Raw genomic sequence first — 65,948 nt, forward strand, 5'->3', positions numbered from 1 at the left:
TGTCAAAGTCACCAGTGTTCTCCCTGTGGCTAAAGGCCCCAGTTAGTTCTTAGCAACATTTTACGTAGTTGCTTATTTCCTCCTTAATATATCCTTTCGCGTGGTTGCTCTTGATTTCCAGGTCTTCCTGGTTTTCCTCCTGCCTCATAGCCTGCTCCTCCTCTCTCTCCTTTTCTAGCTCCTCGTCTTCTTCCATACTTCCACTGTGGAAGGTGCCGGTTTAGTTCTTAGACCTCTCATCTTCAGCTGTACTGTCTCCTTGGTGGTCTTGTCTACTCTCAAGTCTTTAAATGCCATCTGTCTAAGACTCAGCCTAGATCTCTGCCTTCAGCTCCACATCCCAGTCTCCTACTGTCTCCTTCACATTTCTACTTGGACATCTGATGGGCATCCCAAACCTCAGACTCTGATCTTCTCCCCAGAACATGCTCTGCCTCAGTGGAGTATAGGTAATTCTTTTAAGGAGTTTAGCTCTAACAGGGAGCAGAGACGTGGCAACTCCTTCCTTCAGATTGCTCAGGCTCAAAACCTTGGAGTCATCCTTGATTCCTTTCTTGTTCTTATACCCCATCCACACTAAGCAAATCTGGACTCTAATATCTCCAGCCTCTGCTGTCTTCATCATGGTCCAGGCACTATCTCACCCGGATGATCATACATAGCCCTCAAGTAGTCTCTTTGCTTCTTCCTGTGTCTCCCTAAGGTATGTTAATCAGTACAGCAACTGGAAGGATCGTCTAAAATGTAAATCAAATCATGTCATGTGTTTGCTCAAAACCCTCCAGTGGCTTCTCGTCCTAACCAAAGTCAAAACCAGTGTCCTACAAAGCTAGGTCTGATCTCCCTACATTTAATCTTGGATTTCATCTCTACCACTCTATCTCAGTCACGGCACACCAGCCCCAGTGAACTGTCTGTTCCTTGATTACACCAGCCTGACTCTTACATGAGGACCTTTGCTCTGCCTGTCCTGCTGCCTGAGATGTTCTTTTCAGAGCTGTCCCCTTGGTTACTCCCCCCTGTCCTTCAGATTGTTACTCAGTCACCTCAGAGAGGCCTTCTCAAACCACAAACACCGTATTGAAAATTCCAAAACCTACTTTTCTCCTTCCCTGCTTTATTTCTCTTTATATCACTCATCACTTTCTGATATACTCTGTGTCCTATTTATTCATGTAATATGTCCATCTTCCTCCTCTAGACTTCCATGTCAGCGAGGGCAGGGTTTTTGTCTTTGTTCACTTTTGTATCCCCAAGGTTTATAGTAGTACATATCACACAATAGGAGCTTAATAAATGTTTGCTGAATGAAGGAATAACCCAGACTTGTGTATATAGAGCTAATTCTGGGAGTAATGGGTGAGGCAGACTGGAATGTTGGAAAGTGGTTTGCAGAGACTGTCACAAGGCTCCTGCCATTGCCCTAGTACCCCAACTGGTGTAGGGGTAGGGAGGAATTGAAGGAGTTCACAGAGATGGAATCAGTTAGTCACACTTCCCAGCTCTCAGAAGGGAGGAGGGAGCTTTCTGTAGTACCTTGAGACATGGGGGACACAGAACACCTTGTACTGGACTTTGCTATTTCTAGTTAAACCTCTGGCCAGCTTCCTCCCTCATCTAGATGAGGAAGAAGAGGGGGCTCGAAGGTGCCCTGATCTTGGGGACACCAGCAAAGACTGGGAGAGCCACTTGGAAGATGGGCAGGAGAATTCCTAGGGTGAGCAGGTGGCCATGCCATACTTGTGGTCCAAGCTCAGTGAGGGTGTTTTGCTGATGCCCTGGCCTGAGCCTCAGGGGTGAGGGGTGGAGGGTGGAGCTGAAGCTGGGAAACATCCTGCAGTCTGACCTGCCAGACACTCAGATCTAGCTCTGCAGGGGATGGCAAACACATTTGTGTGGGCCCCTCAGCTCTGCCGTGGAGCAGCAGAAGCCGGGAGGGCAGGGTTTACAGTCCCCTCATGCTTACGACCCTGGCTCAGACCAAAAGGTGCCAGGTGGGCAAAGAAAGTGATCCTGGTCCCCTGGATACCAGTGGCCTGGATGACATAGGTGGTTTTCGACAGAAAAGAGAAAAGCACCAGGCAAAGAATGGCAAGCCCTTGGAACCTTCCGACAGCATCTACCCTCTCCTGCCCAAGACCTGTATTTCTGATTATTAGGATGATAGCATTTTTAGACAGTAGTCTCTATCCTCCTCATTTTCTGGCAAATTAATAAATCTCTCTTTCCTTCTTTTCAAACCACTTGTCCTTCGTTCTTTTGATGTGGCCTTGGGGAGAGTGCTGAGCTTTCAGTAACATTTCCTCTTGGTTGCAGGGGGCAGCCACCAAGGTGTGAGGTGGACACAGGATGGGTTCTCCACTGCTCACTGGGCAGTGAAAACCTACAGCACAGGGGGTCATACTGAGGCCTGTGGAAGACAGGGTGGGGAACAGTGCCAGGACTGTGGGGGACCCGTGTCCAGGGGCAGCCTGGGATTTTCTACTGGCCAGGTGTTGAGAGGTCTGGACCTTAGTCCTGGCCCCACTTACGTGGTATATTTGTCAAATCAGTCTCTATCTGAATTGCATGGGGTGCCATGTCCATACACATATAAGTACAACTGGGGTCACACATTTTTTGTATGTTTGTGACAAGTAAAAATTTTTTTGCCCGAGTGGGTCCTCTGCCTCTTTCACACCCACAGGCAAAATGCAGGGCTTTTACCTGGTGGGTACTGCTCTGCACACAGCTATCTCCAGAGACACAGTGTCTGGGGTTGCCTGGGACCTGGTGTCTTCACTTCAGAGGTCCCAGGTGGACAGAAGTAACCAGCAGCACATTGCTGCCACACCTGTCCATCTCTAACAGCCAAGGAGAGGGGAGGAGTGAGAAGCCCAGGAAGGAGGGGCTGGTTTGAGCCCCAGTCCTGGAGGAGAGCCCGCCTGGCCTTCAGTGTTCACTGGGACCCACAGACTGAAGCACTCTTGCCTGTGCCCAGGGGAACACAGGAATGTGCCCTCAGTAAAGAAAAGAGCTTTTATCTGAGGAATGTGAGTCATTTTAAATTATCAGGCCCAGAGAGGCAGAAATCATGTCCTACTCCCCTCATTTTGTGGTATAGCTATATATTCATCTCTTGAAACTGCTTGCTGTTGCCACAAGTAGACACAAATTAAGCTGATAATACTCCTCCTGCACTATAACCTGATAGCTTAACAATGTATACCACTCACTAATCAACGTTATCTTTGTAAACCAATGAGAATTCCTGACAAAAGACTTAATATCGGCCCACTCCATCCCCCATTTTTGCCTTTAAAAATCTGGTTGTAACAAAGCCCAAATAGGGTTCATTGACAGGGTCACTTGGGTCTGAGTCCTCTGGGCAGATGTCCTCACTTTGGCTCCAGTAAAGTCTTTAAACTATATTTTGTGCCTCAGCCTCTTTCCTTTAGGCTGACAGCCCACATATACAACAGAAACACAGGCACGGGGCGAGAGGCTGAGACCCAGGCCCCCGGCCAACACGCAGTAGATTCCTGCAAATCTTCCCTCCACCAAATTCGTGGAGCTCAGTGGAGGAGTAGGACTCAGCTGCCAATAGCAGGACAAACCCTCCTTGAGAGGTCAGGAGGCTGTGTTACACTTGCTGTGGAAATGAGAGTGGAGAGGACAAGCAGGTGTCTCACCCGCTTTCTACACTGTTTCCAGGGATGCCCCAGGCCTGCTGGGTCCCCAAGGGCTTAGGCCTGGGCGCCCAGGCAGCCCTGAGTCTAATCTCCAGCTCTGCAGCAGGAAAAAGCAGGCTAGAACTACAGATGAACTCCCCACCTCCAGAAAGAGCCTGGGGAACCCTCTGCTAGGACCTCTTAATGGAAAGAACTTGCTTTGAAGCAGATTCACTTCTGCATGGAATATGGGGCAGCCCCTCCGTTGATGACCCTGCACTGTCTAGGGGAATTGGGAGTGTTTGCCTTCACCACGTGCTGGGACATTCCCAGACCAGAGTCCCCCGTGTCCTGTGGCTCTCTCTGGGGGATGGGCCCAGAGCCACTGTGAGAGGCAGGGAATCCTCAGCCAGCCCTGGAGGCTGTGAGCCCCTGACCCCACGTCCAAAGTTCTTCCTATGACTTCTCCAGCGAGAATGTCCCACTGCGCAGATGGGGAAGCTCAGCACACACACCACCGAGTGGGTGTAGGACAGTCTGGTGGAATTGGATGCCCTAAAGCCTAAGCTCTGGGCATCCTGTTTAAAGGTAGACCGGTTGATTACAAAAGCTTCTCACAGTGCAGGAAATTTACAAATAGAAGTAGACGGGAGGACTGTTTGCCTTTCCACCCCCACTGTCACCTGGAAGCACAGACAATCGCCTGTAAGGAGCTTCCCCATGTTAAGGCTGGGACTGAGCATGACTATTTTCACTTCATACCGATCCTCCCTCAGTTTGAATGCATTTTGCTTCATATATGTGAGTGTGTCTGTGTGTGTACATATATATGAAAAAACATAAAATAAAAAGTAGAACACGCCTGTGCTAACTGTCCTGGCTTTCTTTACCTCAAGGTCAGGCTTTTCCCTCCTTCCTCAGGTCTAGCCAGGCCCTCCCATCTGAGCTCAGGCTGCAGGCCTCTCCCACCCGCAGGGCACCTCCTGGCTCTGGGACCCCAACCCCTGGTCCTCTTCTTGTTCTGTGGCCCATCCTGGCTCTATGTCCCATCTCCTGACTACAAGAGCCCTCCTAGCTCTTTGACCCCTAATGGCTCTGTCACCAATCCTGGCCCGGGGTCACAGTCTAGCTCGGTGTCCCCTTCTAATTCTGAGGCCCCCCCTCCATGACACTCAGGCCCTTCCTGCCTCTGTGCCCCTCCTGGCCCTGAGGATGCTCTCAGACTTGAGGCCCCTCCTAGCCCTGTGTCCCCTCCTGGCCCTGAAGCCCCTCCTGGCTACGTGGCCTCTCCTGGCCATGTGAACTCCCCCATGGATCTGTGTCCCTGCCTAGATCTGATGCCCCCCTTTTCAAACCTGAGGCCCTTCCAGGCCCTGAGAATCCTCCTGGCCCTTAGACCCCTCTAGACTCTATGGCCCATCCTGGTTCTTTGTCCTCTAATGGCTCTGTGTCCCTTCCTGTCTCTGAGGTCCCTGCTTGCCCAGAGGCCCCTTCTGGCTCTATGACCCCTCCTGGTTCTAAGGCCAATCCAGGCTCTGTGTCTCCTCCCGGTCCTGAGGTTCCTTCTGGCTCTGTGACCCCTCATGACCCTGAGGAACCTCCTGGCTCTGAGGCTCCTTTTGGCTTTGTGGCCCCTTCTGGCCCTGAGGTCCTTCCAGGCTCTGAGACCTCCACCTGGCTCTGTGTCCTTTCCTGGCCTGAGCACCTCCTGACTCTATGAGGCCCCCTGTGGCTCTGTCCCTCCTGGCTCTGAGGACCCTCCTGGATATCTGACCCCCTTCTGCCTCTGTGTCACCTCCCCAGCTCTTTGACAAGCCCCCTCACCCCCCTGGCTCTGAGACCCTTTCTGGTGCTGTGTCCCTTCCTAGCCCTAGGCCTCTCTTGGCTTTGTGGTCCCTCCTGGCTTTTATTTAATATTAATACATTTTACCATAACTTCCTGCTATTAGCTATCTGAAGAATGTCCTTAACCAGTATAATGCACCCAAGCATTGTGGGGTTGGCCTGGCTGCTTCTCCCTAGGGCTGTAGTGGAGACCCCAAGCCTACATGCAGGGGGCAGTTCCAGGAAAGCTCCCAAGGCAATGTGTCTTTTAGGTGATGAAAACTTGCATAAAATATGTTAACTGCCTTTAAAAAATTCAAAATTATGTTTAAGTTCTCAAACATCCTGCTATAAACAGAACTCAACCACCATAGAAAAAGACTATGGGTAAATCATTACTTACACCATTGCTTCTGGTCACACTGCTACCCCTAGAGGGATCCCGAAGGCCCACCTGGCTACCACTGGCCAGACTCCCAAGGCGACAATCCAGACTCCTCAGGAACACACAACAAAAGACACCTCAGCTTTTTAAAACTCATGCTCACTTTTGTGGCATGAAAAAACAAGCCCTCCTCCTTACCTGAGATTCTGAAATTTCAAAGTAAATTATGACTGTAAATCCACCAAAACACGGTTCTTCCACACTCAGCCCCTACTGCTTACACTGTGAAGAATCACCTTTAGAGGACTAGTTCAGGGTTTATTACAGTGCAAGCCCAGGGGAAGGGCCAGAGAGGAAGGCAGATCAAAACCATGTATTGGGGCTGCCAAGCCCACCCTTGGGAAACGGCCATGCCTGGACACCCAAGCAGGGACTCGGGTGGGAGAGGGAAAGTCAGCTTTCCTCAGGCCCCCACTAAAGAGACAAAGACAAGTCCACTTCTCACCTTGTTCAGTCAGTCCACTGCACAACGGACACAACAGACAACCCACAATGTGGGACACTCCACAGGGCAACTGATTGGTTTCTGTGACAAATCAGTGGCAGGGGAATAATAAAGCAGGAGACTAGACACAGACTGTGGAGACAGGACAGTAAGTCACTCAAATGACACCTGCTTGGCCACTGATCCAAACAAACCAACTGTAAAAGGCATTTCTGAGACAATCCAGAAGGTATGACTACAGGTCAGCTACTAGATAATCCCAAAAATGCGTTCACTTTGTTACAGGAGGGATAATGGGCATTGAGGTTATGTAAGAAAATATCCGTATTTTTATGGAATTACCCACCTAAATAGTGGTGAAATTATGTATCTGAGATTTACTTTAAAATACTTCAGCAAAGAAACAAAAAGACAAATGAAGCAAATATGGCAGAATCTTGATAACTGTTGAATATGGATGATGGGGTTCTGTTGCATCATCTCTTTGTGTACGACTGAAAATTTTCATAATTAAAAAATGTAAAATAATGAGTCAATTAAAGCAATCACAGCTTTCCTCAGCTTCCTGAAGTTATGGAAACAATTGGAGACAATTGGTTCGGCCACCCTTCTCAACAACAAATGCTTGAAATTCACATGCAACAATCACAAGTTGGTTTGGAAATGTTGCTTCCACAATTTTAATTCATGGGGTTGCAATCCATTTTGCAAAACAAAACTGTCAAAGGTAGAAAGCTCTTGGGAGGGAGACAGGGAAAGAAAAACAAAGAAACGAGACTCTGCTGCTACCAGTTCCTCACACAAATGAAATGAAGCCTAAACTGTTTCCCCAGCTGACTGAACAATTTCCAAATTGTCTTAATGTGAGAGCTCAACGCATTCCCCCTTCAACAAAGGAATTGAAGCTGGCTGCAAGTACAGCCTCTTGATGCAAAATTTTAAATATGCATGACAGTTTTCTAGAGAGTATTCAGCTTTCTTTGGATTTTCAAAGCAATCCACATCCTAAAAAGTTAAGAACCACTGATCTTACTTGAAGAGGGTTTGAAAGGAAACTGACCATATGGAAGCTCTAGCCATGGTATTATAAGGAAAGCTTTTTATTTGACGACATCTGAAACTTTTGGAAATGTTCTTGCTGGATCCAAAACAAACTGATTGACAGTCTATCTCCAACACCTGCAAGCACACCAAACAGCCTGGCCCTACAGACAATACAGGGTATATCCACCGTAGGTTCTACTCATACCACCCAACCCTCCACTCTGAGGCGCAACTGTCCGGGGTGTGAGAATGGCCAGTGAAGGCTGAATGGCAGGCTGCTCAGCCGCACTAACCCCGAACCAACTTCACTGGCCATGGGAGAATGGGATCCTCCATTCCCAGGCCTAAGTGTCTGCGGGAGATGCTAACAGAGTAAGTAAAACAATGCGTTGACACAAACATTTATTTTTACTGATGATGACCAAAGTCAGCAAAAGAGACAACAAAACTTCAGTGCCCTAGAAGTCCTTCTGGACTGAATGACAACCCATCGATGGCTGGGAACAGGGCTGGAATCCCTGCATGAAATCATCTCATAATCTCTCATCATCCCAGGATAGGACAGTGCCTCTTGGGACTGCATGAATCTTTGTGTGTGTGTGTGTGTGTGTGTGTGTGTTTGTCTTTTTTTTTGTTTGTTTCTTGTTTCTAGGGATAGAGACAGGATCTCACTGTGCTCAGGCTGGTGTTGAACCCCTGAGCTGTAGCTATCCTCCCACCTCTGCATGAATCTTTTAATAGCTATCACACCTCATCCTTTAAGGTAGGACAGATTGTCTCTCACCAAGACTATCAACTGAGATGCTCTTTCACTCTTACAGATTGCCAGGTGGAAGGGGAGAGCAGCATCATTCAGTCTGAGTCAACTGCAGAGTCCAGGATGTTGGCTGGAGGCCTCCCCAGAAAGGACTAGAGAGTGATTTTGCTGAAGGGCTGCTCACTGCTCATTTCACCGCCCACCACTTTGCTCACCTTAGTTGAGAGGTCTGAAGGACTATAATCGCAGAGAACATTAGAAGCCACCATGAAATGAATCACTGCCTTTAGGTTGGGTGAAGAACCATTCTCTAATAGCATATGTGTTTCTCTGTTAAGGGCTATATTCACATCAGCGCCTGAGCCTCAGAAAGAATGCATGTTTACACTCTGTACTCTCCAACGGGTAATATTTATCATAAAAATCTAAAACATATTCTTCAGTCTTGAATCCAAACTTCTGGTATAGCAGCATGGCGGGGTTGCTTGCCGAGACGTGAAGGGTTACATCCTTGCCCATGCAGGTCTGCCAAAAGAGTGGAAAAACACAAGATGAAAATAGAAAGGCCTGAGGGAAAATGAGTAGGTGAAGAGAAACTCTTTTAAGTGTGAGTAGGTAGTTATGGAAATCAGAGAAATCAGAAACTGAGGCTGAGACACTACAACACCTAGCAACAGCTGGAAAATGAATGACATTTTGCTGCTGATCAAAACGTTCACAAGATTAAGGAAACTGATAGCATTCTGGACATTTTTGGTTTTCTTTTGTAAAGCAAAGGGCCAAGAGAGATATATTTTATTGCCGATTTTATTATTTTATTTATAATTCAATTACATTTAAACATGTCAAACACATCAATACCCAACACTATGACAACTCTGAAGAAGCAGAGAACAAAGTTATCTTATAACCTCTCAAAACTTGTAAAAATTCCCTTCCTAGACCAGCTAGAAAAGATGCTAAGCCTCATGCACAAATATAAAATATTACGAATTTAATTATCAAACCTGAGGACCAATAGACCCTCTGAGTTCCAAAGTCTACCCTCCATTCCTCTAAAACTGACAGAATTAGCTTCTTAGAACTGAGATTTCTATATTCAGCATTGGCCTAATCTTAGGGGAAAAGAGTAATAATCGTTCTGTCAACACAAGGCAAGTTTTTAGATGCTTTTAATTAGCCACACAGAATAAGGAATCCCAAAAGTCACATAAATTAAGGACTTATTTTTTAATGAGCAAGGCACTGAAATACTGAAGTTGATAAAGTCCTTGAGATTTATAATGCATGGTTCCCCTAGGCCTCTGTTTAAGAACTCCTCTGCCAAGGGCCATCTGACAGCTCCCTTAGTTTCTCTGCTTAAGTCACACTGTGTATCGAAAGACATTTTCAGGACAAAAGAGCACTACTAGTATATCAAGGACAGTCTGGGTATGGTGGCTCATGCCTGTAATACTAGCACTCAGGAAGGCCGAGGCAGAAGAATTGCTTGAGGTCAGGAGTTCAAGAAGAGACAAGAGCATGTGGTAAGTTTTTAAAGTAAACTTTGAGGGGTGATGTTAGTGTTCTTTAGATTGCAAGTATACATGGTCTAACCATGGCCAACACCAAGTACTACTGATTGAGCACCTCCTGTGTTTGGACCCTGGGGTGTATGGGCTGGCTGGGGGCAAGGTACCCACATACAAAGATGAATGACTCCTCCAACCACCCAGCAAACCTTCAGTAAGGACTGACTCTGCGCCAGGCCTTGTATTGGGCACCAATGACACACACATATTAAAGTACCATCCCTGCCCTATCCTCAGGCCCTTACTGGTAACAGATAAGGCAGAAAATTCTGTAAACATTCTACTAGGATACAGAGATGAATACAGAGTAGAGATCAATTCTGTGGGTGGGTGGGGCAGAGAAAGGGGGATGTGGTAGAAATGACTGAGATAGTCTCAGGAGAAAACAACAACACGAGGTAGCACATACTAATTACCCAGTGAGTGATTCACATAATCACAGACTGAGGAGAAAAAAAAAATTTTCTAGGAAGATGGTTCTCAAGGTTCCTGCCAACATTTGGGAATTATTAAGCAAGTTTCATTAAAAAATTAGAAAAACAACAATTTACCATCTCTATCCTCTCTTTAAAAGGAATCTTACCCACATAATATACAGTCCTCCATACTAAATGGCTTCTTGATAATAGTTACCAGAAAAATTCTGGGGGAAAAAAATCTTTGCATTTTTTTTATAGACATTAATATATGATATATTTTCTTTAAAGTGATACAAACATATCAACAGATGAATTATAATTCATTATTAGAATCAAGTCTTAGATGGTTCTTATCAGCTTAGCTTATACAGTGATAGTAAAAATGAAAAACAATCAGCAATAATAGAATAGGTACTACTTTTTTTTTTTTTTTGAGACAGAGCAGAGTCTTGCTCTAGTGTAAAAGCATAGAAATCAACCTTGATTTCTTTCTTCGCTTCGCATTTTTTTTGTGGAGTGACAGAGCAGAGTCTTGCTCTGTTACCCTGGGTAGAGTGCAGTGGGGTCATTATAGCTCACTGTAACCTCAAATTCCTGGACTCAAGTGATCCTCCTGCCTCAGCCTCCTGAATAGCTGGGACTACAGGCACGTGCCACCACACCCAGCTAATTTTTCTATTTTTTTTTTTTAGTAAAGACAGGGTCTCGCTCTTGCTCAGGCTGGTCTCCAATTCTCGAGTTCAAGCAATCCTCCTCCCTCGGCCTCCCGGAGTGCGAGGATTACAGGCGTGAGTCACCATGCATGGCCCATACTACTTATTGATACAGTTGTACTAAAATGTTTACAAATACCTAAAAAAAAGTAAAATCACAGTTCTACTCCCACTTGTCAGAGCTGTGACAGTGATGATTCTAAAAGCAGCAGCAGTTACTAACATGGATAGTACACATGCTTTAGGGTCTTACTTCTGATGTTTTCTCATTTTATTTATTGCACACGTTTACAAACTGGTTTCTCTGAACAATAATCATACTTTAGAGGGTCAGAGATTTCTGTCTGTGTGCTTTAATAACCTCATAAATGGTGATGACTGGCTTTCTTTCACACGGCAACCCATTCCCTTGGGCCGTGCTGGGAAGAACTAGCTCAGCTTTTGTTCCTCCTCCAAGTCTTTCAGGTGAACCCAGAGGCAAGATGGTAAATCATAAGCACAACTTACCTGAATCAGATGATAGATCATGAAAGTTGCAATTCCAGCTCTTCTCCATTCAGGATGGACAAACAGAAATGAAATGTAAGCTTCATTGTATTTCACATCGGGAACCATGAAGCCAAAGGCAATGATGACTTTTTTATAAAGGACAACAACACTGAAGTCTGGGTACTGCAGGCACTCAGACAGGTCAATGCCTAAAGAAAAGAAACAACAGAGAGTCAACCTGTGTGCCTTTTGGAATTAATGAACACCAAGCTTTTCAGTCTGTACCTATAGCTACACCTGCATGCTAAAAAAAAAAAACAAAACCAAAATTGGAGACAAAGTATCACCATAGATACCACACATTCAGATCATGAAAATAAAAATGAATTTTAGAAAATACTGAAATTAACATAGTCTTTCCTAAGTGCAAATGTTAAAAGAAGAGAGGCAGGATGGGTGGGCAGCAGTGCACAGGCTCAGAATTGGACATACCTGGCTTTGAACTCAGCCTCCTCTACCACATGTGTCACCTGGCACATTTCAAAACGTCTCAGGGCCTCAGTTTCTGCAACATGCCTAGGCCTGACAGAGTTGGGGTAAAGACCTCCTGGGAGTGCTCCTGTCACGTTCTTTACCCCATACACACACAGTTTATAAGCTTTCGCAGGAATGCTACCTTTCACAATAAAGAAGTAGAAAATGATTCTATGCATAATGTATGGAAGGCATCTAACATACGGGCAGGAAGCAGAGATGCTCCCAGAATGTTACTGTGGGCCCAGTACCACTCCTAAAAGAATGAGTACTGTCACCACATGCACTGTTACATGATTATCAGACAATAAAATGCCACAGCTCTAATCCTGATGAAATCTTTTATCTAATATCTGGAAGACATGTATTATTTCCTTTAGGCTTCAAAGTAGTGTGGGAAAACAGATCCATAAAGAACATGTTTATATTTACCAATTAAAATGTGTCCTTTATTAATACCTTTGCTCTTCAGAGACAATTTTGTTAAGGCTGATAAAATGACAAGTCATATTGGGTTTACTCTTATTCTCGAAGTCTGTGATTGGGGTATTTGACTTTATTTTTTTAATTTTAACAATACATTTTATTTAACTAAAATATCTAAAATATCACCATTAGTATTTGACTTTTTAAAAACACCTTTTGGCTATACTAACAGTCTCTAAGGAACAGCTAAATAAACAAAACATAAAGAATTACTAAGCCAAAAACAAGTGTCCAAACATGCCCAAGCTGCCAATCTGTGTATCTTTGATAGACATTACCTGGTATCTAAATATATGTAGAAGCAAAACAGGATGAATCTTTTATTCTGGAAGCAGAGACAAACAAGGGAGAGAAACAAAAACACTGTTTATTACTCTAATTGCTGGCTTCTTCTTGATTTTAGGAAAGCAAGAGGTATTTATATTTTAATATTTATATGTTTAGTGGAGACAAACTAACTAATCATATGAGTAAAGGTCTTAGGTCACATGACACACACTAATTTTAAAAAGTACTAGAATGAACTACACAGAAGAATGATCTGCTGGGTTTGAAAAGGGGGAACATACCAGGCCAGAAGAACTCCTGACACATAGAGTTGATCGTCGGGATGTGATTTGGCCGGACATAGCAGTAATCAAGAGGCGCGTCAGGCTCAGGTGTCCAGTGAGGGTCACTTCTGTGCAGGTGGGAGCGAATCTGTGACAGGAGCTGTAGTTTGGGTGGCTTTGTTTCATAATCACGCCTCCAGTACCACAGAAAATAAACAAATTCGAGTCAAGAACAATACCTAATATTATTCCTAGCTATTTGACTAACATAAACTCTTTGATCTGCTTGAAATTTTAAACTAATTGGTACTGCTTTACATGGGAGCTAGCTTGAATAAAACTGTAGATTTTCCTGGTATGAAATCTAAAATTTACTAACATTCATCAGGTCACGCCCCTCTATACCCACGAGGGACTGTACTAGGTGCCTTCATGAACAAAGTGAGGAAACAGAAACAGCATCGGATTCAACCTGAGGAGTGCTAAGACACAGGGATGCATCTCCAGTGCTTTTGGAGGACAGAAGAGGAGACATCCAACTTTGCTGGGCAGTTGAAGAACACCAAAGACAAGGTGAGCCTGGAGCAGGCTCACAAACTGCCTTTCAGTGTGTTTGTTCAGAAACGCAATGCCGAGCGTGAAGGGTCAGGGCCATTATGGAGCGGCAGAGCACCTGTGGGTGCAACAAAGGCAATAGAGGGCCCACTCGATCACAGTGCCAGACACTGCTAGGGGCCTCTCCAGCAAGCTCAGCTTCCATTTCACTGCCTGGACAATGAAACTCATTATTAGAAACTGGCCCAACATCTAGTCCAGATAGACTTAACTGTCTTGCCCATTTTTTCATTTCACAGGCTATCCTAAATATATACAACTTTAATATTTAAAATAAAACAATGATTATGATAATCACAAAGAAATCTAACAGTTAACTTATTCTTGCTTTTTAAGTTTCTTTCAAAGGACTGTGTTTTCTGCAAAAAAAGTACAGTTGAAACAAGCAAAGGATGAAACTGGAGATGGAGCACAGAACTCAGTCCTTGCTAATGCCTGTTCTCAGTTTTTGGTCTTTATTCTCACCAACAGGAGAACAAAGTACAGAAACTGCAATCATTATCCCTCATGACACAGTTTACATCACACCTCTTCTTCTTCATATACCTGATATAAGGTTTCAAGATCCGAGAAGTGTAAGGGCTGACAATACTTTGGTCCACAGCCATATCTTCTGATCCCACCAAACGATACAAAAACTTGGTGGTCTGGTGCCGAAATCCTTTCCTGGATGGCAAGGCAGTCTGTGTAAAAGCAACACTGGTTATATAGAAGTAAAATTACTCAGAGGATTGGTTAATTTCTATATATAATTAGTATGATATTTTTATGTGGCAGAAAAGTCTTTTTGCATTACCTATTTGGAAAGCTCAAGCTTCAATACAAAGTTTGTAGGCACCTTTGCAAAAAACTAGGTATGAAAAACTAACCCCAGTTGTAACAGCTTAAAAATCAAAATAATTTTTAAAATTTTGATGTTATTTAAAAATGTTAACTCATTTAAGTGAGCAAAATGCAGGACTGAACACTGGATTTATAGCCTCTTTAGGCTTTATTTTGTCCAATTACACCTTTAACCTATTCACTAAATATTAACCAGCACTAGTATCAAATGAGTGGCATGTATGGGTCATATAATCTGACCACTCTGTTATCCAAAGAGCCATAGGGGCCAATTACTGCTGTGCTTGTATACAGGTTTTTTGAAATACAGCTCTTTTCCAATGAATAAATTGGACAAAACTGGGAATGATGTAGATTATCATCCATAAAACAAATCTCAACAGCAGAGAGACCCTGCCAGAGGTTCAATGAGGATGGGGCATTTGTTCCTTAGGAGAGTATCCTAACAGTACTGGTGGATTCTATGCATTTCCTTTTGAACACCAAGAGCTGGACTGAAGATGTGCTGTTCTTCAGTGAGTGCCGCTCTAGGGCCCTCAGTCATGTAGCAACACAACATGTGCAATTAGGGTTTCATAGCAAAGAACTCAGATGGAAGATTAAAGGGAAAAGGCACATTTATAAAGTGGTTTGCCAAGGGTTGGATGAAGTTTAGAAACCTGAGTTGTTTTTGTGGAATCAGTTAGCTCTTAACCTAGAAAATAACTTCGTTGAAAGACGAGGAAGATTCCTTCCTTCACAACTTGTTCTCATACTTTCCCAAGCTGGACACCAAAATTTTCAAAAGCTAATTCTGAAATTCTTCCAAGCCTTAAAATATCAAAGTAAAATTCAAAGCTGTAGTATATACTTTTCAAATATGGCCACTAATAATTCCTCCCACCCCTGTAGGTATAAGTGGCTCCTCATATCAGAAGGCAGAGTCAATTTCCCTTCCTCTTGAATCTGGGTGGGCCTTGTGAATGGCTTTGACCAATCAAAAAGTGGCAGAAGTAACATTCTGGGACGTCCAAGGTCTTACTACGACTGGCAGCTTCCACATTTCTCCCTCTTGGAGTCCAGGTGCCATGCTGTCCCAGCTAGACCAGGGCATGACTAGAGGCCACATGGAGACAGGCTCTAGAAGAAGAAAAGCTCTCTTGATCATTCTAATCCCAACCCAGCTCCCAGGCAAATGCAGCACACAAGTGACCTCCAGCCCATGGAGTAGAAGAACCACCCAGCTGAGCACAAAAAATCCACAAAATCAGAAGAAACATTAAACAGTTATTGGTGTAAGCCACTAAGTTTTGGAGTGATATATAATGTAGCAACAGATAACTAAAACACCAGCCACTAAACTACTGGTGCAAAGAATGCTCTTTCTATCTGGTTAATGTCTCAAAGTGAGTCCTGAGGATCTCCACTGATATTATACAGATCCCCAACTTCTTCCCATCTCTCTGCTCTCACCCTAGTCTAAGCCACCCCAGGCCACCTTGGCCATCTCACTGCCTCCTGGTGGCCTCTCTGCTCCCACTCTTACCCCATACATGGTCTCCACACAGAAGCCAGATTCTTCCAGAAACACAAATTCACTTTCCTTGATCAAAACTCCTACATGGCTCCAAAACTCTTCACCTACAGCCTGCAGAATCCTGCAGGCTCTGGCCCCTGTCATTCTGTGGCCTCAATGCCTAGCACCCCATTCCTCTGTCGTCACCTAGTCCCAGCCACATACACATACCTTACTCCTGCCTTAGGTCCTACACCTGGGCCTTCAGCCCTGACCCTTTTTCACCCTGGCTCCTCCCTGTGAATCAGGACTTAATTCAAGAGCTACCACCACAGAGAGGCCATCCTGACCTCCAAGCACAGAGGGGTGCCCCTGCCCTTCACTCCACCCCCCTACAGCACTCACCTTGCATGAGTAATGCTGTTTGCTTGGCGAGCTAGTTACTATCATCTCCCTGCTCAAGGATGTCAGCTCCTTAAGGGACCTTCTCTGTCTCAATTCACTGTAGTATCTCCGGCTAGAATAGTGCTTGGCACATACTAAATATTCAACTTACGTCTGGTGAATGACAAAGTGGTGGGGAAGAAAAGCACCCCAAAGTCAAATAAGTGTGGAAAATGTTAAATGAGTTTCTTCAAACTTCTAGTTCTGAACAAATGGAGAGCTAGGTGGGCTGCTGGGTCCTGTGCCAAACCCAACCTGGGAGATACCACATGTTGAGAGGGAAGACGGAATACAAGGCTGGGAGAAAGCCCAGAGAGGTCAAAGGGCGTCAGGTACCAGTGAAGTAGCTGAGTGGAGAGAGCAGAGAAAGGGTCTGCCCCACAGATAGAGCCGGGGGCTGCCTGGTTATGCCACCTCCTCTCCCATACGTTTCTCTGGGAGAGGGAGATCACTGCCAATCAACTCTGCCAGCCAAGCGTCAGCTGGAGGGTGATGCCAGAGCAGTGCTGGAGCCTTTCTGAGGTAGAGGGCAAACCCCATTCTGGACAGCCCCTGAGCATTCCACAACCCCAGGCAGCATATGCAGAGGGAGGTAAAAAGCAGCGACTGGGCCAGAGGTCCTGGGGGTTCCCTGCGAGGCGAGGTTGCCTGATTGTGGAGAAAGGTGAGGACCGGAAGTGGATTCACCCAGAGCCTCCCATTTTACTAAACTTGCTGAGAGGGTCACAAGCTAGGAATTAGGCTTTTGCTCTTCCCCTCAGGTATATACTACCAGCAAAGGTAGCTGAAAACACTGAGGGGATATGAGCTCACGGGGAAAAAAAACTGACACTTGTAAATAAAGAGTTCAAGAAAGCAAAAGAAGGATAACAAACTAAACAAACTGTACAGGAAAAAGCAGAATTAATATACCGAACAGACAAGAATTTTTTAAAAAATATAATAAATAGTCATTGGGGAAGTACGAATTCAAACTACAATGAGATACCACTTCACACCCACTAGGATGGCTATCATCAAAAGACAGATAACAGCATGGAAAGGATGTGTGGAGAAATTAGAATCTTCATACATTGCTGGTAGGAATGTAAAATGGTGCAGCCACTTTGGAAGACAGTTTAACAGTTCTTCAAAAAGCCAAACATAGAGTTACCATTTGACCCAGCAATTCCCCTCCTAGCTCTACATCCAGAGAATAAAAATATATGTCCACACAAAAATATGTATAATATATAAATGCTGAGAGTAGATTATGTTCATGGCCAAAAGGTGGAGACAACCCAAATGTCCATCAACTAATGAACGGATAAATAAAACGTGGTCTATCCATACAATGGAATATCCATACAATGGTCTAGCCATAAAAAGGAATGAAGTATTAATACTAATATAAGCTACAACGTGGATGAATCTTGAAAACATCATGCTAAGTGAAAGAAGGTGATCACAAAAGGTCACATATTATGTTATTCTATTTATGTGAAATGTCCAGAATAGGTAAATTTACAGAGGCAGAAAGAGATTAATTAATGGGGTAGGGGTGGAGGTGGCGCTAGGAGCAGAGGGTTGAGTAGTAAAAGCTAACGAGGTCACGGTTCCTTTCCGGGGTTATAAAATGTTCTAAAATTGATTATGGTTCCACTCTGTGAATATACTAGAAACCACTGAATTGTACACTTTAAATGGGCGAATTGTAAGGTATATGAATTGTATCTCGATAAAGCTGTTACAAAAGAAAAAGATAGTAATAACTAGGCTCAAGGTAATGGAGGAGCCGGGAAACTGGAATGGGTTGCTATGAAGCATCTCACATTCATTAGCAGATATTGAACACATGATCACAGAAATAAAGCACTCAATTAGTGATGTTAGGGACAGGTCAAGGATTTCTTCAAAAAGGCAAAGGAAGAGAAGTAATGTTGCCAACATCCATATTAAGAGTCCAGAAGAAGAGGAAAATAATAAAGGAAGAATATATTTAAAGACATAATAATGAGGAATTTTCCCAGATTAAAGCAGCACATTAAGAGCAATTCTGGTTTCCAATCTGGTGTATAAAGAGCTTAGACATCATTACTCCATCCTAACTAGTAAAAAAAAAAAAGGCTAAACTGAAAAATCCACAACTACTCTTAGATCCGTAAGACAAATCCGCTGCCCCCAAAATTGAAGACAAACAGGCAGATACAGAGTGTCCCAACATACTGGAGTAGAATCCTGTGTAGGAACCCGTACCAGGGTAGGAAAACCTGCACTGTGACTGAAGAGTTGCTGGAGGGTTAACATGGACAAGTCTGATAAAAACTCCAGGGGGTCCAGTGTTAGGGGAAGCCCAACACTTTAATAAGTTTTATCTCCAGGAGTTAGACCAGGTTCTCACAGTGAGAAAAAGCCCCAAGTACTTCCAGTAGGAGGAGGAGGAGAAAAGGAATCATTCTGAAATATGACATAGCATTCTGTTCTTAACAATGCCTGCCCTCAGGAGGATTTATTTTACCAGGCCTAACCTACTGGGGCTTTATCAGAGCCTAGCCAACCTGCGGGAAGGAAAATACCCAACTCTGTCCCCTCTAGCCATCCTATTTCACCTAAATGGGAAGAAAACTGAGAAGCACTTACGAAGTTCATAGCCCAGAGCACAGGCTCACCGAAAGACTGACAACTACCCATAGAACTATAGAGGGTTCTCCCTCCCTGACACCTTACCACCACATTACCAAAGGCCTATCTAAAATAGTTCTGCTTACCCAGAACATCATGTTTGGCTTTCGACATAAAATTACAAGGCTACTAAACACAAAAAACACAGCTGGAAAACAGCAAATATCAGAACCAGACTCATATGTCAGAGATGTTGCAATTACTGAACTGGGAATTTAAAATACAGGTACATCTCAGAGATATTGTGGGTTCAGTTGCACATCACTGCAATACTGGGAACATTCTACGTTTTAGTAGCACAAATTTTTTGGTTTCCTAGTGTATATAAAAGTTATGTTTATACTATCTGTGGTCTATTAAATGTGCAATAGCATTATGTGTAAAATACCACTGTATATACATTAATTTAAAAATGCTTTATTGCTAAAAAAAAAAAAATGCTAACAATCATCTGAGCCTTCAGTGAGTTGTAATCTTTTTGCTGGTAGAGATTCTTGCCTTCATGTTGTTGGCTGCTGACTGATCAGGGTGGTGGTGGCTGAAGGCTGGGATAGTTGTGGCAATTTCTTAAAATAAGATAATAACAACAATGAAGTTTGTAGCATCGACTGACTCTTCCTTTCATGAAAGATTTCTCTGTAGCATGCAATGCCATTTGATAGCATTTTACCCACAGCAGGGCTTGTTCCAAAATTGGAGTCACTCCTCTCAAACCCCTGCCACTACTTTATTAACTAATTTTATGTAATATTCTAAATCCTTTGTTGTCACTTCAACAATATTCATAGCATCTTCAGTAGGGGTAGATTCCATCTCAAGAAACCACTTTCTTTGCTCATTCATAAGAAGCAACTCCTTATCTGTTCAAGTTTTATCATAAAGGTGCAGCAATTCAGTAACACCTCAGGCTACACTTCTAACTCTAGTCAGAATGCTATTTCCACCACATCTGCAGTCACTTCCTCCACTGATGTCTTGAATCCCTCAAAGTCATCTATGAGGGCTGGAATCAACTTCTTCCAAACTCTTGTGAATGTTGATATTTTGACCTCCTCCAAGAATCACAAATGTTCTTAAGAATGGCGAATCTTTTCCAGAATTTTTTCAATTTACTTTACCCAGATCCATCAGAGGAATCACTATCTATGGCAGCCATAGCCTTACAAAATGTATTTCTTAAATAGTAAGAACTGAAAGTCAAAATTACTCTTTGATCTATGGGCTATAGAATGAATGTTGTGTTAGCAGATATGAAAACAATATTAACTCCTTATACATCTTCATCAGAGCTCTCGGGTAACCAGGTGCATTGCCAACTAGTAGTAATATTTTAAAAGGAATCTTTTCTTCTGAGTAGCAGGTCTCAAAAGTGGGCTTAAAATTTCAGGAAGATACGCTGTCATCCAGACTTTGTTGTTCCATTTATAGAGCACAGGTAGTGTAGATTTAGAATAATTCTTAAATTCCCTAGGATTTTCAGAATGGTAAATGAGCATTAGCTTCAACTGAAAGTCACCAGCTGCATTAGTCTATAACAAGAGAGTCAGCCTGTCCTTTGAAGCCAGACATTGACTTCTCTCTTACTATGAAAGTCCTAGATGGCATCTTCCAATAGAAGGCTGTTTTGTCTACACTGAACATCTATAGTTTAGTGTAGCCACTTTTACCAATGATCTTAGCTAGATCTCCCGGGTAGCTTGCTACAGCTTCAACATCAGCACTTGCTGCTTCAGCTCACACTTTTATGTTATGGAAACAGCTTCCTTTCTTAAACCTTGTAAACCAACCTCGACTAGCACCCAACTTCTCTTCTGTAGCTTCCTCCTCTCTCTCAATCTTCATAGAACTGAAGAGAGTTAGGGTCTTGCTCAGGATTAGGTTTGCTTAAGGGAATGTTATGGCTAGTTTGATCTATCGAGATCACTCAAGTTTCCTCCATATCAGCAATAAGGCTGTTTGGCTTTCTTATTCGTATGTCCACTGGAGAAGCACTTTTAACCTTCTTCAAGAACTTTTCCTTTGCATTTACAACTTGGCTAACTGGTGCAAGAGGCCTATCTTTTGCTCTATCTCAGCTTTTGACATGCCTTTCTCACTAAACTTAATCATTTCTAGCTTTTGATTTAAAGTGAGAGACATGCAACTCTTCCTTTTACTTGAACAGTTAGTAGCCATTTCAAGGTTACTAAGTGACCCAATTTTAATATCATGTGTCAGAGAATAGAGAGGCCCAAGAAGAGGGAGAGAGACAGGGGAACGCCTGTTTGGTAGAGCAGTCAGAACATTACAATATTGATTAAGTTCCCCATCTTATATGGGCATGGTTCGTGGCACCCCAAAACAATTACAATAGTAACATCTAAGATCACTGATTACAGGCTACCATAACAGATATATTAACAATGAAAAAGGTTGAAATATGAGAATTATCAAAATGTGACACAGAGACACGAAGTGAGTACATGCTGTTGGAAAAATGGCACCAATTAGACTTACTTGATGCAAGGTTGCCACAAACCTCCAATTTGTAAAAAATGCAATGTCTGTGAAGTGCAATAAAGCACAATAAAACAAGGTATGCCTACGATTATGATTAGCATGTTAGGGGCTCTAATGGATGAAGTAGCCAGCACGCAAGAGCAGATGGGCAATTTAAACAAAGAGATGAAAATTCTAAGAAAAAAATAAAGAAGAAATGCTAGAAATCAAAAACATTGTAACAGAAATAAAGATTGCCTTTGATGACGGGCTCATGAGTAGACTGGACACAGCCGAGGAAAAGAAACTCTGAGCTTGAGGATATGTCAATAAAAACTTCCAAAACTGAAAAGCACAGGGGAAAAAAAGAAAACAAAAAATGAAACAGACTACCCAAAACCTGTGAGACAACTATAAAAGGTATAACGTACACATAATGGGAATGCCAGAAAGAAGAGAGAAACAAATAGAAGAAATATTTGAAGCAATGACTGAGAATATTCCCAAATTAATGTGAGACACCAAACCACACATCCAGGAAGCTCAGAGAACATCAAGCAGGATAAATGCCAACAAGAATACAAGAAAGATATTTCTGGGACGGGCGCGGTGGCTCACGCCTGTAATCCTAGCACTCTGGGAGGCCGAGGCGGGTGGATTGTTTGAGCTTAGGAGTTCAAAACCAGCCTGAGCAAGAGCGAGACTCCGTCTCTACTAAAATAGAAAGAAATTAATTGGACAACTAAAAATATATAGAAAAAATTAGCCAGGCATGCTGGCGCACGCCTGTAGTCCCAGCTACTCGGGAGGCTGAGGCAGAAGGATTCCTTGAACCCAGGAGTTTGAGGTTGCTGTGAGCTAGGCTGACGCCACAGCACTCTAGCCCGGGCAACACAGTGAGACTCTGTCTCCAAAAAAAAAAAGAAAGATATGTCTGACTAAAAGAGCAGAGTTGTCAAGCAAGATAAATAAGAGCAAAAAACACTTAAAATGTACTAATTAAAGATCAAAAACAAAGAAAAAATTTTCAAAGCTTCCAGGAGATGGGAGAATAAAACAAAGAGACCACCCACAAAGAAATAAGAATCAAATTGATACTAGGGCTCTTGCGAGCAATATTATATGTAAGATGATAATGAAGTTATAATTTCAAAATGTCGAAGGAACAACAAAAATCACAATTTTCTATACAGCTACGTTATCATTTAAATGCAAGAATGAAATGAAGATATACTTAGGCACAGAGGTTTTCAAAATTAACCTCAAAAATATTTAACCTCAAAAAGGCCATATTTTACAGAACTGTAAAAGTAGTCCAGCAAGAAATTGATCTAGGAAGAAACAATGGGAAGTAAGCGTGAATAGGTAATTTAGTAAAGTTTCTGTCACTTGAGCAAAGCAAAAGAAAAAGGACAGACCAGAGAATGCAAATTACTTAACAAACCAAAGAAAGCTGAAACCTAAGCTGGTGGTGAAGGAGCAGAATGATTTACAAAACACAGCCTAAGGAAAGCACAGCAATGAGAGGCATCAGGTACTATGGAAGCTGAGAGTGGGCAGTAGGACTATGGATTAAGAGGCTCTTTAAGAGGTTAAAGCCTCCAATTATACCACTACACCAATTACACTGTCCCCATGCAGTAAATGGTCTTTCCCTCAAGGGCAGACTGGACTTTGTGAAGAAGCTCAAGAGGGAGATTCTGCACACAGGTAGCCAAATGTGGGAGTACTGTTCCGAAGACAGGGAGATTCGGTAGAAGTTTACTTACTTAATTGTAGGCTCCTGGCCCCTCCCCACTTGACTCCTAGAATGCAGGAAAGTTAATACTGTACTTCCCAGGAAAGAAGGGAAATAGGAGGAAAAAAGAAAATGAATAGGATCCATCTAGAGTAGTGAGCTTGGCAAACTACAGCCCATTGCCATTTTAGTAGATAAAGTTTTACTGCAACACAGCCAAACCATTCGCTATGGCTGCTTTCCTGTCACGACAGCAGAGTTGAGTAGTTCCAACTGAGTATGCGGCCCGCAAAGCCTAAAATATTTACTCTCTGGTCCTTTACAGAAAAAGTTTGCCAACCCTTGGTCTACAGGGCCCAATATCCAAACAAGGGAGTTCTAAAATGAGAGAACAGAGAAAATAGACGACAGGAAATTAACACTTTTCAGAACTCAGGAAGGAGAGTTTCAAACTGAAAGGGCCCACACACCACATGCCCAGCACAAGGAAACAAAGAAGCCCCACATATGGTGTATAGCTGAATAATACCAGAACACTGGCAATAAAGAAAAGATCCCACTAGTGTCCAGAAAAGAAATAAAAATGTGCAAGGACTCCAAACAGGCAATTCACAGACAGATAAACAACCAAGAAACCTAAAAAACGTTTAACCTCACCTGTAATCAAAGTATTGTAAATAAAAAACAAGATTTCACTTATAGCCATCTGATTAGCAAAACTTATAGGCAGGTTAGTATTAACTGCTAGCAAAGATGGAGACCTGTTGTTACCCCTAGTGGGAGGGTATATGCCGGCAATTCTTTGTGGAATTGTTCCCAGGAGCATTCACAAAACTTGGGTTCCACTGACACCACACTGATCCCCTAGCTGCTATTTCTTCACGTTGTCCCCTAACTACATAGCTGTGTATACACCTTCAGATCCTGCTCACCACAGTATCCAGTACATTGTATGTCCTCAACAAATCTGTCAATCAAAGCTATGACACACAGCATGTACAGCTACCCACAGAGACTGAGAGCTATAAAGAAAACTTCTAGGTTATATCTTGAATGCCCAAGGGAAAAGAAAAGCCCAGATGTATTAAGGAACATTTATACTGAACAAATTCAAAAAATAAAGCCCAATAATTTTTGTATTTTTCTCCCTTGCTCTTTTCTTCTCTCTCCCCAAATTACTCATAATTTTAAGTTACAGCATAAACATGTCTACTGCCTGGTGCTGCCTGCCCTACCTCCACTTCTGCCCCCAACGGATTTAGAGCGTGTACACATTCACCTGGTATCGGTCAAGGATTCTGAAGTCCTGGCAGGTAGTTCGGTACGTGGCTTGTCCAGCTGGAAGCCTAGAAACTCCTCCTTCTTTGGCTCCATAAATCCCATCAACTAACAGAAGAGCAGCATTAACAACTTGATCCAAGTCAAAAAGTGGTAATCCCCTATCCCTTTTCGCTTGTCTGACAATCAGTTTCCGCTTCAGTCTCCGAGCTTCTGGTGTCATGGCAACAGCACTGGGACAAGCTTCCAGCCTCTTGAGAAGCAGCTTTTCCTCATAGATGCTCACAGGAGTATACTTGGGCCCTTTAGGTTTCGTGTCCTTCTCTAGTTGAGGCTTCCTCTTTTCTCGAGCCCTTGTTTGCAAAGATGTGTTTGAATCTGTGTCTTCGCTGTCCATGTCCATCCTGTCGGGCTTTTCCTCCTCACTCTCTACCTCCTGCTTTATCTGTTCAGGTCCTCTGACCTTCTTTCTGCCCCCAACCACTGACCCAGAAGCTGCTGCCCCAGCTGGGGGTGGGACATACTCCATCCCTGGGTCTATGACTCCGTCGCCTTCCATCTCATCATCATCTGTGCAGAGCATAAAACAGTGTCATCAAGACACAGGAAAGAAGAAATGCAGAGCACACAGCCCACGGGTGAACACTTACACATTTACATCATGGCCCATACCCAAAATAAAAGACCAAAGCAAGGGAAGCCTTACCATGAAACAAAGCTTGTGGGGGCATCACATCTGGAATCAGATCTGCTTCTGAAAGCAAGCTAGGCGTGGCAGAATGAGAGGCCGGCGTCCCAGGGGCAGAGAAATCCAGAGATGGAGAAGGAGATGGGCTTGTCAGTGGGGTTCGGTCAGAGGAGCTCAATGATGAAAAGTCAATCACTTCTCCTTTTTCAAGAATCACATCCGGCCGGCGGCCACGGCTTATAAATTTTACAGGGGTAGAACACGTGCTCCTGTCAAGAAAGCCAGCTGCTTCCTTCTGGGCTCTTCTAATGTCTTTAGCTTCCTGAGTTCGAGATCTTTTCTCTTTTAATTCCATGGCAGATTCCACAGGATTCCGACTTGCCCGTTTTCTAAGTCCCTCAACAGTAATGATTGGATCTAGAGCTGGTTTTGAGGCTGCTAAAAGAGAATAAATACAGGTTGAATAATCCCTTTTCCAAAATGCTTGGGACCAAGGAAGTATGTCTTGGATTTCAGATTTTTTTAGATTTTGGAATATCTGCATTATAGTTACCAGTTGAGCATCCCAAATCCAGAAATCTGAAATCCAAAATGCTCCAGTGAAATATCCTTTCCTTTGAGCATCATGTGGGCACTCAAAAAGTTTCAGATTTCAGAGCATTCTGGATTTTGAATTTTTGGATTTGGGATGCTCAACCAGTATCTAAATTTTAAAATAACTACTCAACTGGAGCTTCACTTGCTAATTATAGTGAGCTTAGTATCATGTTCAATATAGAGAAATGTTCACTGAATGCCTTAAACTAAAAGACTTAAATATCTCTTAAGGAATAAGAAGTTATAATGTGTAATAAATTTAAACAAATACTATCTTTTACCTACTAGAAGTGATAAACATTAAAAGTCTGGTAATGCTCAGCAAGAGTATGGGGATATGGGCATTTTCATTTCTTTTAGTATGACATAAATTTTATTACAGCTTCTTGCAGGGTACTTTGGCAATACTAATTAAAATTTTGAATGAATATGCCCTTTGATACAGCAATTCTGTTTCCAGGAATTTATCACAATTTTCACATGTACACAAATTTGTACAATTATAGCATTGTTTAAAATAACAATAAAAGGTAGAAACAACCAAAATGTCCATCGATAGGGGAATGGTTTGATAATTTATCATACAGCCATATACTGAATGCAATGAAATAAAATAGATCTACATGCATGGTTATGAAAAAATGTCCAAGGTATATTGGAAAGTGGTGGGAAAATGGAGAACAAGTATTATAGTATGGGTCTGTTTACACTTTTTTTAAAAAAATAAGAAAATGCTTAAATATGCAAAGATCATTTCTAAAAGTATTCATGAAAGACAACAGTGGTCACTCTAGGAAGCGAAACTGCAGGCAGGGGGCCAGAGGAGGTAACTTTCAGACTTTATAGCCTTAAATACTATTTGATCTTTTCCCAATTATATTTTTAAAAATTTAAAAGTTCATTAAAACTTTTTTGATTAAAAAAACAGATTAATGTGTGATAGCAAGGAGTTACTGCTAATTTTTTTAAAATGTGAAAGTAATATTAGGCTGAGGCTGCAAAAAGCCATCCTTATCTCTTAGAAATACATACAAAAATATTTAAGAAGAAATGTTGATGCCTGGGATTTCCTTCTAAATAATCCATGGGTAGGGATGGGTATAAGGCTGGGGAAAGTACCAGGGATTTAGATAAAAGGAGACTGTCAGGAGTTAACTGTTGAAGTGAGGTTGAAGGTACATGGGAATTCATTATATTATTCTCTTCCCCTTTGTATGGTTTGAAATTCTCATAATAAAAAGTTTAAAAACAAAAATTAGATTGAAAACATTGAACTTTGCAGATACCAAAGGAAATCTGTAAAATCAGTAACCAGTAACTTGATGTTTTTATATAGTATTTATTTACAGCACACAAAGAAAAGTATCATACTAAAACTGCCAAAGCAGAGTAGCTCCAGAGAGCCCTACGAGCTAGGCCTGGTAAACGCAGGACTGTCTCTGAAGCTCGCATCTGCTTGGCTCTGGTGTAACCGGCACCTTTTGCACTGTTCTCACAACAGTACCTTTTACTTTCAAAGTAGAGGCAGACAACTTCTCTCCTTCAGGTTTCATTGTTGGAGGCTTGTTATGAACAAGTTTCCACCATCCTGGTTCTCCAAATTCCTGAGCACCAGAACGGAAGTACATGGGACTTCCCACGCTGAGGCAGCCTGCTACTGTGCTCCACCAAGTTGAAGTCTTTTTCCTAAAGAGTTCAAGAGTTCAAAAATTACTGGCACTTCAATTTGATCATTATATAGAAAATATACTCAATGAATACTCTCTGTAACTCCTAGGGTGTGATATGCAATGGAACCTCCAACTGCTAAAGGAACAGAGTGTAAGCATCAGGAGAGACGCTCTGGAGTCTGCCTGGGTTCAAATCCTGGGTCTACCACCTTCCAGCTGCTTAATTTTTTCACCTGTAACATCAGGATAATAGAACTTACTTTACAGGGTTGTTACGAGGATTAAATGAAATAATAAAAGAACATAAAATACTTCTCATGGAATCACCATGATTATGGAATTCCACAGGCTAAATTTAATTAAGTTGCTTTTATACGTGAATTAAACAGAACTCTCAAGAAATAAACAAGAAACATAACTCCAGGATTGGGCATTGTGTAATACAAGTTAATCATTAGCCCTGATAAATAGCTCATTTTACCCAAGGAAGCAGATGTATCTCTCAGTCTGCTCCTACCTACCTGCCCTGATGTACTAGAGTGGCAACAAAACTACATGGTATGTTCCACAAATAGGCATATGCTTCACAACAAAGTAACAAAACATGCAAGCTGTCAACTATTCAGGATTCAAAATTCTTCAAGGCAAATCTTCTATTTTCCCACCTTGAAAACATAAATTGATTACCAGAAATCCTAAAAGACAGTATTTCACAAGAAAGCCAGCCTAAGAGTTGGAAAATATTGCTGGAAAGGAAAAGGAAAAGCATTCTGAGAAGAACGATGTACCAGAAGGCACAGAAAAAAAAATAAACTTTAGTAGGCATGAGCACTCTCTGAGATGGGGAGAATGACACCTTGGCTTCCAACCCCAATCTTTTGGTCCCAGAGCACCTTTCCCACATTCTCATCTTGTTCTAACCTTTCCAAACGTCCTCCTCTTACCCAAGGGATGAGACCAGAGTAGAAACCATTCTACTTGCTTTCTCACCCCCACCCATCAGCAGCTACATGACATGTGATATCCAACAGAATGAATGCAGAAGCAGATAAGAGAATCCGACTGTCTTCTAGAAGCTAATCATTAAAGAGATTTGCAAAAATAAAAAAATGGCACTTGTCTTGCTATTTTTTTTGTTTCGGAAAAAATATATTTTTGCATAAAAATATGTTAACATGAAATGGGTCGACTATTTCATCTTTCATTTCTTTTTTTCCTTTTTTTTTATAGTTGGCCAAACATAAGTGTCTGATGGGTCCACTATTTTTAAAATGAATTAATATTTATAAAATTAGTTTTAATTTCTAAAATGATAAATATCGATAACTATACCAAACATAAACAAAAGCTATTAGGGGTCCTAGATAATGTTTAAGAGTAAAAAAGCATCCTGAGATCAAAGGCTTAAGAACCACTCTCCTTCATGTATCTTTTTTTTTAATCTTTTTTTCTATTTTTATTTGTTTTTAGAGACGAGGTCTCACTATGTTGCCCTGGCTGGTCTTGAACTACTGGGCTCAAGCGATCCTCCTGCCTCAGCTTCCCAAGTAGCTGGGACTACCGGTATGCACCACTGTGCCTGGCTTCTTCATGTACCTTTTAAGGTCATGATCCGTAAGAGAAATCTCCTGTTTTGCCCAACAGACAAAGGGAGGTTGCTTTTCAGTTTCTCAAAAAGATTGACAAAGATAGAAGCAACCCAAATGTCCATCTAAGGATGAATAGATAAACACAATGTAGTATATACAGATACAATAGAATATTACTCAGTCTTAAAGGAAATCCTTAGCACTCTGGGAGGCTGAGGGGGGAGGATCACTTGAGCTCAGAAGTTCGAGACCAGCCTGAGCAAAAGCAAGACCATCTCTACTAAAAATAGAAAAATTAGCTGGGTGTGGTGGCGAGCGCCTACAGTCCCAGCTACTTGGGAGGTTGAAGCAGGAGGATCACTTGAGCCCGGGAGTTTGAGGTTGCTGTGAGGTAGGCTGACGCCACACCACTCTACTCAGGGCAATGGAGTGAGACTCTGTCTCAAAAAAAAAAAAATTAAAGGAAATCCTGTCTTATGCTATGACATAGGTAAACTTTGAGGACATTATGCTGAGTGAAATGAGCCAGTCACAAAAAGACAAATACTGGATGATTCTACATATATGAGGTACCTAGAAAAGTCAAATTCATAGAAATAGAAAGTATTTAGAATGATGACTGCCTAGAATGGGGGGAGATGGAGAGTAGTATAATGGGTATAGAGTTTCAGATCTGCAAGATGAAAAGAGTTCTGGAGATCTGTCAATCTATATTCAACAATGTAAATATACTTAACAGTATAGCGGTCCCCAACTTTTTTGGCACCAGGGACTGGTTTCATGGAAGACAATTTTTCCACGGACCAGAACTAGTATGTGGCCAAGGAGTTGGGGATTATAGCCTAACACTACTGAACTATACACTTAAAAATAGTTAAGATGATAAATTTTGTTATGTTTTTCATCACAATAAATAAATAATAAAAAGACTGTCAAAGACTTAAAGAATTTTAAGAACCAATGTGTTTTTCAGAGTGTGCTCAGGCATTGAAGGTGGGAATATAAACTGGTGTATACTTTCTGGAGGTTCCTTTCATAATATATATATCAAAACCTTGTGTATCCTGTGACCCCACAAATCTACTTCTAATCACAAAAATAGAAAAGATGTATACACAGGAATATGCTTCACAGGTTGACTTAAATGGAAGAAAGCCAGAAATAACCTAAATGTTCATAAAATTAACAGCCAGTGTTACAGATTTAATTGTGTCCTCCTGAAGATGTTGAAATCCTAACCACCAGTACCTGTGAACGTGACCTTATGTGGAAATAGTGATCAAGTTAAGATGAGGTCATCAGGTTGGACACCAACGCAACATGACTGTTGTCCCTATACGAAGGGGAAATTTGGACCCAGAGAGAGATGTGTAAAGAGGGAAGACGGTGTGAAGACACAGGGAGAACACCATCTACAAGCCAATGAACACCCCAGGCTAACAGAAGCTAGGACAGAGGCATGGAATAGATTCTCCCTCACAGTATTCAAAAGGAATCAACCCTACCAACACCTTGATTTCAGATTTCTAGCCTCCAGAACTGTGAGACAATAAATTTCTGTTGTTCAAGCTATCCGGTTTGTGTTACTTTGTTAAGGCATCACTAGCAAACTAATATAGCCAGCTAAATCACAGCACAGACATACAACAAAATACTATTTGTATGGAACAGAATAAATCTGTTGCCAGGGCATATGCAAATACTGTACTTATGAATGTCTCAAATAGTTTTTCCCCAAAATTTTTACTGAAGTAAATTATACATAACATTTACTATCTTAACCATTTTTAAGTGTAGAGTTCAACAGTATTAAGTCATTCCATATTGTTGTACAACCTTCACCTTTCATCTTCGGACTTCTTTTTATTGTGCAAAACTGAAATTCAAGATCCATTAAACAGTAACTCCCAATTCTACCCTCCCACCAGCCCCTGACAACCACCATTTCTGTGTCTATGATTTTCACTATCCTAAGTACCTCAGATAAGTGGAATCATATAGTATTTGTCTGCTTATTTCACTTAGCATAACGTCCTCAAGGTTCATCTATGTTATAGCATGTGCCAGGAATTTCCTTCCTTTTTAAGAACAAATAATATTCTATATTATTAATATATATATATACACACACACCCCGCATTTTGCTTATCCACTCATCTACCGTTAGGCACTTGGGTTGAATACTGCTCCAGGAACACATGCACAGCTCCCTCCCTAGGGCCTCATGGAAGGATGGGTAGCTGCTACTGTGCTAAGAGCTGAAACTGACCAAAATTAACCACAATTTACTGTCCAAGCCTTCCCCTGAAGTTGCAAGCCTTCATTAGACTCCAGAGTTCCAAAGTAGTTACATCAGTCAGAATTTGCCAGTACAAGTGTGTTGTCCAGGTAGGAAGACATTCCTCGTGCTTCCTACTCTACCATCTTCCCAGGATCCTCCTCATATAGTTTTTGAAGTATAAATACTATGAATGTATTCTATCACATTTCATCAATTCTAAGATCTATTATCTGTAAGATACACCATTTTATGTACAAATAAGAGAACTAGCTATCAATTAAATTCCATCAATTGACATTCCATCAATTGTAAGATATATGCAGCTGTCAGAGATATCAAAATTTGAAAACTTGTGCATCTTAAAATCAGAAAAACATGGTAATAAGAAGAAAGTATTCAAACTATACTTCACTAGTCAAAACTGTACCTTCTGGAAGAATTCAAGGCCAGGATTGTAAAAGCACACACAATGGCAATTAATCTATAATAATTAAGCTTTCATATATTTTTTACCTTGTTTCTACAATGGTACATAAAATTATTTAGGTTAGCCATAAATGAACTTTTAGATATTTACATTTTAATAACACATTAAAGGCATAAAAGAAAAATCTGTAAACATCTGAAAAAGAATGTGTTCAAATTTAGAACCTCATTACACAGCATACTATTCTCTTAGATCCTGTGACAAATCAGAAATGGTTATCATTTTTAAGAATTTAAAGTATGTCCTATGGATAGAAGAATTAAAATCTTTAGTAGCTAAGAAAAAAGTTTAACTTAAATATAAATGCTGTTCACAGACAGCTTCCCTGGGGTATAGTGATCCTATAAACATTCATACATAGACATGTCTGAAAAAGTGTTAACTACGTAGGGTGAGTGGTTGCAGGTGACTCTTCAATTACTGGTGTTTAAAGCGGAGTTCCCAAAGTGAACAATAGCACTGTGGCAGGAAATCAGGTGGCAAAGAACCACAGAGTGATTTCTAATTCTCTTTCACTCCTTTTGGTTATATCAAGGAGAAAGTTTATTGTTTTAAATTCTCACTAGCACTTGAAACCTCCCTTTTTGACTGACAAAAAAAAAAAAAAAGCCTCAGATTGCTTTTACATACCATGGGATCCAGCTACAATTTAATAGCATTGTTTTATTTTTAGTGTATTTATTATTATAGTTACATTCTATTTATGGCAAATGATATGGGTTTCTCATTTGCCATGGTGATGAGAAGTTTCTTTTTAAAATAAATGTACTTTTTTTGATTTAAATAGGAGATTAAGTAAATAATAATTCAGGTGATACACCAATGTGGCCAAAAACCACTGGTTTAATGGTTAAACTACACAGAAACTGGAGAGTCATTAATGCCTTGCATTTGAGTATTAAAAAGAAAAAGCCTTAGCAGCCAAGGCTCAGCTGATTCCTCTCAGAACATGCTCTAGAAATGAACAAATGAAACAAATGAACAATTTGTTAAAATCCAGTGATATCCTTAAAAACAGGCAATTTTAATCAAATTTCTTCCAGAAGATAATCAACTAAAAAGAACTGCACTGAGAGTTCATGAATACATTCCAAGATCTAATTTTATCAGTTTTTTCCCTTCCTTATCCCTTATAAATGGGGTAAATTAAGTTCCATAAATAGTACTGAATCATTAAACTAAAACAACAGATTTTATTTCCTTCTGAGAAAGAACCAGTTTTAGTGTCAATTCTTTTCTTAGCATCACTAAATAACTCAAGAACTAAAACAACCCCTTTTGTAAAAATGTGCTGAGTCTATTCCATGTTCTCTCACAAAGCCTTCAGGTCACCCCTCCTTTCAGCTGCCCTCTTTGTACTCTCAGTGACATGAGCAAAGCTGTGATTTCTCAGCATCTGAAGAAACAGAGGCTGTGGCGAATTCAGAGTGAGGACAGGTACGAACTTCTTGCTCTGACCTGAAGTAATCAGAGCCTTTGTCATGTCTTCACTGATCTAATTATGCAAGACTTATGAATCTCACATGGGACTTCAGACAACAACTAACAATGAGAATCGCAAACAAAAGTCACCAATGTAGTAGCAAACTCACTATTTCCTAACAGCAATAAAAATCTTGTTAGATCCACATGGACCTTTAGTTAAAACATATGGTCTCAATGTCTGTGCACTGGCATCCCTAAATCTGATGAACCAAAGCAGCAACCATGGAGGAATGATAGCAGCGAAATCAAAGCACAGTTATGAAAACAGTAAAACAGTTATTAACAAATAAACCAGATGCATATTAATGTGCCTAGACTTTGCTAAGCAATATGAATAATGCCAAAAAATAAAAACTACTTCCAGAGTTAACAAAAACTACTAATAACACAAGACCCCATTAAGAGGAATCTAAATGAGTGCAGTCAGTAACTGCCATTATTTTTCTTCTCCTGACCTCCTATAAGGTACTGAATTTTTTTTCAAAGAGATAGGATGTTGCTATGTTGCCCGGGCTGGCATCAAACTCTTGAGCTCAAGTGATCCTCCCCACCTCAGCCTCCTGAGTAGCTAGAACTACAGGGGTGCATCACCATGACCAGCTTAAAAGAACATAATAATCCTATCTCTTCAATTAAATAGTTACTTATCAAACTCTTTCTCCATTTTTTAACATTCTAAGAATCTCTTCAAAAACATGCTCAATAGAAACCAACACTATCCTCTGGAAGTAGAATGAGAGAAGTATAGAAACCCACACTTTTATAATAAGTATACACTGCCACTTCGATTTTTCATAAAGGTTTCTTTTTTTTTTTTTTTTGAGACAGAGTCTCACTGTGTTGCCCGGGCTAGAGTGCCGTGGTGTTAGCCTAGCTCACAGCAACCTCCAACTCCTGGGCTCAAGTGATCCTCCTGCCTCAGCCTTCCAAGTAGCTGGGACTACAGGCATGTGCCATCATGCCCGGCTAATTTTTTTATATGTATATTTTTAGTTGTCGAGCTAATTTCTTTCTGTTTTTAGTAGAGACGGGGTCTCGCTCTTGCTCAGGCTGGTCTCAAACTCCTAAGCTCAAACAATCCACCCGCCTCGGCCTCCCAGAGTGCTAGGATTACAGGTGTGAGCCACCACACCCGGTCTCATAAAGTTTTTTAACTTAAAGTAAAAACATTTTCTGGCATTCAAAAATTCTTTGTAAACGTCACAAGTAAATACTCTAAATCTCTAACAGGGCTACATTAGGCTGTCTCAAATCTTGTACACTTCGTTCTTTAAATATTCCTTCAAGTATAATATTTTTAAAAATCACCTTACCTACTCCCTAGTAAAAAAGTCCAATGTTTCTCAATAAAAGCACAGATATCTTCTTTCCACCTGAAATAACCTTGACGTCCACTTCCTTCCAGAGACAAGTTGTACATTGCCAACATGACAACCTGAAACACAAACAAAACAAGGGCTGGGAGAACAGTGTGATTAGGGATGTTAATCTTGAGGGGGAAAAGTTTGTTCTGTTTTCTATTCCAAGTAGGAATGGTAGTGAACAGAGGAGACAAGGGATGTGTAATATTTTGGAATATTAGCAGTATAGAATTTTACTTCTTTTTTTCCTTTCATAAGGCATTACTAATCCACTTAATTCTGTGCAGTTGTTCTGTAGGTGTTACATACGCAGGGCTGACGTGTGGTTGGACTGTTGGTTACAACAGAGTTGCCACTCAATCAGTTGATAAATAGGCATTGTCTCAAACACTGCCCCTACCCTATACAATGCAGCCCCAAAGGAAGGGCTAACCACTTGACCGGCAGGTGCCTACTTCGGCCAGCATTTTCTGACTGATGGACCTACTCTTTATTAAATATTTTTAAAATGACCCCTGCATATTTACTTTTCTAAGGTCTTTAGAGGGTAAAAACAAGATTCTCTAAATTTTGGAGCTAAAAATGTCAGTTGCCATCTACTCAGTGATTTAGCCATTTTTAACTGTGGAAACCTTTCTTCAAATGAAATCAGCTTTAGACATGGGGCAGGGAACTGAACGGCCTGGCCACTCGGCCCATTCTCAGAAGGCACCAAGACACCCCCAGAGCTGTGTGCAAACTCCTGATCTAGTCCAGGCTTGTTATTTTACAGAGGAGGAACTCATGGCCCCAAATGGGGAGGTATTTTTCAGAAATACAAATAACAGATGCTCACTGTAAAAGACTTCAATAATACAGAAAAGAGCAAAGAAGGAAGGAAAAATCACTTGAAATCCATCAAGAAATTAATCACTTTTAAAATTTCAGTGACTGCCCTTTCAGACATTTCTCCTTCCATCTATATTCATGGAGATGTTTTATTTACGTAATTTTTTATGTAAATGGACAAAACTATAGGAGCTATTCAAAACCATGTTTTCAACCTAATAAAAATCATGACTTATTTTTGGGCCAATGAAATTGAAAAGGAAACAGAATACAGAAAAGAATCCTTAATCCTTATTTCTGTAAGGTGCATCCCATAGCTGTTAGGAGTCTAGCAAATTGCAGTTAATGCCCCAATGTGTATTCACAGCATTAAATCCCTAGCGGTCCTGTGGGAAGACCCATGACTATGCCACACAGACATGCCCGGTAATTCTGATGCTTCTTCACTAGCCAAGTTTCAATTTCCCCCATCCTTAAACTTGTAATGCTTGCAGTCTACCACACAATTAATCCCATGAACAGATTTTTCAAATGTCTTTCACTTATTTTTGTATTAGGTCTACACCAGCCAACAAACATCTCCCTTTAAACAGTTAATATTCTGGGGAGTTAGTGTTTAATGGGTATAGTTTCATTTTGTGGAGATAAAAAAGTTCTAAGATGACCGAAAAGAACAAATGATACTGGATAAGAAAGACACCTGCACCCGAATGTTTATAGCTGCACAATTCACAATTACAAAGATGTGGAAACAACCCAAGTGTCCATCAATACATGAGTGGATTAATAAAATGTGGTATATGCATACCATGGAGTACTATTCAGCTTTAAGAAACAATGGTGATACAGCACCTCTTATATACTCCTGGAAAGAGCTGGAACACATTCTACTAAGTGAAGTATCCCAAGAATGGAAAAACAAGCACCACATGTACTCACCATCAAATTGGTATTAACTGATCAACACATAAGTGCACATATAAGAATAACATCTATTGGATGTTGGGCAGGGGGGAGAGGGGAGAAGGGAGGGAGGAGGGGACGGGTATATGCATACACAAAGAGTACAATGCGCACCACCCGAAGAATGGACATATTTGAAACTTGGACTTAGGGGGGGCGGGGGGGCAAGGGCAACATACGCAACCTAAACATCTGTACCCCCATAATATGCTGAAATAAAAAAAATAAAAAATTAAAATTAAAATAAAAAAGTTCTAAGATGGACTGTGGGGATGGTTACACAACAGTGTGAATGTATTTGATGTCACCAAACTGTACACTGAAAAATTGTAAATTATGTTATGCATATTTCAGCACAATTTGAAAAAAGTTATTGTTCAATAAATAATTTAAGAAAATTATCAGCCTGAGTAAGAGCAAGACCCCATCTCTACTAAAAATAGAAAAAATTACGGGCGACGTGGCACATGCCTGTAGTTCCAGCTAATCAGGAGGCTGAGGTAGGAGGATCACTTGAGCCAAGGAGTTTGAGGTTGCTGTGAGCTATGATGACGCCACTGCACTCCACCAGGGGAAACACCAGTGAGACTATTGAAAAGGAGAGGAGAGGAGAGGAGAGGACAGGACAGGACAGGGGAGGGGAGGGGAGGGAAAGAAAGAGAAAGAAAAGAGAGAACGAAGGAAGAAAGGGAGGGAGGGAGGGAGAGAGGAAGGAAGAAAGGAAGGAAGGAAATAAATTAAGACTGAGCTTTGCCCCATCTCAGACTCTGAGAGCCCCTCAGAAAAATGTACTCACTGATAATCTCAGTGGTAGATGTTTGTCTGTTATTTTATTTCCAGTACCTTCCTTTATATTTATTTCATGACTGAAGTTAAAATTCACCTATTTATTTGAAAATAACTTTATATCACTTAAATTTACTGTGCAAACTATATATTAATATATAAAGGACCTGTTTTTCCTCCTCTCGTGGAATCTGTGATCTAAAAGAATGAATTCCAGTTTAGTTTTCTGCTTTCATGCTACTAGACCAAGCTCGTCAGGAATGAAGTCAGCATTGTGGACCAATGTATCCCCAGGGCCTAGCTCAGGGCTAGCAGACACTCAGTGTCTGCTAAAGAACACCTAGAAAAATAGTGAGCACAGATCATGGTATCTTTATTTGCGACGTAAAAATGAGTCCCCAGGACAAGAATGTAAAAACTCCCTATCCTTCCCAAATGCTTTTTTTTTTTTTTTTAGAGACAGGGTCTTGCTCTGTAACCCAGGCTGGTCTCAAACTCCTGATCTTAAGCAATCCTCCCACCCTCCCACCTAGGTCTCCCAAAGTGCTGGTATTACAGGCATAAGCCACCATGCCCAGTCTCTTCCTAAATGTTCGATAAAGTTTCTCTTATACATCAAACTTGTTCACAAAGGTCACCAAGGAAGTAGAGGACACAGGAAGGGGCCTTTCAGTCAGGAAACCAGATCTCTTTACCAGGAGTATTTTATAATACAAACAAAATATGATTTTGTGTACAAGCATTTCTACTTACTCTTTGGTAAATCAATACAAAGTTTAAAAAGACAGAAAATCCACATTCCAATACACTAAGTATTTGGAGACACCAGTGGAGTCTATTCAAGACAAACTGATTCTCTTTTAGGTCTTCAATGAAAGATGGGCTTCTTCAGATGCAACTATAGCAATACTGGTCAGTAGTTTGCCAAGAACCAGACGTGTGTGATCTAAGTTATCGCTTCATCCTACCAGGTTATTATCCACCATCTCTATGTCTTTTGGAAGTGACAAAATAATTTGCAAGTTATGCTAGTCTAACTAAATATGCAAATTAAACCAATATATATATTCTGAGCAATATAGACAAATGCCAAATATTTTTCAAAAAGAATCTCTATAGAAAACTCAAATTCTTGAAAATACAACTTACACATATTTGCTATTCTTCCATTTTACAGCTTTTATGAGAAACTATTTGCAATTCAAATACAAATCTGCCTGTGTGCACGTATAACAATCATCTATTAATATTAACATGACCTTGCCCAGACACAGTATCCCATGGACACTTTGAGATAAATATCCCAATTACAACATTCATAATATTATACCCTCAATACAAACTTCCCTTCATTTTCTGCTAATATAATTTCAGGCATGTCAAAAAAGGCTTCCTAAATTCACCACTCACAGATTTCATTAGGTGTCCTAATAAAGCACTGATAATTAAGATAACAGTCTAAGGCTGCTAAAGCAACTACAGTTTACAAGGAACACTATAAGTGGCTCACGTGGTATAATCTAAAATCTTCTCATTACCCTGTTTATTTTTTTCAAAGCAAAAAGTGCTATGGATAATTATCCTATTTATGTTTATTACCTAAAATAAAAGTTCGATGTCAGCTGCCTTGGGGCAAGGGCCTTAGCTGTCTCCTTCACCACAGTAGTCTCCAGGCCTAGAATAGCACCTGGTTCATTATAGGCATTCAGTATTTGTTCAATGAATGAACATAAAAAACTGAGTAATATACAATTCATCTGTTTTTTGAGCTTAAAAAATATACATATATTGGTGCCTCATTATACAAATTATACATTATTACACATATTAATATAAAAACAAAACCAAAAAAATTTAATACAACCTGGGGATCAGTAAAAAGCTATTGTTTAGGCTATAGTTGGCTGAAATTCGGGTGTTGGTATTGGAGATGGTTAAAAGTGAATGAAAATATTTATCAAACAAAAAATATTCAAACATCTCTGAGATCAAATGCAGAAAAGCTGGGTTATGTTAGTTTTTGCAATCAGTCACATTACTTCTTCTAAATCTGTTTTCAATGTAGCCATCTTTACATTTTAAAAAATGGTTTTACTGTTCTAAAAATGGCTACCAGAAAAATGTGAACTTCATTTTCAATTATAATCAGAGCTTGTAATATATAAATGAAATCATGTGAAATCATGTGAAATCAACGTATAAATGAAATCATGTGAGATTTTCAAGAATCTCAAACCCAATTCGCTAAGTTAGCAGCGAGTATTTTTCACCAATAACTCCTTTCTCCACATAATCGGTATCCAATTTTCATTGTGAAATAAAAAGTGCCCCTCAAAACAATGCAAAAGCTCATACATGTTTCCCACTCCCGATAGTCATTCCGACAAATCCCTTGGAGGACCACCCTCATGAACTCTAGAGCTTTTTACTCACTTGCTGCCATGTCAGCTTCAGCCTTTCATACTGCTCCTTGCCATCTGCTGAGCAATCAGAACAAGTAAACCTAAAAAAATTATCACCCTTAAGGTAACTGAGCTGTTCCCTCAGCTGACCTAGAAGAAAAACAAAAAGTCACATCATAGGTATCTAGAGCAGTGGTAACCCAAGGATTTAATCAGTTTATCAACCAAATTTCCCAAGTTTCCCAGGCTGTATGTGTGGGGTTTTTTGTTTGTTTGTTTTCAGCCAACCCACATAGCAGGCTTGTGGTGAGGAAGGGAGTAAAGAAAGATTTTTATTCTTCTAACATCAAGTGTATGCCCACCAGGATCTGTGGTTAACTTTTAGGAAAAAGGTACTGGAAAAGCAGGTGTTATTGCTCTAACTGGATTTTCCATCTGTCACATTCCTGACTCCTACAGGAAGGTCTCTTCACACATTCTTTCAAATATCTGAGCTCCCACCACGTGCCACGCACTGGGCTAAGAACCAGGAATATAACTTTCAAGACAGACATGGTGCCTGCTCTCACAGGTTTACAAGAAAACTGGTAATCACAACAGCACAGCAATTCTCCATCCTCACTCTCCATCAGAATCACACAAGGAGTTGCTTTTTGTTTTTTAAATAAGCCTGTATCTACCCTAGACGAAATGAATCTATCTCTTAAGCAGGACCTAGGCCTCTGCATTTTTTAAAGTTGCCCAGGCGATGCTGATGCTCTGTGAGGCATGAAAACCACCGGAGTAGAATGAGATGTGTATCACAGGGCAGTGTGAGGGCACATAAGAGGAGTGCCCGACCTATATTAGGAAGATGGGGGGGGACAGATTGGAAATTGGTCAGATGAAGAGGGGTGCTTGTGTGTATGGGGAAGGGCACGGAGGCTGGAGAGATGCCCATTCCAGAGAGGAAACAAAAATGTGCTAAGTCCTAGGGATAAGTAAGAATTGCTTGTGGAGAATAAAAAGTTTGCCCTAACTGCAAAGTTGTCCGTATGGCGATAAAAAAGGCTAAAGTTAGCAGGGGCCTGACCACAAAGGGAGGTTTATAATTTATTCTGTGAGGACAAAGGAAAAACCACGAGATGTTCAGGCAGAACCCAGAATTAACAAGCTGTTAAGGGAAAGAGATAGCTCAGAAGCGAAGACCAGCTAATAAGTAGTAAATTCTAGGTTTGTTTTCTGTGATAATGTTATTATTAATTTGAATAATTGAACCCCTTTTAACAAAAACATTTCCATATACCAGAAAATGACCCATTTCATAGTAACATATATATAAATTTCTCTTAGTTACAAAATCTATACAGAAAGCATTCGAGTACATATGTCTTTACCAGTCTCTTGCCTAATAGAAAAACCCTGTTTTGGTATGAATCCTATAACGGCTGGCAAGCCATGCTCCTCAAGAGCCAGGAAGCTAGCAGCTGCGAATATCAAGATCGAGGCAATGAGGGTGCCTGTGTGTGTCCCCTTGCCAGCAGATAAAGGGGACCAGCAAATAAGAAAAAAGACTTGTCCTGGAAAAGGGAACACCTTCAGTCTGCTAACTCTGATCTCACTGCAGTATAAATAGCAGTTTTCTATGTAAGTTAAATAAAAGAATAATTGTTATGAACTTGAACATTAATTCTACACTGAGACTAGAATTTGGCCCCAAATCTATAATATGATCGTGTTAGAAAAATGTGGCTAATTCTTTAAGTAACACAGGATTTCCAATTTTCTTATTTTTATTGAGTTATCATCAAGAATGTTAATTTACCAATGTGATAGAGGTTGACAATTTTTATTAATACAAATGTGTCTATGTTTTATATAAATTTATAGTTGATCAAGTAAATAATAAATATCATTATCCTTCTATTTACATCTATTTTACATTCATGTTTCTTCCACAGGTTAGAAAAACAAACCTTCACACAGGCATTGACAAATCAAAGGAATTGAGAAGCTCCTTACTGGCCGGTATCCATTTTTGGCACTTGTCACAGAAGTAAGACAGCTGCTCCTCCACCCAGGACACATCTCCTTCATCGCTGTTGAGGGAATCCCCACTCTGGTCATGAGATAAGTCCACTGATGCCTGATCCTCTGATTCAACAATCAGGAGGGTCTCCCCTTCCACTTCTCCCTCCTCCAGCCCTTCCGAGGTAGACGTTCTTGTGGCTTCATCATCGTGCCGACTTATCAAACTACTCAAGTGGATGTTACTATCCATCCCTTCCTTCTCACAAGTTCAGAACTATTTTTCAGTAACAATCCTAAGCTCTGGACACTGAACTTAAAGGGGCTTCTACCAGGATCACACAGAAACTCTTCAGAAGAGTGCCTGCCCACACCTTTACTCAGACACAAGGGATTTATAAAGCAGTAATTTAGAATATATGATCCACTGTCCTTTATTTGATCAAGTTTTAAAGGACAGTGACAAAAAAAAAAAGGTCAAGATATCACTAAGCTATTCTCCATCAACACACACACACACACTCAGCGTTGTCTGTCCCACTGATATTTCGTATTCAAGTCATGTTTTTTGAGATCCTTTTGCCAATAACATCTTCTCTCTTTCTGCTTCAAGTTGCTCAGTCAAAATAATCTGTTCTTCCAAAAGACGAATGTTTTCTTTTTTCCGATTCTGCCTCTCAATGTCTCTGATCACTCCGTCACGAAGCCTCTAAAAACGTAAGAAACAGATTTCAGTAACACCCAGAACAGGTGGTTCCCATCCTTGTGCCATTCAAATCCAAGTAACAGTGTTACCAAAATACACTTAAAACTTTCAGATTCCAAATACCCAATTACTATTTTAACTTTCTGTACAAATGTAAAATGCAATAAAATGTAACGAAGAAGCAAATAAATTTGGTAGTGTGTAGTTATTACTGAAATGATTTCTTACATTTTAAGACATTCCTGAACATTTAGTACAGAAAACTTATTGTGAAATAGTAAAAAAGAAAAAGCTGGCACCATGTTGAATTTTAAAAGCTTAATCGATATTTGATGCTTTAAAACTTTGACAAAGCCAGGCTTGGTGGCTTGCGCCTATAATCTTGTAGTCCCAGTTACTCAGGAGGCTGAGGTGGGAGGATCACTTGAGGCCAGTTCATGACCAGCCTGGGCGATATAGTGAGATCTTATCTCAAAAATAGATTAATTAATAATAAGATAAAATAAAAACTGAATGAGTTACTATGGCAGCACTGTGAACTACTCTCCTGTTAGCCATTATCCTAGCTGAACAATATCAAGAGAAAAAAAAGGAGATTACTATAATCTGAACAAATTATTACAAATACAATAAAGAACCTGGCTTCTTCTAACACGTAAAGTGAAAAAGTAAAAATCACACAAAACTATTAATCAACTATATAACAGAGGCTGGGCACTATAGCTTATGCCTGTAATTCCAGCACTTTGGAAGACTGCGGTGGGAGGATCATTTGAGCCCAGGAGTTTGAGACCAGCCTGAGCAACATAGGGAGACACCAACGCTACAAGAAATTTTAAAATTGGTTGGGCATGGTGGCGCACACCTGTAGTCCCAGCTACTCAGGAGGCTAAGGCAGGAGGATCTCTTGAGCCCAGGGGCTCAAGGTTGCAGTGAGCTATGACCACAAATAGAGCAAGACCTCGTCTCTTAAAAAAAAAAAAAAAAAAAAAATTACATAACAGACAGAGAAAGAAAAACAAAAAATGCTACTATCAGAGGTAAAGATAAAGACCCATCAATGGTAGTTACCTTGATAAGCACTAAAAAAATCAAGTACAGAATTCCAGAACGTAGAACTGGCACCTAAGATGAGACTTTTAAAAACATCGATTTAGTCATTACTAATAACTAATATTTTCAAGTTTATAGCTCACAAAACACTGTTTTTAATAGCGGCCTTATGAGGTAAAATTAATAAGGGCAGGGCCCCACAGTCTGGGTATGTTTGGTTTTCTAAAAATTATTATATCTATTTTTAAAAACTCACCTAGTACCCACTTGCTGGACCTCCTACAGGCCTATAGCTTCACTCACTATTATGAGAGAGCTGGGAAATTTAAGAGTCCTGGGACTGACACCTGAAACCCAATTTTGTTGAACCCTGCACCCTTGGCAAGATCCCCAGTGAGACAAACATGGAGGTGTTTATTCCAGTCCCCTCACCCCTCGGGTCTTCCTGTCCTGTACTCCTTACACCGTGACATACCTACATACCCCCCCACAAAGCCCACACAATCCACTGGAGTCATTCTTTCCACACCTGCCTCCCTGATCCTACCCTTCCCTCTCAGAGACATTAGCATATGCTTATAATCTCGCACTCCATCCCACCATTTGAGATCTTCCTCCAGGTTTCAATGTCTATGCTGTTTGCCTCACACATCTTTCCTGTGACTTCTACTTAACTACCTTACTAACCACTCCTCTTACTAGCTACTGAACTGCCTCCCTTACTATAATAACTTCCAAAGACCTCTTCACAACCCTAACACCTAGAACTCTGGCTTCTCCTCATATAGTACCACTTGGTTTTTGCAGGATTACTGTGAGGATTAAAGATGATGCATATAAAGTGCTTAATATAGTACCTGGCATACAGAAGACAGGAAACAACAATCATTATTTAATTTCTTGCTTCCTTGAACCTTCTGATAAACCTACTGTGTCAATTAAATTTGTCCTATTTCCCGTTGCTAGAATGTAAGCTCCTAATGAAGGACCACAGGTAAAATAAACCCAGGTTATTCTGGTCAATCTTTTCTTCATCTCTAACTTTCAAATAACCACTTTTCCACTCTTTAACACAGTGCTTTCTCAGCCCTGGCTGTGTGTTAAAATCCACTGCGTCAACTTTAAAACATACTTACGCCGGGCCCCCACCCCCAAGAGACTCTGGCTTAATTTGTATGGGGTGGGGGCCAAGCCTTAGTCACACAGCAAAAACCTCCCAGGAACACCTGATAAGTAGCTAGGGTTCAGAACCAAGCTCTAACCCATCCCTACCTAATTCTCTTCAAAAAGCACTGACTTCACTGACCTTGGAACTATATCTGACATAACATCCTCTACTCCATCTCAAGTTTTCTCGGGATCACTATCTTTTCCTTTTTCTCCTAAGAAGGGGGAAGTCTCCTTCCCGTCCGCTATTACAAAAGCTACCCTCGTAGAACCACACTTTAAACCCAAATCTCCAATCATCAGTCATTCCATCCCCCTCCTCAAAATTCTTTTATCATCACATGCTTCCTCTCCTCCGATTTCCACAGATTGTGAACACCCAGGACAAAGACCTCATCTGCTTCATCTCTGTATACCAAATACATAGCACAGCCAAAAGCTCTGGACAGGCAAATCAAGAAAAGACTGTTGGCCGGGCGCGGTGGCTCACGCCTGTAATCCTAGCACTCTGGGAGGCCGAGGCGGGCGGATTGTTTGAGCTCAGGAGTTCGAAACCAGCCTGAGCAAGAGCGAGACCCCGTCTCTACTAAAAATAGAAAGAAATTAATTGAACAACTAAAAATATATAGAAAAAACTAGCCAGGCATGGTGGCGCATGCCTGTAGTCCCAGCTACTCGGGAGGCTGAGGCAGGTGGATCGCTTGAGCCCAGGAGTTTGAGGTTGCTGTGAGCTAAGATGATGCCACGGCACTCTAGCCCGGGCAACACAGTGAGACTCTGTCTCAAAAAAAAAAAAAAAAAAAGACAAGACTGTTTATTCTTGATTCATCCAGTTCATTATTTCCACCCTGGGCAAACTAGTTTCAACCCCAACAACTGTCAAGGTGCTCTCTGGAAGCTCACCAACGACCTACTTACCCGTTCTCACACTCAACATTCAGCACTGTTGTGAATCATTTATAGGCTCTGGAGCAGCTTTGTTTTTTTCTCTTTGTATTCCCAAAGTACCCAGTGAGGTACCTGGCATACAGTGGTCACAAAACGTTTGCCAACTTGAATAAAAAAGAAAATATGAACTGGGAGAGACAGAATAGATGGTCCGTCACTGTTCAGTGAGTCACGTATATTTCCAGAAATAAAAGTAGCAAAAAGAAAATCTGGAGGCTGGTATCGTTCTCAGTCTACAGTTTCCATAGCAAAGTGTTCATTTAAACAAAAAATACAAAAGGCACCGACGGTGGGTATAGGGGCGTCTGCTTTACCACGGGATAAAATCACTAGCTCTTAAACACATTAGGCTTTAGCCCCAACCTTGGGTCTGGGGGTGGGAAAGAGGCCACTAACTTGCTGAAAGCACCCCACGGAAAGCGCTTGCCTGCCTTCCATCCATACTTTCTAACGGCCCAAGTGAGATGCTGAAAGGTCGGCTTCATTGCAAACTAGCTGTGACTTGAAAACAGAACCGCTGGGCACCCCAAGAGCGTGCGTTTGCGGGAGCAAGGCCCGTTCCGCACTGGGGTCCCAGCCGCTAGTAGAGGGGTTACCCTGGACCTCCAGGCTGCACACGCCGCGGAGAGCCGCAGGGGCCAGGGCCCAGCTAGGCGGCCGCCACGCCGCAGTCGCAAATGCGTGGGGGCGCCGGGCCACGCAGTCGGGGGGCAGTCGTGAGGCTGAGAAGAAAAGACACAAGGAGGAGTGTACGAACCACGCGGACGGAGACCACAGGAGGCCCGAGGCCGCCGCCGCGCACAGGCCGGGAAAAGACGGTCACGTGACACCGACCTGCTGGTCCTGCCGCTGCTTCAGATGCACGCCGGCCACCGTGGCCACCGTCAGCAGCACCGAGAGGCCCAGCACCACCTTCGAGCTCCTCGACATCCCCACGCCAGCGCCGCGGCCTCTTCCTCCCGCCCGTCCGAGGCGCCGGGGTCACCGCTGAGTGTGCATCGCCGCCGGTTCGGGCCAGGCTCGACCCCTCGAGCGCAGAGCCCCAGCCGTCGTGTGCGCCGCCCGCCGCCGCCAGGCTCGAGCAATCGAGAGCCGAGCATAGAGCGGCGCCCCTGCTCCGTGGGCGGCAGAGTTAGAACACCCCCAGTTCTAATTCTAGAGAGCTCCGGTCCGAGCTAGCCTAGCACCTTGCCAGGGTAAGAAGTTCCATGGCCTGAGCCAGCTCAGTGTCGCCCCCCACCCCGCGCTCCGGCGGCAGGGGATGTCCTGAAGGGCCGGCATTCCCACGGGGGTACCGTGCTGAACCCCTCGCACACCAGTCCTTCGGAGCGCCGGAATGATCCAGACGCTTTGCCCAAAACCCTCTTCGCCCAAATACAGACCCTCATTGCCCATTTGGCGGGGCAGGTGCCACCAGGAGATTGCGTAGTCGGCCGCTTCAGAGATGCGGGTGGAGTCCTCGTGGAGTTTTTGTTTGAGGACCCATAATTAGACTTTGTAGACGCAGTCACTTGCTTTCTCGTCATCGTTCTGGGGCCACTGGTCAGGCTCTGATTTTTCTAAAAATCGAAAAGCCTTCTGCCTAAAGAGTATGCTAACTGGGCAGCAGTACCTTGTCTCCTGATAGGAAAAGCGCTGAGTGGTGGGTCAGGAAATTTACCCTGCCCCTGTCGTTTCCCCTGTAACCTTTTGAGATCACTTCTACGCCCTTGGAGCCTCAGTTTCCGTGCCAGTAATACATGATGCCTTATGCCCACATTACTAGGAAAATAAATCAGAATGAAGAAGTGCGTTGGGAATAGCGTAAGAAATTGTGCAGGGCATCATTTTCACGTGTCCCTTGAGTAGAAAGAGGCATGGCCTCTCCCAGAAACCTTTAAGTATCTAATAGAGCAGCCAAAGAAGAGAACAGATCATTCGATCGTTCTTTCCTTCTGGAATTCACAAAGAACTAGCTTCTTCCTATGGAAACAGCTACAAACGATATTGATTAGGGATAGGTCTTGGTTAGTCTCACCCAAGGGCTTCTCCAACATTCATCTCTCTCATCAGAAAAAAATGTCAATACTGTATTATTATCTTTAATAGAAAAAAAGAGCTGTTAGATCCTTTATAATTTCGACTGCTGTAGATTTATGAATCGTTGTTAAAAATAATGGCTTTAACTGACAATACCACGTTGGCAAAAATGTGGAACAGCTGGAACACTTTGCACTTTTGGCAGGAATGTCAGCTGGAATCACCTGTCCTCCATGACCCAGCAACTTCACCCCTGTACACAGACCCAGCAGAACTGCGTGCATAGGCACCCAAAGAGACATGTAGAAGAGTGTGCATAGCCACACAGCCACAACGGGCAAAAACTGGAAACCACCCAAATGTCCAGCAGGAGACTAGACAGTAAATTGTGGTGTTTCTGCACGATAAAATCCCATACAGTCTTGAGAATGAATGAACTGTTGCTGTACAAAATGATGTGTGAATTAATCTCACAAATGTAAGGTTGAAGGAAAGAAGTCAGGCACGAAAAAGTGTTATCTGCATCAATTCCACTTACGAAAGTCAGCATGGTGGTTACCTTGTTGGGGGAAGCGGGAGTATTTGCTGGGAGAAGGCATGAATGGGGCTTCAGGGATGCTGGTATCATTGTTTCTTGGTCTGGGTGCTGGTACTGGATGTTTGGGAAAATTAGTCCAGTAGCACACCAAGCTGTGTGCTCATATCTACAGGTAGGATATATGTCTGTACAAAATATACAAAATCATACATAAAAATATGAACAGAAAAATGTGGCTTTATATTTTACCATCACTTTTTGTACCAAAAAAGTTTTTTTCTCCATGATGACTGTCAAAAATTGAAGAGATTATCATTTAAAATGTCTTCATCAGGAACCACGTGCAGGAACTATTTTCAATATAAAACTTGATATAAAAAAGTTAGACTCCAGGAAGCAAGCTCTAGTTTTTCATTTAAAAAAAAAAATCACAGACATGTTATCAGAAAATTTTACACAAATTTAATATTTAAATCTACCCCAATACTGTTTTTATTTTGCTTCTCATAATATATATCATATATTTTTGTTTTTATTTTTATAAGAATATCATATATGGAAAATGTAAATAATTACTATCCACAAAGCTCCATTTAGAATTATTCAAGCTCCCTCAAGGTGATCCCAGTGAGCTATACACATATCATCCTCTTTTATGTTTACCAGGGTGGGACAAAGATTAGGAAGCATGGCTGATTTAATACAATTTGCTTTTTAGGCCAGAACGCACAAAGCTTGTGTATCTGCCTTTATTCTAATGTCTTCATACCCTAAGATCACATTAGCTCTGCCCCTCTCAGCTTTGGATTGATCCAGATGTGCCCAGAGAGACCACTGCTCTCCTGGAGGGGACACTGAGTGCACCCGCATCTCTGCCATCCGAGTGAACTTACCTCCAAAGACGAAAATATGAAGCTGACCTCCTTAAAACCTCTCAGTGGCCCTCCATGCATACAGGATAAAGTCCCAAACTCTTTAAAACAACATATTCCCCCATCTTCCCCTTCAGCATTCCCCAAGTAAGAGGAAACATCACAAAAGAAGTAGAGCTGGAGGTTTGGGGCTTGGCGAAGAATCAAGAAACAAAACAGAAGTGGAGAGGAGTGCAGTCATCTCCCTGTGTTTGAACAATGTAGTCACACAATCTTTGTTCCACTTTCACTCACACAAGGGTGGGGACTTGAAAAATGCCTTCGCCACTGAGTGTGTAATTTGGCTTATGTTATTTGGGCTTGAATCATGGCCAGGTCCTCGTGGCTATTATAGGAGAGCTAGATTTCAAGTCACTTCTGTCTTAGGCAGCAGTAATCATTAGTACGCTAGTGGGAGGTATTAACAGGGAGACGTTAGTTTAAAATGGAATAGACGGTAGGCGTGAACATAACAGGTGAGAGCAGAGGCATAAGGCAATGAATAGAAGTTTGTATGGGGCGGGGCTGAGAGAGAGGAGGCAAAGCGGGAGATTTGTTTGGGAAGAAGGTGGAGCGTGTCAGCTGAATTGGCACCAGTGACCAACCTTCCTGTAAATGTGTCAATCTCAGCACAAATGATTGCAGAAATATCACACCACATGGCACCTCATAAAGCACCATTGTGACTAAAAAGCAAACAAAGAGCCTTGCCTTGTGTGTGGCCCTGTAGTAGGCTCTACAGGCTATCAGTGCAATGAAGTCCCATCTTCTTCAGGCCGAGGCGCTAAAGCCAGCCCTCGGCATATAAGGCAAATATCAAAAATAGTTAAAACTACCCTTGAAAAATCCCTTTGGAAGGTGACATATTGAAGAAAGTAGTCCAAAACAGGACTACTCTCAGGAAGTCCAAAACAGCCAGTTTTTCCTCCAGCCCTGGAGTTAATCAGTGTGAATTCAATGCAGTATCTATATAACTATAACAATCTGAAATGCTGCACTGGAGATTTGTCTCTTCTCGTCCATTTGTTAATTTATTTAATCAGTTGTTTATATCAGTATGGACTCATGTACATTTATTTTGTACTTTGTGTTATAACACAGTATTACATTATTTTTTTGCTCAGATAGTTCCAGCTTGGCCATTGTGAGCTCTTTTGGTTGGCTCTTGTGTTCCTTTGACACATCCCCATCAACGTGAGTTTTTCTTTTTTAACATTTCCTTACTTTCTGGCACTACAAGATGCACCAGCCTAATCTTGTATATTTCTTGCCTTTATCCTATAATCAGGCATTTCTCCCCGATCCGTGGTTCTTTTTATTGAAGAATGATGTTATTAATAGAAACCAAGATCTAGGCCTTTGATGTGCTTGTTGCTATTGGGGTATTGTTTCTTTTAGGCCCTCTCAGCTGACAGAGAAAAGAAATATATGTGCATATACTAATCTGTTTATATACACATATCTACAAGTATTTCTATATGTAATCATCTATATTGAATAAAACAAGTTATTACTGATGTCTCCAACTCTAGTTCATTACATGAATTATTCTAGCCTTCCACTTTTTTGTAGGTAAATTCCTACTCCAACAGTGAGAGACTGGGCTTCTAGTATCTACCATCCATTTATGTAATTGTTCAATTCCAGTATACACGTATGCTCAGGATTGTTAACCTGAAGTCCTGTGGGAAGCAGCCTTATCTCCTAGTGTACCATGCTTTTGTGCAGTTCCTGTTGCTTTTAGTGTTATAGACGTCATTCATTCCAAAGTTACTAGATCAGCACCTTTTGCCCCCACCCTTCAGTGAAGTTGCCTCATACATTTGCAATACAGTTAGATTCTCTTGTCACAGCTTGCACTTTTTCCTAGGATGTTCCTGAGAGTATTTTTTGACACTATTCTGTAAACATGATGGAGTCAGCATATATGCCCTCTTCATGATACCCAATTATAGGGATTATATTGTCTTTAACCTTTACCTTTATGCCTTTAAATATATTTATATATTCACACCTAATGGATGTGGTGCACACTGTCTGGAGAGTGGGCACACTTGAAGCTCTGACTCAGGCAGGACAAAGGCAACATATGTAACCTAAACATTTGTACCCCCATAATATTCTGAAATATAAATAAATAAATAAATAATAAATATATTTAGACCTCTGTGCTTGATTCATCAGCTTTAAATAATATTTTCTGGCCACTAGCTCTAAACATTGAGGAAATCAGCATAACTGACCTACTTCCCTCCTTCTGTCTCTTTCTCACTCGACTTTCACTGGCTTTTATCACTCCTTCACTGTCAGTTTATAATATTTACATTTTGTTCTGTAACCATAATTCCCACATTTGTTTTAATCTTAGTCACATGTTTAGATGGATTTGATGGCCATTAGCAGCCCCTTCGGTGTCTTTTCTCCATTTATAATCTATTAAAATCTTTAAGAAAGGGCTTTAGAAACTGTATTTCCTGAATTCTTGCACATTCAAAAATATGTTCACGTTGCCTTTGTGCCTAAAGGACAGTTTGGCTCAGCGAAAATCTCTTGGATCATAATACTTTCTTTGCATGAGGACTGTACAGACTTTACTCATCTGTCTTCCAATGTCAAACACAGGTGTGGAGACTTTGAGGCAAGGCTGATTTTTCTCCTTTTAGTTGCTTTGCATGGTTTCCTGAAGCATACTTTATCTTTGAAGTCCAATAACTTTACTAGAATATGTTTTGGAGTCAATTTTCCTTGGACATGAGGTACCCATTCAATTCTTAGGCTCTTACTTTTGTCTCTCTGGAGAAAAAATTAAATTACATCTGTAAATGTATTTTCTGTTGTATTTCTTCAGTTTTCTTCTTCAGTAACATGAATTATTTGTCTGTTGGATCTCCTCTGCCTGCCTTTCACATTTGTCATTTTCTTTCTAATCCTTTTAACTGATCATTTCAACTTTGTTTGCTTTCCTTTCTCAACCCTATTCAATAGGTCTGTTCTAGTCCTGCAAAGGATATTTGGCAATAATTTAGGGCATGCTTTTTGAAATTCCACTTATTTTTCCAATGTGTATAGCTCATATTTCATCTTTTTTGTTGTTATTGTGGTAAAAGACACGTAGCCTAAAACTTACCATTTTAACCAAGTGTAAGTATATAATTCGGGGGCAGTAAGTGCATTCACATTGTTGTGCAACCATTACCACTGTCCATCTCCAAAATTTTTCATCTTCCCAAATAGAAACAATGTCCATTCAAACATAGCTCCCCATTCCCCCTACCTCTAGCCCCTGGAAGTGTCACTCTACTTTCTGTCTCTATTAATTTGCCTGTTCTAGGCACCTCATATGAGTGGAATTGTACAATATTTGTCCTTTTTTTTTTTTTTTTCCTGAGACAGAGTCTCACTCTGTTGCCTGGGCTAGAGTGAGTGCCGTGGCATCAGCCTAGCTCACAGCAACCTCAAACTCCTGGGCTCAAGCAATCCTACTGCCTCAGCCTCCCGAGTAGCTGGGACTACAGGCATGTGCCACCACGCCCAGCTAATTTTTTCTATATATATTTTTAGTTGTCCAGATAATTTCTTTCTATTTTTAGTAGAGACAGGGTCTCGCTCTTGCTCAGGCTGGTCTCGAACTCCTGAGCTCAAACGATCCTCCTGCCTCGGCCTCCCAGAGTGCTAGGATTACAGGCGTGAGCCACCACGCCCGGCCAATATTTGTCCTTTTGTGTCTGATTTATTTCACTTAGCACAATGTCTTCAAGATTCACCCACATTATAGCATATGTCATAATTTCCTTCCTTTTTAAGGCTTAATAATATTCCACCATATGTATATACAACATTTTGTTTATCCATTCACCTGTTGATGAATATTTGGGCTGTTTAAACCTGTGGTCCTCAGTCCCCAGGCTGCAGACCAGTACTGGTCCATGGCCTGTTAAGAGACTGGGTTGCAGAGCTCCGCTGCCCTCCCCCGTCCCTCCCAGTCTGTGGAAAAATTGTCTTCCATGCGACTTAGGAACAGGTTGGGGGGCACACAGCAGGAGGTCAGTGCAGGCAAGCAAGCACATTTACAGCCGCTCCCCATCACTCGCATCACCACCTACGCCCCTTCCCCATCTGTGGGAAAATTGTCTTCCATGAAACCGGTCCCTGGTGCCAAAAAGGTTGGGGACCACTGGTTTAAACCTTTTGGCTATTGTGAATAATAGCTATGAATGTTGGTGTACAAGATTCTATTTGAGTTCCTTTTTCAATTCTTTTGGATATACAGATAGCCCTTGAGTTATGATGGTTTGACTTACGATTTTTCAACTCCACAATGGGGAGAAAGCAATAGGCATTCAGTATGCTCCTTGATTCATGATGGGATTATGTTCAGATAAACCCATTGTAAGTTGAAAATATTGTAAATGAAAAACAGACTTTCAGCTTACGGTATTTTCAAACTTCTATGGGTTTATTGGGATGTAAATCCATGAGTGGAAATGCTAAATCGGATGGAAATTCTGTATTTAACTTTGTGAGCAATTCCCATGCTGTTTTTCACAAAGACTGACCATTTTACATTCCCACCAGCAATGCACAAGGGTTCCAATCTCACCACATCCTTACCAACACTTGTTATTTTCTCATTCTTTCTTTCTTTCAATATCCATCCTAATGGATGTGAAGTGGTATCTCACTGGGGTTTTGATTTGCATTTCCCTAATAACTAGTGATCTTTTCATGTGCTTATTGGCCATTCATATACCTTATTCGGAGAATGTTTGAGTCTTTTGCTCATTTTTTAATTGGATTATATGTTGTTGTTGAGTTTTAGGTATTCTTTATATATTCTGGATATTAATCTCTCATCAGATATATGATCTGCAAATATTTTCTCCTTTCCTGTGAGTTGTCTTTTCACTCTCTCTATGGGGTCCTTATGTACACAAAAGACTTTAATTTTCTTTCTTTTGTAATTAAGATTTTATTGGTTGTGTTGAGGATCGATATACAGACATTTCAAGTTGTACACAATTCTTAACATACATATCAAAAATCTAAAAAGCCATGTATTACAGTTCTTTGTTAAACAGTTATTCCAATGAATTTACAGCTGAAAATTTGGAGGCAAATCTTCCTTAAGAGGATATCAAGTACCAGTATCTTCAAATGTTGATAACCTCTTACATAAGTCCCAGCAATTCAAAATTTAATATCATATATACTGTTAATACATACTCAAATTTTCAATCTTTCGCAGCACATTGAAGAAGTTATTAGGAAAATAGGACTACCCCAACCAAAGATGTTACAGAGTGCACACGATTATACAGGGAGAGCCCTGATCAAGGCGTGGTTTTCTTTAGGAAACAATTCTACTAAAAACAACATGGGAATGGAAATAATTTAAAATATTCAAGGCTTTAAATGCAGTACAATGGCTCCATACTGCCATTTAGTATGCTTTATACTACAGAGTATGAAAACTGTTAATACCTCCCACACCAATCTATGGAATGATAACCTGACACCTGAGACGGTCAACGCCTCCCATAATTTAATATCCCACACTATTTTCTGGTTGTACCAAAAAATAAAGAACCAGCAAGCGATTTCACCACTTAAAAAAAAAAGCATTTACACTTAAAAAAATGGGACGAGATGGGATTCCCTCCTTTTTAAAAATGTTTCTAGAGCTACTAAAAAACTTGCATTTACAAAATAGTCAATAAATATATTCCTCTGGATTGTACAAGAAGGGAGACAGGAACCACTGATAAGACCTGGTGTATGATATTAATCAGATGTGGCTTCTTTCTCTCCTGCTTCATCAGAGGCTGGATGCTCCTCAGTTTTAGTTTCTGTGTTTTCCACAGGTAAATCTTTGCACTCTTGGTTAACCACTTCAGTCTGTTTTCCCTTTGCTCCCTTTTTCCCTTTTGTTTGCACATATTTTGGCTGAAGATTTATCCTCTGCTGCTGCCTTTTTTGGCTTCATTTCCACTTTTGCAGGGAGCAGGGTTAGCTGACAACCAAGCCAATCTCCTCTCCATCTCTTCCTTCACCGGCTGAGCAGACCTTCCTCGTGGACACCTTGGCTGCGTGCCTGATGACTGTGGAGACTTCATGAAACTGGGCTGCTGGCCACTGCTGCTCCCGACACCGCCCGAGCTGCTGAGACCCACAGAGGGGATGGTAGGAGAGCCAGATGGAATTCAAGATTTTAATTTTGATGAAATCCAATTTATTTTTTTTTCTTTTGTTGCCTGTGCTTTTGGTGTCATGTCCAAGAAATCATTGCCAAATTAAATGTCATGAAGCTTTTCCCTGTGTTTTCTTCTAAGAGTTTCATAGCTTTAGCTCTTATGTTTAGGTCTTTGATCCATTTTGAGTTAATTTGTGTAGCATAAGGTAAGGTCCAACTTCATTGTTTTGCACATGGGTATCTAGTTTTTCCAAAAACATTTTTGAAAAGACTATCCTTTTCCCATTGAATAATCTTGGCAGACTTGTTGAAAATCAGTAAATCATATGTGGGTTTATTTCTAGACCCTCTATTCTACTGCATTGGCCTATATGTCTGTCCTTACACCAATGAGAACCACACTGTTTTGACTACTGTAGGTTTGTAGTAAGTTTTAGAATCAAATAGTTTGAGTCTTCCAACTGTATTCTTTTCAAGATTATTTTTGGCAACTCAGAGTTGATATTCCATATGCATTTTAGAATGGGTTTTCTATTTATAAAAAAAATCATGATGGATTTTGATAGAGAATGCTTAGAATCTGGGTATTGCTTTGGATGATGTTGTCATCTTATCAATATTAAGTCTTCCAATCTATGAACAAGAGATGACTTTCCATTTAATTATGTCTTCTTTAATTTCTTTCAGAAATGTTTTGTAGATTTCCATGTAAAAGTCTTTTGCTCCTTGGTTAATTTTTAAATATTCTATTATTTTTGATGGTGTTGTAAACGGAATTGTTTTCTTAATTTTCTCCTTGGATTGTTCATTGTAAGTGTATATAAATGCAACTGATTTTTTGTGTGTGTTGATTTTGTATCCTGTATTGTTTAGAATGGGTTTTCTATTTATGAAAAAATCATGCTGGATTTTGATAGAGAATACGTAGAATCTGTGGATTGCTTTGGATGATGGTGTTATCCTATCAATAGTAAGTCTTCCAATCTATGAACAATTATCCTTAGACTGGGTAGTTTATTAAGAAAAGAAATTTATTTCTTGCAGTTCTGGAAGATGCAAAGTCCAAGGTCAAGATGCTGGCATTGGTGTCTGGTGAGGGCTGCTCTTTGTTTCCAAGATGGCATCCTGTTGCTGTGTCCTCACAGAGAAGAAGGTGGAAGGACAAGAGAGTACTCCTTTCAACCTTGAGAGCTTTTATAAGGGTGCTAGTCCCATTCAAGAGGGTAGAGCCCTAATGACTTAACCACTTCCCAAAAGCCATACCTCTTAATACTGTTGCATAGAAGATTAAGTTTCAAAACGAATTTTGCAGGGGGCACCATCATTCAAACCATAGCAATGGTCTTTATCATATTGAGGTAGTTTCTTTCTGTTATTACTTTGTTAAATTTTTTTTTATCATGAAAGGGTATTGGATTTTGTCAAATGTTTTTTCTCTATAAGTTGAAATGATCATGTGGTTTTTGTCTATTACATTGTTTGATTTTCATATATTGAACCATCTTTGTATTTCAAGAATAAATTTCATTTGGTCAAGGTGTATAATCCTTTTTAAAATATCACTGATTTCAGTTTACCTAGTATTTTTTTTTGAGGATTTGCCATCAATATTCATAGGAATATTGGTTTTTTCTTTTCTGTAGTGTTTTTTCTGGTTTTGATATTAGGGGAATGCTGGCCTCATATCATGAGTTAGATAGAATTCTCTCTTCTTCAATTTTTAGGAAGAGTTTGAGAAAGAATTGGTGTAAAGTCTCTTTTAAACATTTGGTAGAATTCACCAGTGATGCAGTCTGTTCCAGGGCATTTCTTTGTTGGGAGATTTTTGATTACTGACTCAATTTCCTTATTAATTATAGGCTTATTCATATTTTATATTTTTCATGATTCACTCTTGGTAGGTTGTACATTTCTAAAAATTTGTCTATGTCATCTAGGTTATCCAATTTCTTGACATACAAATGTTCATAGTATTCTCTTATAATTCTTTCATTTCTTTAAAATTGTTAGTGAGATCTCCACTTTCATTTCAAATTTTAATAATTTCAGTATTCTGTCTTTTTTTCATCAGTTTAGCTAATTGCTTGTCAATTTTATTGATCTTTTCAAAGAACCAACTTTTGGTTTTGCTGATTTTCTCTATTGTGTCTCTAGTATCAACTTTATTTATCTCTGCTCTGATCTTTATTATTTCCTTTCTTCTGCGAGATTGGCTTTTGTTTGCTCTTCCTTAAGGTATAAAGTTAAGTTATTGATTTGAGATCTTTCTTTCTTTCTTTTTTTTTTTTTTTCTGAGATAGTCTCTCTCTGTCGCCTGGGCTAGTGTTCTGTGGTGTCAGCCTAGCTCACAGCAACCTGAAACTCCTGGGCTCAAGCAATCCTCCTGCCTCAGCCTCCTGAGTAGCTGGGACTACAGGTGCACACCACCATGCTTGGCTAATATTCTCTATTTTTAGTTGCCCAGATATTTTTTTTTCTATTTTTAGTAGAAACAGGGTCTTGTTCTTGCTTAGGCTGGTCTCGAACTCCTGAGCTCTAGCAATCCTCCCACCTCAGCCTGCCAGAGTGCTAGGATTACAGGCATGAGCCACTGTGCCCAGCCATTTGAGATCTTTCTTTTTATTCAATGTATGCAGTTTACAGCTATAAATTTTCCTCAGAGCACTGCACTCACTGCATCCCATAAGTTTTGGTATATTGTGCTTTTATTTTCATTTGTTTCTGGGTATTTTCTAATTTCCCTTGTGATCTCTCTTTGACTTATTGGTTGCTTACAAGTGTGTTGTTCAATTTTCACGCTTGTGTATTTTCCAGCTTTCCTGCAGTTATGGATTTCAGGCTTCATTCTACTGTAACCTGAAAAGATATTTGGTATAACTTAGTCTTTATAAATTTACTAAGAATTGTTTTGTGGTTTAAATATGGTCTATCCTGAAGAATGTCCCATGTGCACTTCAGAAAAATGTGTATTCTGCTGGGTGGGGTGTTCTGTATAAGACTATTAGGTATACTTGTTCTATAATATTGTTCAAGTCCTCTATTTTCTATTGATACTCTGTCTGCTTATTTTATCCATTATTGAAAATGGTGATGAAGCCTCCAACTATTATTTTACAATGATTTCTCCCTTCAATTTTAGCAATGTTTCCTTCAAATATTCTGAAGCTCTAATATTTGGCACACATTTGTTTTGATTGTCTTATTTTTTGGTGAATTGACCCTTATATCATTTTTTTTTTGAGACAGAGTCTCACTCTGTTGCCTGGGTTAGAGTGCTGTGGCATCAGCCTAGCTCACAGCAACCTCAAACTCCTGGGCTCAAGCAATCCTACTGCCTCAGCCTCCCAAGTAGCTGGGACTACAGGCATGCACCACCATGCCCAGCTAACTTTTTCTATATATTTTCAGTTGTCCGGCTAATTTCCTTCTATTTTTAGTAGAGATGGATCTCGCTCTTGCTCAGGCTGGTCTTGAACTCCTGACCTCGAGCTATCCTCCTGCCTCGGCCTCCCAGAGTGTTAGGATTACAGGCGTCAGCCACCATGCCCAGACTCTCCCTGTTTTTGAAGGACAGTTTTGCTGGATATAGAACTCTCATTGACAGCTGTTTTTTCTTGAGCACTTTAAATATATCATCCTATTGCCTTCTGGCCTCCAGGATTTCTTATGAGAAATCAGGCAATAATCTTTGAGGATCCTTATACATGACAATTCACTTCTCTCTAGTTTCTTTCAAGATTTCTCTCATTGTTTTTGGCTTTCAGTTATTTGATTATAGTCTTCACATGGATCTCTTTGGGTTTATTCTATTTGGAGTTTGAGTTTCTTGAATTTTTAGGTTCCTATATTTTGTCAAATTTGGGGAGTTTTCCGCCATTATCTTTTCAAATAATCTTCCTGTCCCTTTCTCTCCATCTTCTCCTCTGGGACTCTCATAATGAGTATATTTGTCTGCTTGATGGTGTCCCAGAAGTCCTTTAGGCTCTGTTTACTTGCCTTTATTATTTTTATTTCTGTTCCTCAGACTCAGTCATTTAAATTGTCCTAATTTCAAGAGCACTGATTCTTCCTTCTGCTTGCTCAACTCTGTTGTTGAAACCCTCTAAAAATTGTTTTCATTTCAGTTATTGTACTTCTCAGCTCCAAATTATTGTTTTAGTTCCTCTTCATAATTTCTATGTATTTGTTGATATTCTCATTTTGTTCATATATCATCATCTTGATTTCTTTTACTTTGTGCTTCTCTTCACTCCTTATGGATATTTAAGACAGTTGTTTTAAAGTCTTTGTCTAGTAAATCCACTGTATGGGCTTCCCCAAGGGAGATTACTTTCAATTAATTTTGTTCTTTTGAATGAACTATGTTGACTTTTTAAAAAATATTTTTTTTTGAGATGGGGTCTCACTCTGTTGCCCATGCTGGAGTACAGTGGTATGATCACACCTCATTGCAGCCTTGAGCTCCTGGGCTCAAGCAATCCTCCCCTCTCAGCCTCCTCAGTGGCTAGGACTACAGGTGCAAGCCACCATGTCCAGCTAATTTTTTAAAATATTTTTAGAGACAGGGTCTCACTATCTTGCCCAGGCTGATCTGAAATTCCTGGCCTCAAGTGATCCTCCAGCCCCAGCTAGCTTGGATTAAAGGCATGAGACACTGCTTCTGGCTGCCTTGTGACTTTAATGTGGTAACTCTGGAAATCAGGTTCCGCCCCTTCCACAGGGTTTGCTCTTTTCAATTGTCAAAGGCTATAGTAATCCATTTGTTCTGAGACTTTTCCAAACTATTGTTCCAAAGACTATTTCTTGTTTTCTGTGTTCCCTTTAGTCTTTGCTCCTTTAGCTAATATTCAGCTAATGTTTTGTCAGAGATTTTCTTGAATACCAGCAGCTGAAACAGACCAAAAACAAGAACAAAAAAAAATGGAAAGAACAGTGCTGGGGCAGTCCTTCACCAATTAGTTAGGCTTGCTGTGAGCCTAGAGATAAGCCTGAGGTGAAGTCTTAAGGTCTTCTCAGATCTTTTATGAGCATCTTGTCTGGGCATGCATGTGGCTTTCTAAATTTCCCCATATACACACCTTCTTTTGAAGTCATAATTTCCCAAAGAGTTTCACCCTTGTTTCTCCTCTGAGATTTAGATGGTCTATTGTATTTTTCCACCCATACTTTCTTGCCCCAGGCAACTGTTGGTTTGAGGTTCCCTTGTTGCTTTTGTGAGTACTGCCTGCTGCCTGCATTCTGAGTTATGCAAGGTAGAGACCAGCAAGTCAGTTCTTCAGGTATCCCCGAGCCAAGTTAGAACAGATCTGCACAATAATTTACAAGTAAAATCTGCCCTTTTCCCTCTAGTCAAGGGAGAGAACTTGGAATCTGGCTGCTATTGCTCAAGACCAAGACCTCCACCATACCAGGTAGGGGGTGGGACAAGAGCAAGTAGAAATGTTACAAAACTTTCCTACCTTTTTTTTAAAATGACTCTTTCATGACTGAGCATCGGCTTGGTCAGTGTAAGCCTTTGGTTGTTTCCCAGAGCTCCTGCAAAGTTGGTTCAAACAACTTCTAGTTGTTTTCTTGATCTTCCTATGGGTAACAAGAGCTTTGAGCTTCCTATTCCACCATTTTGCTGAGATCACCCCTTTATTTTATTTTGTTATCTCGTTATAGATTCCGTAACCTCTTGTAGCTCTAATTTATGTTCTTATTTTATAGAGATTGCTCCTTTTAGTTTTATAAGTCATGGAAATATATTTGGTCAATTCCTGAGCAACTTTTTTCTGGTAAGGGCTCTTCATTGGCCTTTCTTTCCCCCTGTTATTTTCCTCCTTTTCTCTTATAGGTATTTGTACAGCTCTTTTGCCATTTCTTTTTTTATTATCATTACTTATCTTTGAATGATGTGAGTTCTTTCTGGTGCTATTTGCATGAGGAATATGTGGGAAAAGGGTTAGGACATAATCTAGGACATTAGGAATTCTTCACATGACATAAGGTTCATGGTTGGTGAATTATTTTAGCCTTTACTTCTCCTCAGCCAACCCAGATTGACACTGCTCATATCTAGGAGTCTTTCCTTATCCCTCATCCTCCCCAGCTTTACTGATAGGCTGCTTCTACCAGTAAGGATCCTCGGTGATTTCTCATTCAGTCCCATTGTAACAGAGGGAATGGCCTGGAAAAAATGGGAAAAATATTTTCTGTCTCTAAAGCCTGCATCCCTGCCTCAGGCCAGTGGTTGGAAGGGGCAGGGTAAGTCCTTTGTTTATTTGTGCAATAGGAGATGGCCCAGCCCTACCTCCTAAAGAGAGATCCTGGGCAGAGGTCACCAGAGTATCTTCAGGGGAGATGGGATGATCAGAATTATCAACTCTAATTGTCTGAAGCTGAGAACGCATCCTTTAAAAGCTCTGTATTTTTGTGAATGTTCAGGAAAAATTTGGATTTTGAGATGAGAAGTTCTGCCATTTTTCCTCCTTTGCTGGTAAAGTAAACTCTCTTTCCTTCCTCCTCAAACTGCTTGTCCTCATTCTTTTTCAGCCTCGTGGACAAGTGCCGAGTTTTCATTAACACCATCTTCACTTATTCATTCAAAAATGTTTATTTGGTGCCTACCACATGCCAAGTGCTGTTTTAGGTACTTTAGATATAACTGAACAAAACAAAAATTCAGCCTTCAGGAATTCTGGTGGGAGAAAACAGATAACACAAACAGACATAATAAATAGGTAGCTTCCATTGTGTATTAGCAAGTGATAAGAGCCAGGTGCTGGTAGCTCATGCCTGTCATCCCAGCACTTTGGAAGGCTAAGTCAGGAGTATTGCTTGAGGCCAGGAGTTAGAGATAGTGAGACCCTATCTCTAAAACAAAAAAAAAAACCACAAAAACAAAACAAACAAAAAAAAAATTAGCTGGCATGGTGGCTTGTTCCTGTAGACCCAACTACTCCACAAGCTGAGGTAGGAGGATCCTGTGAGCCCAGGAGTTCAAGATTGAAGTGAGCTATGATCATGCCATAGTACTTGAATGAGACCCTGTTATAAAACAAAACTAATAAGAAGAGTAGAAGAGGGTAAAAGGATAGGGAGTGCCAGGGGTGGTGTGAGGAGAAGTTAGATTTCAATTATGAATATGATGGTCAAGGTAGTCCTCATTGAGAATGTGGTATTTGAGCAAAGACATGAAAAAGCTGAGGAAGGAGCCATATGGATGTCTGGGAGAAGAATGTTTCAGACAGAGGGAACAGCCAGCTCAAATGTCCATGGAGGGGCCATGCTTGATATGTTTGGGGCATAACAAGGAAGGCAGTGTGGCTGGAGAGTAGTGATCAGGAAAGAGGGTGGTAGGATGTGGGATCAGAGAGGTAATGCGTAGGGCCAAATCATTTAGAACATGGGAAAGATTTTGACTTTTACTCTGAATGAAAATATGGACCACTGCAGGGTTTTCAGAAGAGGGCTGATGCAATCTCATTTACATTTTAAATCATCACTCTGGCAACTGGATAGAGAATAGACCATAATGGGTAACAGTGGAAGCAAACGACAAGTTAGGAGGCTATTTTAATGATTCAGAGAAGAGATAGTGGTGGCTTGCTCCTGGGGGGCAGCAGTGAAGATGAGAAGTGAGTGAATTCTAGATGTTTTGAAGATGAAACCAAAAAGATATGCAGATGGGTTGGCAGTGGGGTATGAGATTAGGAGACCACCAAGGCTGACTCCAAGGCTTTGGCTTGACAGTTTGCAAGGATGAGATCACCATGTGCCGAGGTAGGAAAGACTGTGGATACAGGACCTGAGGGCAAAGATCAATGGTTCAGTATGTACGTGTTAAGTGAGGTGTGTACAAGATATCAAAGTGGAGATGTTGAGTAAGCATTTGGATACACAACTCTGGAATTTAAGATTGATGTCTATTTGGATATATAAATTCGGGAGTTGTTATATGCACGGATTTGAGGCTATGTGATTGGATGATGTCACCAATGAAATAAGTGCAAATAGAAAAGGAGACCAATGAAAGCAGGGCTGAGTGCTGGGTGTGGATAGGGTTGGAGTCTGGGGTTATCTCTTGATCCTTATACATGAAGGTCTGAGGAAGCTAGATCACCTCTTGCTCCTTCATGATGTGAATAAAAGGCCTGGGGAGAAATGTGTCTCAAGATTTCTACCAAAAGGGTCCAGGGAAGACATCAACAACAGCCTATACAGCCCTTTACTGCTGCAAACAGGAGACTGTTGGTTTTAGTATCTCAGGATGCAGCAGTTGTTTGGGGAGCGTGTGTTATGCTGATTATTTTCTACCCTCTGTGGTTGCAAGTATCCTCTATCTGCACTTTTTCTGCAGCTGGGATTTACCTCTGGCTGTTCTAATTCCATATTTTGATTTAAGGTTTCAGATTAGTTTTAGTTTTCTTTAAGATGAATTTGTCTTTCTGTATCTTTGTCTCTTTGTTGATTTTGGATATTTCAGATTAGAAAAAAGAAATGGTGATTCTGCCCCATCATTTTAAAACTGTAAATTCCCATATTCATCAATGAATGATCCATTTTTTTATTGTCTTTTATTCTTCTTTCATTGATGCAATATCTTCCTTATCTCTCTGAGGTTAGAAATGGGAGTTTTGATGTTTTCTTTTCCTAATCACACTGATTCTTTTATTCATAAGTTACTTTATCTGTTGGAAGGATTTACTCTATTTTTTGGGTTGAGGATTGTTACTCCATTTTGCACTGCTATAAAAGAATACTCGAGGTTGGTAATTTATAAAGAAAAGAAGTTTATTCGGCTCACAGATCTGCAGACTATACAAGGAGCATGCCAGCATCTGCTTCTGGTGAGGGCTATAGGGAGCTTCCAATCAAGGCACAAGGCAAAGGGTAGCAAGCGTATCACATGGTGAGAGAAGGAGCAAGACAGAGAGGAGGTGATGCCAGGCTCCTTTAAACAACCAGCTCTATTTGCACTTATTTCATTGGTGACATCATCCAATCACATAGCTTCAAATCCGTGCATATAACAACTCCCGAATTTATGGATCCAAATAGACATCAATCTTAAATTCCAGAGTTGTGTATCCAAATGCTTACTCAACATCTCCACTTTGATATCTTGTACACACCTCACTTAACACGTACATACTGAACCATTGATCTTTGCCCTCAGGTCCTGTATCCACAGTCTTTCCTACCTCGGCACATGGTGATCTCATCCTTGCAAACTGTCAAGCCAAAGCCTTGGAGTCAGCCTTGGTGGTCTCCTAATCTCATACCCCACTGCCAACCCATCTGCATATCTTTTTGGTTTCATCTTCAAAACATCTAGAATTCACTCACTTCTCATCTTCACTGCTGCCCCCCAGGAGCAAGCCACCACTATCTCTTCTCTGAATCATTAAAATAGCCTCCTAACTTGTCATTTGCTTCCACTGTTACCCATTATGGTCTATTCTCTATCCAGTTGCCAGAGTGATGATTTAAAATGTAAATGAGATTGCATCAGCCCTCTTCTGAAAACCCTGCAGTGGTCCATATTTTCATTCAGAGTAAAAGTCAAAATCTTTCCCATGTTCTAAATGATTTGGCCCTACGCATTACCTCTCTGATCCCACATCCTACCACCCTCTTTCCTGATCACTACTCTCCAGCCACACTGCCTTCCTTGTTATGCCCCAAACATATCAAGCATGGCCCCTCCATGGACATTTGAGCTGGCTGTTCCCTCTGTCTGAAACACTCTTCTCCCAGACATCCAGATGGCTCCTTCCTCAGCTTTTTCATGTCTTTGCTCAAATACCACATTCTCAATGAGGACTACCTTGACCATCATATTCATAATTGAAATCTAACTTCTCCTCACACCACCCCTGGCACTCCCTATCCTTTTACCCTCTTCTACTCTTCTTATTAGTTTTGTTTTATAACAGGGTCTCATTCAAGTACTATGGCATGATCATAGCTCACTTCAATCTTGAACTCCTGGGCTCACAGGATCCTCCTACCTCAGCTTGTGGAGTAGTTGGGTCTACAGGAACAAGCCACCATGCCAGCTAATTTTTTTTTTGTTTGTTTTGTTTTTGTGGTTTTTTTTTTTGTTTTAGAGATAGGGTCTCACTATCTCTAACTCCTGGCCTCAAGCAATACTCCTGACTTAGCCTTCCAAAGTGCTGGGATGACAGGCATGAGCTACCAGCACCTGGCTCTTATCACTTGCTAATACACAATGGAAGCTACCTATTTATTATGTCTGTTTGTGTTATCTGTTTTCTCCCACCAGAATTCCTGAAGGCTGAATTTTTGTTTTGTTCAGTTATATCTAAAGTACCTAAAACAGCACTTGGCATGTGGTAGGCACCAAATAAACATTTTTGAATGAATAAGTGAAGATGGTGTTAATGAAAACTCGGCACTTGTCCACGAGGCTGAAAAAGAATGAGGACAAGCAGTTTGAGGAGGAAGGAAAGAGAGTTTACTTTACCAGCAAAGGAGGAAAAATGGCAGAACTTCTCATCTCAAAATCCAAATTTTTCCTGAACATTCACAAAAATACAGAGCTTTTAAAGGATGCGTTCTCAGCTTCAGACAATTAGAGTTGATAATTCTGATCATCCCATCTCCCCTGAAGATACTCTGGTGACCTCTGCCCAGGATCTCTCTTTAGGAGGTAGGGCTGGGCCATCTCCTATTGCACAAATAAACAAAGAACTTACCCTGCCCCTTCCAACCACTGGCCTGAGGCAGGGATGCAGGCTTTAGAGACAGAAAATATTTTTCCCATTTTTTCCAGGCCATTCCCTCT

General features: G+C 40.9%; 2 protein-coding genes and 1 pseudogene across 2 annotated transcripts; 1 reads left to right on the forward strand and 2 right to left on the reverse strand.

Moving 5' to 3' along the window:
* Positions 1-8,088: 8,088 nt before the first annotated feature.
* On the reverse strand, positions 8,089-42,315 carry CSRP2BP (CSRP2 binding protein). The gene is made up of 10 exons (XM_012657949.1): positions 41,619-42,315; positions 39,649-39,767; positions 34,591-34,712; positions 27,270-27,451; positions 25,187-25,606; positions 24,482-25,050; positions 14,090-14,226; positions 12,947-13,122; positions 11,376-11,566; positions 8,089-8,690 (listed from the first exon to the last, which is right to left on the reverse strand). Exons 1-10 carry the CDS (start codon positions 41,875-41,877, stop codon positions 8,517-8,519), a joined length of 2,349 nt encoding a protein of 782 aa, XP_012513403.1. The 5' UTR covers positions 41,878-42,315; the 3' UTR covers positions 8,089-8,516.
* On the reverse strand, positions 41,372-46,532 carry PET117 (PET117 homolog (S. cerevisiae)). Its single transcript, XM_012657950.1, has 2 exons — positions 46,333-46,532; positions 41,372-42,333 (listed from the first exon to the last, which is right to left on the reverse strand). Exons 1-2 carry the CDS (start codon positions 46,426-46,428, stop codon positions 42,184-42,186), a joined length of 246 nt encoding a protein of 81 aa, XP_012513404.1. The 5' UTR covers positions 46,429-46,532; the 3' UTR covers positions 41,372-42,183.
* A 19,181-nt stretch (positions 46,533-65,713) lies between these two features.
* Positions 65,714-65,948, forward strand: part of LOC105821224 — a 4,920-nt pseudogene continuing 4,685 nt past the window's right edge.

The sequence above is a fragment of the Propithecus coquereli genome, unplaced genomic scaffold (assembly GCF_000956105.1).
Source record: "Propithecus coquereli isolate 6110/MARCELLA unplaced genomic scaffold, Pcoq_1.0 Scaffold566, whole genome shotgun sequence".
Lineage (NCBI taxonomy): Eukaryota > Metazoa > Chordata > Mammalia > Primates > Indriidae > Propithecus > Propithecus coquereli.

What these genes read in the sequence shown, in the direction of transcription:
- PET117 (XM_012657950.1), bottom strand. Translation starts at nt 46,428, where the DNA reads ATGTCGAGGAGCTCGAAGGTGGTGCTGGGCCTCTCGGTGCTGCTGACG. An exon ending in AGCAGCGGCAGGACCAGCAG is followed by an intron (nt 42,334 to 46,332) that starts GTCGGTGTCACG and finishes TTACGTTTTTAG; the next exon opens with AGGCTTCGTGACGGAGTGAT.
- CSRP2BP (XM_012657949.1), bottom strand. Translation starts at nt 41,877, where the DNA reads ATGGATAGTAACATCCACTTGAGTAGTTTGATAAGTCGGCACGATGAT. An exon ending in CCAAAAATGGATACCGGCCA is followed by an intron (nt 39,768 to 41,618) that starts GTAAGGAGCTTC and finishes TTTTTCTTCTAG; the next exon opens with GTCAGCTGAGGGAACAGCTC. An exon ending in TCAGGAGTTCTTCTGGCCTG is followed by an intron (nt 11,567 to 12,946) that starts GTATGTTCCCCC and finishes TCTTTTCTTTAG; the next exon opens with GCATTGACCTGTCTGAGTGC.